Source organism: Bolinopsis microptera, chromosome 11 (assembly GCF_026151205.1).
Source record: "Bolinopsis microptera isolate Bmic1 chromosome 11, MBARI_Bmic_1.0, whole genome shotgun sequence".
NCBI classification, from domain to species: Eukaryota; Metazoa; Ctenophora; class Tentaculata; order Lobata; family Bolinopsidae; genus Bolinopsis; species Bolinopsis microptera.
Genome location: NC_087082.1, coordinates 1,847,515 through 1,919,603, shown reverse-complemented (window position 1 = coordinate 1,919,603; position 72,089 = coordinate 1,847,515). Strand labels below are relative to the sequence as shown.

Sequence of the window (72,089 nt, the reverse complement as noted above, 5' to 3'; positions counted from 1 at the left end):
CGTGCTTACCTGGTGGTGTCTATGTGTATTTTATTTGTCTTGTCGCTTACCTGGCTTCGTGCTTACCTGGTGGTGTCTATGTGTATTTTATTTATATTGTCTTATTGTCGCTTACCTGGCTTCGTGCTTACCTGGCGCTGTCCATGTGTATTTTATTTGTCTTGTCGCTTACCTGGCTTCGTGCTTACCTGGCGCTGTCTAAGTGTATTTTATTTGTCTTGTCGCTTACCTGGCTTCGTGCTTACCTGGCGCTGTCTAAGTGTATTTTATTTGTCTTGTCGCTTACCTGGCTTCGTGCTTACCTGGCGCTGTCTATGTGTATTTTATTTGTCTTGTAGCTTACCTGGCTTCGTGCTGCTTTGAAAGGATGTCGTCAACTCAGAACGCTCTGTACTTGTTTATTTCAAACTGTCCACTGGATCTATCGCTATCGAAATCATCGAAGAGGTTGTCGTATACAATTAGGCACTTCCTCTTGTCTTGTAGGGTGCTTGGGGAGCACCTGACAGCCGGGACTGACGAACTTTGATATTCACGGGGTGATTGGTATTTACTTTAAGAGGTGCTTTGTCGGTGATTTTAGCTTTGTTTTCGATCATAGCACTGACCTCTGTCGGATTGGGTGTACAATGTTGAACTTGCTGCGCTTTTTCTTTTATATAAGAGCTAGAAAGGTCTTTGAGTTTGTCATTCCTCTCAGGGTTTAGATTACCTTTTATGGGTATTGTGAGAGTGTCAGGGGATGGTGTTTTTAACATCGGTATCGCTTGAGGAGGCACTTCAATCACGTCATCACATTCCCACACATTAGTTGTCTCACATATTTCTTCTTCGCTAAAAATGGAATTGCTTGGCGGTAGTAAAACAGTTACCTCCTCCTTTTCTTCCTCAACCACGTGAACATTCGGCTTTTTATCCCTAGCTTTTGAGTACCTATGATCAAGGTTGATGGTAGATCTTTGGATGTTTGCTAACCAGCTATTTTTCCTTTGGTACTCTGATTGGTTCCACATGATTGGGGGGGGGGGGGGGGGGGCAATGGGTAATTTTTTGTGAAACTTGATTTCGAGATAGCAGTTGACCAACAAACGAGGACCAGTGACCAAACTTTTGAGGGGGTCCCGGACCCCAACCGCCAAACGGTGCGCGCAGGGCAGCCACGCCCATATTTGGTCCAAATTAGGCCCAATTTAGCCAAATAGCCTAAACATGCCAAAAACCCAGGTTTGTGGTGCTCTACTTGTAGCTAGTGGTCTCTTGAACTTGTATATGAAATTTCATCAAGATTGGACAAAAAATGACTGAGTTATGAGCCAAAAACCATATGCCCATATTTGGGCATACGCACCAAATTTGGTAGATTTCATCAAGATTGGACAAAAAATGACTGAGTTATGAGCCAAAAACCATATGCCCATATTTGGGCATACGCACCAAATTTGGTAGATTTCGTCCCATAAATTAGTCAACTATTTTACTGAGAACTGTGAGCAAACAGTTTAGCCGGAGCTGCATCATCATGGGCGACTCTAACACCAAGCCCATCAAGTTCGGTGTCGGTACTGGAACCCTTGGACAGTCCTTCCCAGGTGAACGTGTTAAAGCCAACAAGGTCAGTGCAATAGACCCTAAGCTCTGCATTGGTTATAGCAACGTCATCTTAGTTTGTGGGACCAACGATCTACGAGTTGAAAATGTGCAGTCACCTGGTGATATACACCAGCTGGTAGACATTCTCCACCTGAAAATCCAGCAGATCCAGAAACTGTGCCCTAAGGCGAAGTTGTTTGTCACAGCAGTTTTACCGTCTAGACTCCCTAAGATGAATAAAAACATTATGGCATTCAACAGCTTGGTTGATGAAATGTTGTACTCTAGCTTTAACCAGACTGTATGGCACCTTGGTGTTGGCCACTTTTTAGACGGTAAAGGGTTGCTTGCTATGAAACTCACGAGAAATGGTGATGAAATCCATCTCGGAGAGCTTGGTATTGCTAAATTTGTGAGATGTCTGAAACAGTGGGTGTATGTGAGGGAGAGACAGGAGAGAGTAAGACAAAGGAAGGCCACCCGACCAGTGGGAGTTTATCCCACTTAGTTTATCATGATTATGAAACTTATTAAAGATGTGTGCGACCCCTGTAGTAAATACATTAATATTGGCCAGCCACTCTTAGAATGTGAAAATTGCAGCAAAGTTGTTCATACTAAGTGCTTCAGATCCGCGAAATTTACAAGCAAAAACGGTCTATGGATGTGCAGTGATTGCTGTAGTACAATAGAAGATAGGTATTGCCCATTTCCAAGCAGCCAAAGATATGATGATTCAGATAAATTCTATGATACAAACAACCAGGAAGATGTCACCATAGCTAAATTATCTTCAATACTTGAAGACTGTAAGCGTTACACAAAACAAGAACTAGCAAACTCAATCAGCAAACTTTTTCCTGAGAAAAATAAAAATTCTGCTTATCTGCCCGCTCTGTTTTTCAATATAGATGGGTTTGCTAGTAATTTTGACAGCTTTTTAATAGAACATAAGACCCTCCCGTGTAATTTTGATGTCATTGGATTGGCTGAGACCAACATCGATCCAAGCCAACAAGGCTTATACCAAATCCCCTCCTATACAACATTTTGTCAAGCACCATTCCCTGATAAGAAAAAAGGAACAGGAGTATCCTTATATGTCTCTGATCGCCTGAATGCTGTAGTAATCGAAAATCTATCTCACTGTACAAAAGATATTGAGTGCTTATTTGTTGAAATTACTCTTAGCTCGGGTGATAAACTGACATATGGGGTTGCTTATCGTCCTCCAAATGGCTGTAGTGAGACCTTTTGTCAAACTCTTGAGGATATATCTAAGCAGTTGGCTGGTAAAAAGTTCCATATTCTTGGCGATTTTAACTCTAACCTCCTCAATGTACAAACCTCCAGCCAGCTATTTGAGGACACGTTACTTCGTAACAATATGTATCCTACTATATCACTTGCTACCCACTTCCGTCCTAACTGTAAAAACTCATGTATTGACAATATCCTCACATCAGAGATAGATCATGTACTTCTCTCCGGTGTATTGAATGATAGGATTGGTGACCATGCCTTTATATTCACCTTCACGTCAATTCCTACCGAAAACAGTACTGAAAAACTTAAACATGTTCGCTACTATGATTATTCAAGTTCCAAACTCACTAATTTTGTTAATGAACTCGAGGTGAAGGTGAATGACTTGACTCCCTCGGTAAACTTCAATGAGTTCTTGGACTGCTTCAATGAAACACTTGATAAACACTGTAAGCTTGATGTACCAAAAGTTACCAAAAGGACTCCCAAACTCAACCCGTGGATTACCGATGGAATCATTGTCTCAGTTGAAAGAAAACATGAACTCTGTAGAGACTGGTCAAGCACTGTAACAAATAGAAACCCTGAGGGTAATGTACTGCTCTATAAAGTCTTCAGTGACTACCGAAGAATGCTTAAAAGTATTATCAAGGTCGCCAAACGATCGTACTACTGCAATGAAATCCATAAAAATATAGAAAACAGCAAAAAAACGTGGCAGATAATCAATGAGCTCAGGGGCAAGAAAAAGAAGCAAACTAAGCCTCCCTTTATCATAAACAACGAACGAATCATGAATCGTAGAGTCATAGCCAATGGATTCAACTCTTACTTTGTTTCTATTGCCCCTAAGCTCAATGAAACACTTAGTAGCAGTGAGGCCTCTGGTTTACCAATTCTCCCTATAAAAACATTCTATGATTTCCTTGGAAAGACTAATGAAAAATCGATTATGTTAGAAGACTGTACACCTTATGAGATAACGGAAATAATAAAAGGATTTGAAAATGGAAAAGCAAGTGATATTCCTGTTAGTGTAATCAAAAGATCATCTCACGTAATTACACCGATCCTTAGTCGATACATCAACATCTTAATGTCTAATGGCACGTTCCCCGACGTTCTAAAGACTGGTAGAATAACTCCTGTATTTAAGAAGGGAAACCCTGAAGAGATAGAAAACTACCGCCCAATCTCTACTCTCTCTATATTTGGTAAAATCTTTGAAAAGATCATTTACTCAAGAATATATTCGTTTGCTAGCTCACAGGGTATAATATCTAAAACACAATTTGGCTTCAGGCAGTCACACTCTACTTCACATGCAGTTAATCACTCAGTAAACCTTATAACTGAATCTCTAAAACTTAAGCATCATGTCTTAGGCATATTCATAGACCTTAGCAAAGCTTTTGATACAATAGATCATGGTACATTACTTGTCAAATTACAGGGCTATGGGATACGTGGGGTGGCAAATGATCTTATAAAAAGTTACTTAACAAATAGATCACAATATACTGAAGTTGTTGGTGAGAAATCTGACGCCTTGAAAATACAGTTTGGAGTCCCTCAGGGTTCGATTCTTGGACCTCTCTTATTTCTCCTATATACTAATGATATCGCCAACAGCTCCAGTTTGGGATCATTTGTCACCTTCGCTGATGACACCAATATATTTGTGACTGGGAAATCTAAAAAGGAGGCATATATGCGTGGTAATTCTCTTTTAGCTAGTTTATATTCCTACATGCGAGCAAACAAACTCCATGTCAACTTGTCTAAATGCTGTTTCATTCACTTTAAACCAGCATCGTCCTCCCAGACTGACAATAATTCTGAATATACTCTAACCATTGATAACTTTCCAATAAAACAAGTTGCATCTGCTAAGTTTCTGGGAGTCGTCATCGATGAAAAGCTAACCTGGGAAGAACATATAAAATCACTTAGGCGTTCTCTCAGCCATGCAACATCAACTCTCTGCCGCCTACGCTGCTCCCTCCCAGATTTCTTACACCGCCAGTTGTATTACACTCTATTTGAATCACACCTCTCCTATTGTATCACGGTTTGGGGTGGGGCAGCCAAAACTCGTATAAGTTCTGTATTCAAAGCACAAAAATATTGTCTCAGGGTACTGTTTGGCGACAGGGAGGCATACCTAGATAAATTTAAGACCTGTGCTCGTGCTCGACCGTTTGGCAACCAAAATCTGAACAAAAAATTTTTCTTGAAAGAGCACACGAAACCTTTGTTCAAGGAACACGGAATACTTGCCGTCCAAAACCTGTACACTTACCATTGTTTCCTTGAGCTCTATAAAATCATGAAATTCCGTGCTCCGATTTCCCTCCATGAAAATTTCACCTGCTCAAGTAGGAAACCCACCCTTATACTAAGCCAAGCAGACCCCCCTGACAACTTCAATAGCAGAACGACTCGTATTTGGAACGTAATTGTGCCTAAGCTTGGTATACGTGACTACTGTCTAAGTGTGGCCTGCCTGAAGTCTAGGATGAAGCAATCACTGCTCGTCAACCAGCATAACCATGCTGATCTTGATTGGACAAACAAAGATTTCGAATGCTCTAATCTAAATTTTGACATTAAGTCTACCCTAGGGTCCACACATCCAAAATGATTATCTTGAAATTGAAAATTAGCTGGGTGTGCATTTTCCTTTGTCTTACTAACGTGTGTGAGCGCAGTGTAGTGAGAAAGTGTTTTTAACAGATTTATTATTAGACTTAGGATTATGATTTTTAATATATTACATTGATATAAGATTTATTTTTGATAGGTACTTAATAAAGTTGATGAATTTCCCTCCCTATTAAAATTTTAAACCCATTTAGTGAAAATTGATAAACGAAGATCTAGATATTGATACATATTATAACCAACATTGCTTATATTCTGCCTTGTAAACAAAGAGCAAATCTTCTTAATGCCTTCTTCCTGTCCTAAAACTAAAACTTCATCCTATTAAAGTAAAGGCCAGTTGTTACCACAAGCTATTATACCGTCCCTCTCAAAAACATGCCTCAGCCTCCATCAAAAACAATTTTAGTTTTCAGTCCTTCTAGTTTCCAAAAATCTACCGAGCTAGTGTTCTGGTGTGCACAAAAGCCCCTAAGCCCGTGCATTCCTTGCCCCGCTAGCTGCCAGTCCTTGACAAACTTCCAATAGCAAAGATCAACTAGTCATTTACAAATTGAGCACTATACAATTTTAATTGTTTTAAATATTTGACTTTGTAAAATGAGCTAAAACATTGATTTATTAGTTTCATTGATTTACCTTACAAGACATTTTTGTGGCGGACCAATGTGCGACGACCGAAATTTTGGCGGTCCGAAAATATGGCGAAATTGAACAAAAACCGTCACATTTCGGACGTCACAGAAAATAAGGGTATTTTTCATCATTTTGTTTTCTGACACAAAGGAAATTCAAAATTTTATAAAAATCGGTAAAATCATGTTGAAACAAAATGAAACTTATAAATCGATTTCTTCATCTTCCTCTAAGGGGTCCGGCTCGAATCTTTCAGTTTCACTTATTGAGTTTGGTATTTAATTGTTTATCTTGACTTAGTCTATAAGACGTAAATGTAATTTATTGTAAATTTAAAACGTATAACTTGACATTAAATTCATCATGGAATATTGTGTTTATTTGTCCCACCATCATATCGCTAACTTTTCAAGAACAAAATGAATCGATGAAGCCACAATTATTGGAATAAGCTAAAAATAATGCGACGGATTCTATTACGCCGACCGAAATCTTGGCGGTCCGAAAATATGGCGAAATTTCGGGAAAACCGTCGCATTTCGTACGTTATAAAAATGTCTTGTAAGGTATTAGTTTCATTGATTAATATTTTTGAATGAGACTTACTTATTATGAAAGGTTAGCGAGCGTGCTAAATCACTCTACAGTCGATCTTCGAGATTTTTCTAAAAGGGCCCCCGACGGTTGTAACCAACTTCAATCGATGTATTTTCGGACGCTGATTCCGAATCACCCCCCATGACATAGGGTTAAAATGCTCCCCTGACGAGATATTGGCGAAAAACTGTCTCGATCACGTGATATGACCGTATAAGGAAGTTAGTCTAATTTCTCGTTAGGGTTAGGGTTTCAGCATATGTTTTTGTTAAGGATTGGGTTAGGGTTAGGGTTGGGATCATATTAGAGGGTTTGGGTTTCGAAAAGTCGTTCAGAACCAGCTAGAGAACAAGTTGAAAAAGTCACGTGACAGTCGAGTGTAGAGTGATTAATCATCATCCAAAGGTTAGTCTAAAATACATATTCTCTGTAAGTTATAGCTTTATATTTGTTTAAATGTGGATACTAAGGTGAAAAAACCAAAAAAATAAACTAAATTGCCCATATCTTGGTTCGCGACATTCGCGGAATTGATTTCATTAAAATTGTAACAACTCAATCAGTTTTCAAAATTTTTGCATGAAATTTTCGGAATCGACTCGAACTCGCATTTCGACTTTATTTTGAGCACGGATTTTTGATTTAGGCCTCCAAAAAAATTTGGCCGCCAAATTCTAAATTTTGGTGAGAAAATTTTGGAATTTGGCCGTTACAATTTTAATGTAATAACCTTTCATAATAAGTAAGTCTCATTTAAAAATATTGATATTTGACCAATTTATGGGACAAAATCTACCAAATTTGGTGCGTATGCCCCCGCCTACCTGCCTAGGTCGATCCAGATGAAATCTGGAACGAGTTTCGTGTCAACGCTTCTCTCCATTTATCCCTATCACACATGAGTAAACGCAGCTGGTCAGGTTCCAGTCCAGTGTCTTCAAGAAGGACGTCCGGGAAGGTCTTATGTGGTCGTCCTCGATAACGCTGGCCATAGGATGGTTGCCAAAAAAGGAGTTGTTGAGCAGGTTGGTCCTGTAGACGGTAGACATGTCCTGCAAAACGAAGTCTTCGTGTCTTTATAGTATCTGTCACCGATGGAATCTTTCCGTAAAGAACGGAGTTAGGTGTATGTGATTTCCATGAGATACCAAAGACCCTTCGTAGCATTCTAGTATAAACACCGTCTAGTGCTCTAATATCAGCCTTTTTAAGAGTCCAGGTTTCTGCACCATACAGCAGAACAGGTTCTACTGCAGTTCGAAAAATCTTAGTCTTGATCTTCCTAGACATATTAGATTTCCAAAAAGCATCTAGACTCTGCAAAGCTTTCCATGCGAGGCCTTTCCTGATCGGCGAAGTCCAAATCAGCAATGTAGTTACTTCCAACTTTAAACCCATCACGTGGGCCTATTGCCAGTCTTAGTATGAAATCCAGGACGATGATAAAAATGAGAGGTGCAAGAACATCGCCCTGGAGAATTCCGAGGTTGGTAAGGAATTCTAAGGTTATCCCTTCAGGGGTCATGATTTTAGCCTTAGTGTTGATGTAGAGTGACATAATGGCTTTTATGATTTTTTTAGGAAAGCCGTAGGAAGCCAGGATGTCGGGAAGATGCGATCTGAAGATGCAGTCAAAGGCCTTTGAGAAGTCAATAAAAGAGATGACACAAGGAAGCTGGAAGTTCACAACCTCTTCGATGATACGTCTAAGAGCCAGAATCTGTTCACGAGTCCCTCTTCCAGGCCGGAAACCATTCTGGTTGTATCGGAGGCGAGGTTCTATGTGGCTCCTGATTCGGTTTAGAAGCAGCCTGTTGTAGATTTTCGTGGCAACAGGGAGGATGGAGATGCCTCTGCTATTTTCAGGACAAAACTTTTTAGCTCCTTTGGGTATAGGAAGAATGGCAGTGACAAGAAGCTCTTCCGGGGCTTTACCAGTAGCTAGCATGTTGTTGAACAGAGATAGTAAAGTAGTGTCCAAGTCAACACACTTGTACAGCAGAGAAGGAATTCCGTCATGACCGTACGTGTCCTTTGTCTGCTTGAGAGCTGTAGATAGTTCATCTGCTGAGAATGGTGACGTTTCAATTGGGAGTTCTGGCTTTTGGACTTCAAAACTGCCTTGTTTCTGTATCCAGGTAATGGAGACATAGATTTAGGCTTACGATTGGTAAGGTCATTTATAAGCTTCCAAGCAATACCAGAGCTGTTTGACTTCGTCTGCCATGCTGCATACCCTGGTTGGTTTGCGGGTTGCGGAATAAACAGCTGATCTACTTGATCAATTGTCTTATTAACAAACGCTTCTTGTATGCTGGTTTCGACCTTCCTGACTTCAAGGGTGGCATCACGGAGGGCTTTAGTAGCAGCTCGTGTCTTTCTTTTGTGACTATCTTTCAACGCAGCATCTCGTGCCTTGACAGCAGCCCGGTACTCAGGATTAGATGAAATCTGAGCAGTTAGACTAGTCTTCTTCCTTTTGGGAAGTACTTTCTCTGCTGTGTCATTAATAGCACTTATCATGTTGGTGTATGCATGCTGGTTGTGTTGGACGAGGTCATCAGTTTACCTTAGGTCGGACGATGTTGGTCCTTATTGACAGCTTGATAGTCGCTGTGACAATCCGATGGTCAGATTGAACCGAAGGATTAATGTATGACTCACAGTTTTTAAGTGAATTCTGCCATTTTGAGCGAATGAGGATGTGGTCATTCTGATGCAGTTGACCATTTGGTGCTGTCCAAGTCACCTTTTTAGAATGCTTTTTGTTAAACTTTAGCGCACCGATGGTGAACGCGTTTTCTTGGGCAAAATCGAGAAGATGCTGTCCGTTTCGGTTTGTACATTCATAAAACGCGTTGGTGTTGCAGGTGTCTTTTCCAAGGTGAGCATTCAGGTCGCCAGCTATAGCTACTACGTCATGAGGTGGAAAAGATCGGACACAAGAAGTTAACTCTGCATAGAACTGTTCAACTTCAAGGTCTGTAGATACATTAGTAGGTGAATGACAAGTAACTAAGTGTGTGCAAACTTCACCGGTAAAAGAAACAGACATTATCCTGTCTGAAAAGACGTTATGGTCGATGTAGCAGCGTTGGGCCCAAGGGGAAAGAAGGAAGCCAAGTCCGAGGAGTGTTCTACTTTTAGGGGGAGGAGATGCTAGGAGGAACTTGTAGCCATCACGCATTATATAAGGAGTCTTCTTAATACGATGCTCTTGAAGAGCAATCACAGGTATGTCAAAGGTTTTGGCTTTGCACACAAGTTCCCATTGCTTCCATTCTTCAGTGAGCGATCTTACATTGTAAGTAGAAAGGTAAAAGGATTCTGAGATTTTTTTGTTAATTTTTGGTTTTTTGATGGTCCTTCTTTTAACCCAGATACCATCAGCTGCTTCTCTCCCCGAAGGGTTTAAAGGTGCAGCGTCATCATGAGCTGGACTATCAGAAGGAGAGGTAGGGGCTGAAACCCTAGTGCTGTAGTTGTTTAGTTCGTTGTAATGTTGATAAACGGGTGCGTGGCAAAAAACTTTGCGAGTACCAGAGTAAAGCTAGGGGTTGGTAGCCCACTAGCAACAAGTCCAAGATCTCAGGCAACTAAAAATGACTGATAAGAGAACTGAGGGTCTGCAGCCACACACAGACAGTGAGGGAGAGTACAATAGGGGGTTTTGTGCCTCAGTACACAGAACCGTAAGTCATCAGGCTGCGAGGAGTTTCTTACAGCAGAAGTAGGCTAGAAACTGTGACATCAACATGTTTCTAGTTAAAAGGGAGAGTGTTCTGAATAACTCTGATGGCCAGACTGCCATTTTGATGTCCGCTGGAAGTAGTGCGCTTGTCGCATCTGCCACTCAGCATACCTGCAGCAGGCAGGATCCTCTGAAGCTTTTGCTACACGGCGTTAACTGTATCCGTGCATTACCATTCCCGGGTGTCAGTAGCGCGAGTCTACTGCTCGGACCCACTCCAGAGTGAGGAACCAAATATGGGCATATGGTTTTTGGCTCATAACTCAGTCATTTTTTGTCCAATCTTGATGAAATTTCATATACAAGTTCAAGAGACCACTAGCTACAAGTAGAGCACCACAAACCTGGGTTTTTGGCATGTTAAAGCTATTTGGCTAAATTGGGCCTAATTTGGACCAAATATGGGCGTGGCTGCCCTGCGCGCACCGTTTGGCGGTTGGGGTCCGGGACCCCCTCAAAAGTTTGGTCACTGGTCCTAGTTTGTTGGTCAACTGCTATCTCGAAATCAAGTTTCACAAAAAAATACTCATTGGCCCCCCGTTGACCATTGTTAATGGTCTGCGCGCTACTTCGAAGAAATTTAGACGAGTAACATACGTCAACCATGATGGCATTAGATCATAAAGCTATAAAGGTATTTAATCATTACTAACTTCTTCAATAAGAGTAGTATATTGTTTGGTAAAACTTCTCCACTAAAATTATGAATGCCTTACTAATCAGCATTGTGTGATTTGTAAGAAACATGTGATAGCTGAATAATAAAATATCTAGTCGCCTGCGCACTGATCAGAATTAAATTGTGGTATGATATATGCTCATATACGTATGTTTGGAATGAGCGAGTTCATACTTTCGCACCGTTTTAACTACGAAAATGTAATGCGTCTACGAAAATGTAATGCGTCTTTTCGAATATTATAGGCGGGTTTATACTTTTGCATTTCAACTGCGATAGTGAAGGCCCGGCCGTAGGCACGGCTTACACTAGTCTAGCTATAATAGCCTTAACAAATTTCTTGTTTTTTGTTGACAAATGTCTTTTCACAAAAAAATAAATGATGATCGTGTTATCGTACACGACCACAAATCAAAACATGATTGATGTCATCATTATATCGTTATAAATTTAAACAGTTAACACACGTTAGCTGTAGTTGTAACGATGCCAAATCTAAATGTTACCTGATAAAGATATTTCAACGCAAAATAATTAGTTTAAGTCACGTGTGTTGGAAATTCGTGCACAGCTGATGTTATTTATAGACTAAAATACAATGATAATACACAATTTGCTTATCCGAAGCATTTAGTATTTCATCACCGCTCATTTTCTATTCCACTTACAGCTGCGTATTTCCTTTCAAATCGATTTAGTTTTCGCTCATTATCACATTTGAATGTACATCGTATCATGTTTCAAATAATGTATCAAGTATTCAGTAGTTTACAAAAATGATGCAGTTTTATCAACACATAGAGACATGTCATTTATAAACTTTGCTTGCAAGTTTTCAGTGATCCTAAACTCCATTTATTTCCATTATGATTGTGAAGTTAGTTTGCCGTTCCTTTGAGCTGACCTGAGGTAATTGCTTCGGTATTACCAAAGTGCGCACATATTTTCATTTAGATATTTGAATTTATATAAAGATCCTTGCAAAATATTAGTATAACGCTTTAAATCTAAACCTTTACCATTTTAACTGAAAGATGGCTTGTGAGAGAGAAACAATTGTGAAAGATTTGGAGAACGTGTTGAGAGAGAGGTATGGTTTTCAAGGAAGTCTGGCTGGCATAGAGTTCAGCAGCCAGACTGACACCTCATTCCCTTTACTAACACAAATACTAACTAACAGTGCAACATCAGCTCCTTCTGCCTCTGCACTTATAAGTGGAGATAACACTCCCAAAATAGGAGACTCCGCGTTTGTCTACTGGTGGGGATACGGGTGGTTCACTGCCACTATAAAAGACTGGCTGCCAGACGACCTGACCTACATGATCAAGTGGACTGACGGGGACTGGTCTGCTGAAGCTGCCAGTTACAAGAATCTGTGTGTGGATAAAGTGCCGGATCCTGCTACTATCGGAGTAGGAACCAAGGTCCTCTTTCAGCAGGGTCTCTTTTTCTGTGGGCACAATGACGATGGAACAGTGTGTGACAACTCGGGAAGGAACCTGACCGAGGAGAAAAAGAAGGAAATAGCAGATCTTGGTCAGATCTCAGACCGCTGGCACATGGGAAGAATTACTAGTATAACGAAAAACCAAGAGGGAGAAACGGTGTACAATGGGAGACATGTGGATAAATCAGACCCCCAAGTCTCTAGTGATAACTACGCAGGATACACAGTCACATTTGAGGGTCTTACCCTGACCCAACTGAGAACTCTTCCCAACGTGTTTAACTGCGTCGATTCATCTCCAGATAGCGCCAACAGTCGTATTGACCTGGCTGCGTGTGATATTTTCGTATCGAAAGTGCACCAAGACAGCTCATCTGTGCAAAAGATAATGCGACAGGTGAAAGACAAGTTCAATGTAGCAGAGTCGAGTGAAGGAGCCTCTTCCAGGGACATACAGCAGATAGTCGGACAAATAAAAAACTGTTCCGTGTACCTAGTGTGTCTCAGTGACAGTTTTATTGATAACCCTCAGGCAATGTCTGAGCTGCTGTACGCAAAGAAAACACTGGGTAAGACTGTAATCCCTGTTGTGATCGGGAGAAGCTCGAACTGGTTAAACACTACAGCAGGTATGCTGCTGGCGGGCCAGCTGTACATACAGTTCGGGAGCGAGGATGTATACGACGAGAAGGCCAGTGAGCTTCAGAGCAACTTGGAGAAACTGGTTATCTCTGATTTTAGTGGTAAAAGTGCAGCAGTCACCACCAATGTTTCTCCTCCTAGAGTGTTCCTTTCCTACTGTTGGAGTAACTCTAAGTCTTCATTCGAAGCAGGACAACTGAGGAGCTATGTTGGCCATGAGTTCTCCGATCCTAGGAAAATAAAAGCAGATATCGAAGAAAGGATTGGTGAGAGAGTTTGGCTGGACATCGAGCAGTTGAACAGTGTGGATGACTCTGGGATGTTCGGACAGATCGCTGATGGACTAAAGGACTCCGCCACCGTAGTGATGTGTGTCTCAAAAGAGTATACAAACAGTCAGAACTGCCAGATGGAGGCTAACTTTGCACTGCGTTCTCTAAATAAAGATGCTATAGTGCTGGAGGTTGGAAGCGGACTAACTGGAGATAGAAACGACTGGATGAGGAGTAGCGTGGGCATGGTACTCCCGACTGATAAAGAACCGTACATTTTCACAGCTGATGATTCCGATAAATACACGGAATCCATCGAACAGATCTGCAAGATATTGAAGGATACAGCTCTTACAGAAACTATTCAGAGGATTAAAGTGGAGGCACTAGACTCGTCCAGAGAAGAAGGTACCGAAGGTAAAAGTTCCCTACGAGCATCGGTTCCTATGGTAGGGGACTCTGTTATCGCTCACTACGCTGCCTGGCAGTTCTTCCCAGCTAGGGTGGCCAGCTTTGACAAGAACTCCCTGAAATACACAGTGGATTGGGAGGATCCTGACCCAAGCTGCAGAGTTCAGCCTTACAACCTAGTGGCGATTAATGTCATGGCAACGGATGATATGATCGGAATGGGATCTAGCATTTTGTTTAAGCAGGGGGTCTACGCGTTCGGTGACTCTACTGGAGATGTTTGGAATCTGGGGGAGATCACCAGCATTGTGGAGGAAGATGGTGTCAAGCTGTACTCGGGAGTGCACTCAAAAACAGCAGCAGACGGGTTGGCGGTTGCTTCCTGGCCGTCTTACAGACCCATCTTTGAGCGAGCAAGGAGTCAAGACTTGAGGCTGTTTCCTAATGCCATGGAAATGTTACAGGTGTACAAAGACCAAACAGTTTAAAAGAAGCCCGACCCAACTTCACAAAGACTGCTAAAAATATTTTAAAACTTCACATGCTTTTCAAATTATATATAAAGTACACGCATACCACAATTTACAATAATTCTGCAATGTTGGATGCGCACGTAACGTCCACCCAAAGTTTCCACGTGCGAAACGTGACAAATTCTTTCATTCGTGATTTGATCGAGTAGTTTCTGCTTTCCCACGAAAGTTTGATGACGTATATGAATGTAACCTACTTAACCTACTACGTAATGTTGGCCAACAGTCTAAAATCTACTAAGGGCACCACATACTATAACTCACATAGAATATAATCCGAAAACCTCCGTCGTCGCGTCACTATTGTTATATTTCAATTAATTGACTGGCCAAACCTTAGTCTACACCATTTCAGCCCATACCGTCGACACTTGGATTAGTTGTGTCTGCGAACGAACATTTATTTACCAAGATGAACATTGAGAGATATAAGTTGAGAAATTAACCATATCAAAATCTGAACCATTACCAGTCTAAACGAAATGCCAATAACGGCATATTTTCCAACAATATGGCATTTTCTGCATATTTTCCGTATTTTCTCGCATAAGTATCGCTTATCAGTCAGTAGCTTATCTCAAAATTTTGTGCGTAATGATGTGCGTAGTTATGATCCCTGCACTGCAAAGGGACCCTATTAGACGTTTACAGCTACACAGACAGACACAACCTCCATATCTCCATATGATAGCAGATGCTCCTCAAACAAGGAGACTAAAGGAAGAATCTTAGTTTAGGCTGCCGCACAGCACAGGTTTTTAAGATATAGGCAGAAGGTATAAACGTGTCATGCTTACGACACGCGATGGAAGACCTTATAAACAGCCGAACACACCTAATATAGATTACACATTACACAATAGGTCGTGAAACTTGCTACCTGTAACAGATTATCAAAGAAGATCTTTTACTTTAAGTGAAAACGATTCTCCATTGGGAAGGATTAGATCTAAATTGTTGAAGAGTGTTTACAAATCTTCTTTCGCATCTTGTTTTATAGAATTTTCGTTTAGTGAAACTTGACTTCTATTATAAACTTTTAAGTGCATTGAGAGAAAACAATTTGAGTTTCCATATCTCGGACGTTTATCATCTAAATGGTTGACTCCAAAAGTATCTTTTAAATGATCTTTTATACTCTCGTTGATCTTCCTTTATAATCTTATAGCTATAGATATCTTTGTTAAGTGACATTAAATTTGTTTTATGTTTTTCCTTTCCCACTATTTTCTGTTTCGACAAATTGAAAAGATCTATCAACTGGCCATCTGGACTCAGATTATATCCTGAGGACTGAAAACTCACCTAATTCTACACAAGTTGGAGTTGTGGCACTGGAGAAGGTGGTGCCCTCAGTACAGGTGATAGTGATGCTGCCTATCAGTAGGAACCCTTCTTCACATGACACTGTCAGCTCTGTTCCTGCCTCTACCGGGTATATTGTGTCTGTTGTGAGCTGATTCCAGCCTGGACCCAGACCAGTGCACTGTAGTTTTTCTGAGGAAATTTTGTCTAAGTGGATTTGAAAAAGTTGAAATAAGATTTCGATTTAGAATTTAAAATCTTCAAAATAAACTTGGTGTTAAAGTATACTTATTTACTACGCAAATAATTTTCTTAATGTGAAGTTCAGCACGAGTTATACGATATAACATCTTAATACTTTAATAGATTTTATGGATGAGAATTACCAATTTCATATCTGTAGCACTAGCATGTAGACCCTTTATCGCCTTTATTATCGTATAGGCATCAGTGCTCCACTTGATGTGAATTAACAGTTTTGAAATTATAATCTACAGTACTGAAAACTCACCTAATTCTACACAACTAGGAGTTGTGGAGAAGGTGGTGCCCTCGGTACAGGTGATAGGGTTGATGCCTTTTAGTAGGAACCCCTCTTACATGACAGCTCCTTTTCCGCATGCGCGCGCTCGAGCACGTGGATCGAGCCGGCCGGCCGGCTCGATCCACGTGCTCGAGCGCGCGCATGCGGAAAAGAAACGCGTAGCTAGTCAAGATGTTGATAAATATTTGGCTTGTGGCGCGATGTGTTGCGCTAACTATAGCCCTCTCGCTTGCAGTAACGCGCGACCGCCGGAGGCGGAAATGACCTGGTTAGCTAGGTGAACGCGATGTGCCTTGTAGGATGAAATCCTACTAGCTGACGCCACTCGCAGCTGTGCTGCTCGCTGTACGTCAGCGATCGAAATTCATACTCGTATCACCCGTTAAGATGTGCCACCCGACGCGCCACACAATTTTTCTCGTTGCTCGTCGCACGTCGACGAACAACGAAGCTCGTTGCGACGCGCCGCGCAATGAGCTGCCAGGCTAGGACATCGTCTGGTCCAACAAATTTTGGCGAGCGCGAGCGATTTTCTCCAAAAATTTAATGAGGGCGCCGACTTCCACTCTGGCTAGGTTTTTTTTACCCCGCGCGCGTTCCTTAATGGGATGAGGTAAAATTAGGTAAAGAGAATCCACTGACTTCCAATTCCATGCACTCTGGCCTGGCTAGAGTGCTTTCATAAAACTCAATTACTAGCTTGGCGTTGTACTTGTAGGATCATATACTTTAATTTCGGATCGAGTGAAGCGAGTGATACACATTACTTTGATTAAACTTATGCTGATCACAATACAGTACAGGGAGGTGGGTAACACGGCTTGCAGTCGCAGCTGCGGCTCCTCGCTGGCGGTAATATTGCAATGAACAAGAATTAAGAAAAAGAGAATTTAAGAAAAAGAGAATTTTATTTTCCACAGAATAATCAATACATATAATATACTTCAAAAACTTCAAAATATATTCTAAGTTCATCTATCGTTCATAAGATGGGGTACTCTCAATAATCAAGTACATGAGTACCCGACCCGCCGCGCGCGCCTCGCAAGCACCACACTGCAATTGAAATTGAAGATGTAAGCATAATGGGCGCGGGGGCGCCGCGCACGTGGATCGAGCGGGCCCACGTACCCAAATTGCAAATGCAAATGTACATGTCACAATTAATGTCACACTCACAGTCACATTTATTAATTTCTACACAATTTATTCATTATACTTATCTGCCCACGAGTGCTGGTTGTTAAGAGGCGTACTCGGGTTTCAGCACGACAACTTACTTAACGGCCTATTTAATGCTCCAATTTTCCATGACTTCTAGAGATTATTTATTTATTATATTTCATTAAATTGTGGTGGTATTAATTTAACTACGTATAATGGGCTCCTTTTAACTAGAGTATGGAAATTCAGGTTCCGATATTATGGAATACCTCCGGTTTGAGACTCTCTCGGGGAAGTAGTCCCAGCCCAAACTCTCTTTGTACAGATACAATTTTAGGACAGTAATTTCTATTGTAATTATGGATTTCAGAATTTAAGGTGAATTCATATCTGGAAGATAACCAATTAAAACAAATTAATAAAGGGTTGTAAAATAATTGGGTTAAATAGGACTACAATATTAATTTAACTCTCATATCTCATAACTTAGTCTTAATGTCCATTTACCCCAATAATTGAAGTAGTAGCGAATGTGGCGAGGGTGAAGCGATTAAATAAGATGATTCACGAGGTCGCTGTTCCGGTTCTCTCTCTTTCTGAAGAGATCATATATCAATACAAATTTAATAGACCACACTAATTATACGGAATATAGGTATTAATTTCCTACTTCTAGATAACTTACGAACTAGAATCACTATAAGTATAATTTACTAACCAAGGAATAAGAATATAAAGTGGCGATCTGGTCTTTTCATATAGTGGAATGTCAACTAGAACTGAACCATCTTGCATGGTCATCCCGAGGATCTAACATAGTGACGAACGGTTCTCGAGGAAGGAGGGGGGAATCAATCTGAAGTAAGATAATTATAAGTACGGAGCGTTTAAGTAGTGACAATATTCAGATTGATTAAGTTAAATTAAGGGAAAATCTATCGTAGGAACCTCTTAATGAAGACGTAATAAACTTACGAAGCAATACGACTGGTGGAGCTTAGGTGAGGACAGGCAGAGCAAGTGGGCTGGGTATCACCGTCATATTGCCTGGAAATTAATAACTATTAGAACTAATAATTAGTACACAGGAAATAACTATAATACTACAATCGTCAACGTTAACAAGTGGAAAAGTGCTATGATTATGAACGATGGATTAAGGTTTACGTAAGATTTTTACCTCAGGAAAGGAACTCCATAGCCTAATTCTGGAAGGATCTATCGGGAACAGGTAGTACTAGTAGTGCGAGGAATCTGATGAGATATTATGTATATTAACAGCATATTAAGCATTATACGACGGAAATTGACATAAGTACGAATTAATCTTAACATCAGCCTTTGATACGAATGCAAGCAATGACAATAACATGATCAAGAACTTAATCTAAATTACGAACCTATGATAGAAATGAGTAACATGTGGAGAGAGAACGGACACAGCAGAACAAGACCCCGGGCCATGATAGGAGACAGGTGAATGCAGAAGGCGAAAGGCAGCGAGCAGCAGGCGAGCTTCCCTTTTTGTATAGTGCTGGTTGGCAGGTCTTTGGGGAGTTGAAGGGGGAGTTGATTCTCATGGCACTCTTGTAACACCTCGGCTAGTTCGTCAACACAATAATCAACAATCAATGCTGTTAAAATAATTGTAAGTATTCTTTTAACTATAAGTTCTAATAAATTTGAAACTTTAACAATCTTTAAGCCACTGCTTTTCCCACCGGGAACGTCACAATTCCAAATAACTACTAATTTACAACGGCTTAAAATAATAACTACAGCTTCACGCCGTGGGACATTTCAATCATACAAACCTTACAACTTTCAGCTTGTTACGCTGACTCCAAATATTTGCTAAATTGATAAAGACTTCAAAACTAATCCAACTACCAGTCTAGACCGACTACCAGTCTTTCAGTAAAACTATTTTATAAATTATTATAATACAGGCCGTGAGATATTGCAAACCTGAGATATTTGCAAACCAGTTCACCCTCAATTTACTATACCCCTACCTAACATCTCCCCGATCAAAAATTAATGACGACCACGTCATAGCAAAACTATCTATAATTTAAGAACTTTATAAAATAATGCCCTTTGTTTTTATCTTTAAAAAATATCGACTAATTAAATCTGCACAGAAAACCTCAGAATTTCTAAGAAATTTAGAGCCACTAATGTCGTTATCGGGAATTAAAGAATTTCCAGAAATCTGGTATGAATGTTGGTGTGTCATGATTAAGATATACAGACTTGTTGCCACAAGATTCAATAAATTAATTATTTAAAAAAAAGAAAAAAAAAGAAAAGAAATATACATGCCCACAACTTAATACCTATAATTAAAGTCATTGTCCTCATGGTCATTGGGCAGTATCGAGATAGCCCGACCACTGGTCCGCGGACCACTGTCTGCGGACCACTGTCTGCGGACCACTGTCTGCGGACCACTGTCTGCGGACCACTGTCTACCAGATCATATTACTGTATAATAACAGTATCCCCTGAATCAAGCAACAGGTGTTTGTGAATAGTTGATTGGTTACCAGATCATGTGAATGGTATGTATGGTATCTTGGATGCAATTAGTTACGACTAGCATAATTAATTGTAGCGTAGTAAATTACTGGATCAAACTATTGATTACGATTCAAATGTGGTCTCTCGGATATAATTAGTTACGAATAATATTGATTGCTCAATGAAATAAATGATTACGATTAAAATGTGGTATATAAGTCGTTCGTTTTTGGTGAAGTATTATCAGTTGCCATCATCAACAACAACAACTATTCCAATTCCTGACATGGTACTCTTCTGTCTAATGGACGAAATTAATGGACCCACCGCCTCACTAGAGAATGCTAGAGACTTCCTATTCCAGAAAAACCTCCTAAAGAGCTCCATGTCCTGTCCTGGGTGTAATGCATCTATGTCCCTGGTTCCCTGCTCGTCCTCGAATACTGTTATTATACAGTAATATGATCTGGTATTTCAGGGATTTTAGGGATTTCATAGCCAAACAACTATCAACTGTTTGCAAAGACGTAGAATGTGAGCCCCACCTACAGACTTTAGACGGGGAGACTTTCTCAACAAGTACCACACTAACAGGAGACAATGCCCACCCTGACGTCCGTGCCAGGGGATTCTATCGTCCGGGACAGAACTCCTATTTCGACATAAAGTTTCTCAATCCCAATTCTGAGTCGTATCTCTCATCATCAACAGAAAAAATATACGAGAGAGCTGAGACTCAGAAGCGGAGGTTATACAACGAGAGAATATTGAATGTCGAACATGGGAGTTTCTGTCCACTGGTGTACTCTGTCACGGGTGGCAGCGGGCCAGAAGCGAGAACATTTTTTCAGTTATGGTGTGAGAAAATAGCTTATAAGACGCAACAAAATTATTCAGATGTTGTAAATTTTTTAAGATGTAAATTATCATTTATTATCAGGAAGCTGGTTCTCCTGTGTATAAGAGGAACCAGATCTTCTGTCAATTCAGTTGACAAAAGTTGTGAAAGCGACTTTGAGTTCGCATGCTTTGTATCAAAGCTTAGCTAATTATGAGTCCCATGGACTCAATTAATTGTTGTTTCAAATCTGGTCGATATACATTGTTGTAAATTGTATTGTTATATATTATTCTATTTGTTTTCCAAAAAAAAATTATCGGTTGCCATTAGTGCATAAAGCTTACAAATTTAATTTGTTAAGCTCATTTGTTCCAGCGATTCAACTTTGTTAATCTTTTTGGCTAAAAAATAATAAATGTAATTATCTTAACTAAACTAAATCAAAAACAAAATAAAACGAAACGAAACGGAAATGAAATACAAGAACAAAAACTAAAATTAAAATAAGATATTCCTAGAAGCATTTCTTCAGCATAAACTTGTTGGTGTGCCTACATTTGCTAATGAGTTCCCTCCTCCTATTTAATAGATTGCCATCTTGCTATATATATATATTTATATTTGCTAACTTTTTAAAACAACATATTTATGTTATCAAGTAAGTGGAATAAAAATGTCATCAAATAAATAACTTCAGATGCGATAAAGGCATCTGTGACGGCGGTGCAAACAGACACTGTCTTGGAGCCTGAGATCGGGAACACTATCACGGCTTTAAATGGTCTTGGCACTGGTAAGTCATAGTCTTTCAGTTCATATTAATATTAATTCAGATTAATTAAATTTACTATTATTATATCATGATTCCGGTTTATATTCAACGAAAGTTTATTTCTGTGATTCTTGTCCAACGGATTTTTCTCAACAAAAAAAGTGGAACTATGGAACAACTACATTGTTGAAAGGGTTTTATAGTAAAATATAACGAACTGAACCCCCCCCCCCCCATATAACGAACTGATTAATGTAGTGTTTAAATTCTGTACTAACAAATTAAGAATAATATCATTAGTAATTACAGAATGTTACCGAAGATAAACTTTTTCAGCTCTTGATAACGCGGTGACTAATGTTGATTCGTTGTCAACGAATATCAACTCATTGAGCACTACGCTGACGGGTATAAACACGCACCTGGCGACATGTAAGGCTAACGTGGAGAAGTGTAATACTGACCACAATAACGCACGTTCGGACGCAGGCTTAGACCCTGCGGATTTCGAAACATCATTCGATCCCGCCGATGTAAGTAATTGTATATAAATAGCAAGTCAGACTAAAATTAATTAACTATGGACTTTTTCTAAAATACTTTCTCCGTTTATAAACGATGTAGCTAATCTCTATAATTCTGTAGTTTCGTAGCTAATCTCTATAATTCTGCAGTTTCGTAGCTAATCTCTATAATTCTGTAGTTTCGTAGCTAATCTCTATAATTCTGTAGTTTCGTAGCTAATCTCTATAATTCTGTAGTTTCGTAACTAATCTCTATAATTCTGTAGTTCCGTAACTAATCTCTATAATTCTGCAGTTTCGTAACTAATCTCTATAATTCTGTAGTTTCGTAACTAATCTCTATAATTCTGTAGTTTCGTAACTAATCTCTATAATTCTGTAGTTTCGTAGCTAATCTCTATATTTCTGTAGTTTCGTAACTAATCTCTATAATTCTGTAGTTTCGTAGCTAATCTCTATATTTCTGTAGTTTCGTAGCTAATCTCTATAATTCTGTAGTTTCGTAGCTAATCTCTATATTTCTGTAGTTTCGTAGCTAATCTCTATAATTCTGTAGTTTCGTAACTAATCTCTATAATTCTGTAGTTTCGTAGCTAATCTCTATATTTCTGTAGTTTCGTAGCTAATCTCTATATTTCTGTAGTTTCGTAACTAATCTCTATAATTCTGTAGTTTCGTAACTAATCTCTATAATTCTGTAGTTTCGTAGCTAATCTCTATATTTCTGTAGTTTCGTAACTAATCTCTATAATTCTGCAGTTCCGTAACTAATCTCTATAATTCTGTAGTTTCGTAACTAATCTCTATATTTCTGTAGTTTCGTAACTAATCTCTATATTTCTGTAGTTTCGTAACTAATCTCTATAATTCTGTAGTTTCGTAACTAATCTCTATATTTCTGTAGTTTCGTAACTAATCTCTATATTTCTGTAGTTTCGTAGCTAATCTCTATAATTCTGTAGTTTCGTAGCTAATCTCTATAATTCTGTAGTTTCGTAACTAATCTCTATATTTCTGTAGTTTCGTAACTAATCTCTATAATTCTGTAGTTTCGTAGCTAATCTCTATATTTCTGTAGTTTCGTAACTAATCTCTATAATTCTGTAGTTTCGTAGCTAATCTCTATATTTCTGTAGTTTCGTAGCTAATCTCTATAATTCTGTAGTATCGTAGCTAATCTCTATAATTCTGTAGTTTCGTAGCTAATCTCTATATTTCTGTAGTTTCGTAACTAATCTCTATAATTCTGTAGTTTCGTAACTAATCTCTATAATTCTGTAGTTTCGTACCTAATCTCTATAATTCTGTAGTTTCGTAGCTAATCTCTATATTTCTGTAGTTTCGTAGCTAATCTCTATAATTCTGTAGTTTCGTAGCTAATCTCTATAATTCTGTAGTTTCGTAGCTAATCTCTATAATTCTGTAGTTTCGTAACTAATCTCTATATTTCTGCAGTTCCGTAACTAATCTCTATAATTCTGTAGTTTCGTAACTAATCTCTATATTTCTGTAGTTTCGTAACTAATCTCTATATTTCTGTAGTTTCGTAACTAATCTCTATATTTCTGTAGTTTCGTAACTAATCTCTATATTTCTGTAGTTTCGTAACTAATCTCTATAATTCTGTAGTTTCGTAACTAATCTCTATATTTCTGTAGTTTCGTAGCTAATCTCTATAATTCTGTAGTTTCGTAACTAATCTCTAAAATTCTGTAGTTTCGTAGCTAATCTCTATAATTCTGTAGTTTCGTAACTAATCTCTATAATTCTGTAGTTTCGTAGCTAATCTCTATAATTCTGTAGTTTCGTAGCTAATCTCTATAATTCTGTAGTTTCGTAGCTAATCTCTATAATTCTGTAGTTTCGTAACTAATCTCTATAATTCTGTAGTTTCGTAGCTAATCTCTATAATTCTGTAGTTTCGTAGCTAATCTCTATAATTCTGTAGTTTCGTAACTAATCTCTATAATTCTGTAGTTTCGTAGCTAATCTCTATAATTCTGTAGTTTCGTAACTAATCTCTATAATTCTGTAGTTTCGTAGCTAATCTCTATAATTCTGTAGTTTCGTAACTAATCTCTATAATTCTGTCCCAGTTAAATGCAGATAAAATTGAAGATGCTAAAACCAGCTTAAACAAACTCAAGAGTTTTCCGGAAACAGATGGTAAGAGTCTACAAGAATGGGCAACCTTCGTCCAAAACACGTGGGACGGACTGTATACCGACATCGTAGCCAACACAGACATCGCAGATGCCATCAAAGGTATGTTATCGAGATTTAGTTCAGTTTTTTTTATTAAATACTTTTCAAATTTTACAGAGTACAGCAATAGATGAATATAAAATAGAATCGTTCAAAATATCGCCCCCATCTGTAAAATATGATGGGCACCCAAACACGGTAAACACATAGTGAACTATGTCCGCAGTAACTTGGACCCATTACATCGAATTAATCTAAATCCAAAAATTTATGAAAAACTATTTAATAACAAACAAATCCATGGTGAATAACTGTGGATATATAGTCAAAATTGGTATTTCAATACGTCAAATTCCAGATACATTAGATACAGGTCTGATATGGTCATTAATGTGTGAGGTGTGCGGGTGAAGTGTGATATGATGTTGAAAGTATAGGAAGGTAGATAAAAAAATTAATAAAATAAAAATAATAATAATATGGGGAGCAAAGAGACTAGGCTAGGCTGTTGTTTCACTATCCAATAAACATTTCCATAGATGCTTAGTGACCTCAGCTTTGAAAACACTTGTAGACACAATCTGTCTTACCTGTAAAGGGAGTCCATTCCACAGTATATGAGTTCTGTAGAAAAATGATTTTGCCAGTGGGCTATTTGAGGTACATAAGGTGTGTGAATTCTGACTTAACTTAGGTAAAATTGATGACACAATAGACAGACTGTCGAGGTGGCAACGTCTTAGTCGAGAAGTGCCCTGATATAAAGTGAGATAGTGAGGCAGCCATACAGGAATTAAATTGTTCAGAACTTTGTGGAAAAAAATAAGATCATTCAAGTCAAACTTTTGAGACAAAGGGAGAATGTCGACAAGCTTGCACTTTTTGACATATTGCTCAGGTGGATAACTGCGGCCCTCTTCAGACAGAATCCATTTAATAGCTCTCTTTTGGAGACTTTCTAATTTATCACTAAGTGATTTATTACAAGGGCGCCAGATTATGGAACAATTTTCGAATTGGCTACGAACCAGGGAGAGGTAAAGCGCCCGGCGACGTTTCTGATCAATGACAATATGGCCATCTCTTCTGACCATACCAAGTTGTTGGCAGGCCTTAGTATAAATTCTGTCGCACTGACTATTCCAACTGAGCTTAGGAGTAACATCGACTCCAAGATCTTTTTCTAACTCTACATACACAAGAGGAGAGCCATCAAGATTATATGCGAATGGAGGAGATAAAGATGGTTTTCCTGAAACAATAAGCACTTTACATTTTGCTGGATGGAATCGCATTTTGTTTCTAAGTGCCCAGTCAGAGAGATAGTCTATATCCATTTGTAAATTAGTATTATCAGAAGATGAATGTATTTTACGCCAGATTTTTGTATCATCGGCATACAAAACAATATCAGTATTATCCGAAAGGCCAAGAGGAATATCATTGATAAACAATACAAAAAGTAAAGGACCAAGGATAGAGCCCTGGGGGACACCAGAATTAACTGAGAGGGTAGATGACATCTCATTACCAATAACCACTCTTTGGTAACGGCCTTGAAGGTAATTGGTAAGAAATTTGAGAAGTGTACCATCAATGTTATATAAGGTCTTTAGCTTATGAAGAAGGATATCATGATTTACAGAATCAAATGCCTTAGCAAAATCAAAATACACAACATGATTGATAATGTTTTCGTTAAGAGACAATGCCAGGCTATCACAAAAATCAACCATATTGGTTGTGCATGACTTGTGCTCTAGAAAACCATGCTGCCTGGGATCAAGAAGGGTACTTGTCAAAGAAAGCAGTTTACGTTTAACAATGCGCTCAAAAACTTTCATGACTAAACAAGTAAGGGATATTGGTCTATAGTTTTCAACCTCACTTTTCTTACCTTTCTTAAATATTGGGACAACATTTGCAAGTTTCCATTCTTGTGGAATGTAGCCACTGTTGTAGGATCCACGAAAAATGCATGTTAGAGGGTAAGCTAAACCTACGGAACAATTTTTTAGAATTTTACCGTGTATGCCATCTGGTCCCTGGGCTTTATTTGAATTAATATTTGAAAGAAGCTTACGAACATCCCGATGATCGAAGTCAATATCAAAATCAACATCATTGACATAGGAGATGTCAGTGTCATAAAGTGAAGGATCCGAAAACTGGTTATAAAAGAAAGAATTGAAAAGTTCAGCTTGATCTTTGGGATTGAACCGAAGCTGTCCAGAATAACTAACACAATTAGGAATACGGCAGGAGTTAGATTTATACTTAACATGTGACCAAAACTTCTTAGTTATAAGCGCTGGATCATCACTATTAAAAAGATTATCTCTTATTTTGGCTGATGAGAGCCTCTTAAAATCTTTACGGCTAGTAACAAACTTTAACTCATCAGAAATAGAACCAGAAATTTTAAATTTAGCTCTGAGTCTATCTTTTTTACGGCATGAAGAAAAAAGTTCACTATCGAACCACGGGGGTTGGAACTCTGATTTAATAATTACTTTAGGAATATGTATATCAACTAAATTCATAATGCAGTCTTTAACTAACTTCCAAGACGAATCAGGATCTAGGCATTCTAGGACTTGCCAATTAATCGAGCATAATTCACGATTAATCATGTCCCAGTTTGCTTTCTTAAAATTATAGATTTTACGTTTAGGAGTTTTCTTACGGGAAAAGGAGCTTTTAATTGAAAAAGTGACAGGAAAATGATCAGATTTGCACACGGAATGAGGATCACAGACATTCAAGTTATCGATTGTGTTATCATAATTACTGAGAAGAATGTCTAATGTATTACCACTTTTATGGGTGGGTGATGTGATCAACTGGGAGAGAGAAAGATCACTGAAAGAATCTATGAAGGATTGCTCAATAGGTACGGTACTGGATGAAGATAGCCAGTCTATATGGGGGAGATTAAAATCACCAATAACATAGATTTTAGGGGGATTCTTTTTGGAAACTAGCTTGCGAATATAACTAACTATGACATCATGATTAGGTAACCCAAGAGTTCCTACTCTATAACAAGTACAGATTACAATACTCTCTTTGTTAGGAAAAGAAATTTTAACGGCAAGCATTTCTGCACCTAGGCTAACTGGTAGTCGGGTTGTAGTGGCGTCGAGATCAGACCGAACAGCCAAAAGAACACCACCTCCATTTTCCCTAAACTTTTTAGGGTTATTAGGATCTTGAGGATGAGTCTTTCTCGTGCGGTCATTGCGGAAGATTTCATATTGAGAAGAAGGAAAGATTTCGTTGCTAGAAATAGATTTTTTGAGCCAAGTCTCATTTAGGGCAATTATGTCAGGCTGCTCTATGTTAGCAAAGGATTGAAGTTCGGAAATCTTATTACCATCAAGAAGGGGATGGGAGGAGCTTAGGTTACTGAAAGGAATGAGACCTTGGACATTTTGGTAGAGTACAGATAGGGAGTTGGGACCTGGATTAAGCATAGAAGGATTAACAAGAGTTATCAAAAGAAAGTTAAGAGAGAAAACCCAAAGAATGAATAAAGAGACTAGACGCCCGAGGCGGCTGGAATACTTGACTCTATTCATCTTACCAGGGAGAAGAACATTTCTTATAAACCATGAGGAGATAATTACAAAGAAAAGTTTGATGTGGGAGCAAGCAAGAAATGGTATAAGATAACGTGGGCTGTCAAGGAGTAGAGAGGAATGAATATTAGAATCTAGGGGGAATACGGTGTTCATGGACCTAACCGTGGAGAGAAGAATTGGGAGAAAGTAAGTCATGATGAGAGAATAGAAGAGAAACATATGATTATGATAATTGTAGTTGATGTGTGGGGTGTATGGATACTTAAATGTGTAAATTTTGTTAGGTATAAACGTGTTGATATGTATAAGTGCATTTCTTGACTGTGTACGAGGCCTTTTGCATGCAAAAAGACCTATTCTAAGTCTAAACGATTCATTGTCTAACATATTGGAAAATGGACAGTGACCGAATGTACCTGAAATGGGAGGCATAAAATTGAGAAAAAGATTAAATCAGAGATTTGTTTGAGTTTTAATTTTAGGCGCAACGTCTTAATCAAAATATTAAATGGAAGAAAAGATCAAAGATTTAAATTCCCAGAAGATTATTTACAACCCTGTCAAAACTGTGTTCGTTTACAACAAACTTAAGCCAAGTGGACAGTAAACCTACTCCTCTCATGTTGAGATGAAGCCAATCATGGTATAGAAGTTCATTACATGATCTAAAGTCTCGAGTTAAAAAGACTGAGAAACAGTCTAAGAACACGCAATTATTATTTAGGCATAAGTCTTTAAGTAGATTATTAAAATCTAGAACATTCTTTGCTATGTAGGAATATAAACATTTAATAGGAAGACAACATTGGATAATTATAATTGCAGCGGGAAATAACTGCTTAGTGGTGTCAATTAATTCAGTAAGATACTTCCTAAGGAACTGAACCCCATTCTTAGAATGTTTAATGTCATTTGTACCAACACTCAATATAATTTTTTCAATATCGTCAGCTTCTGCAGCTGCATGAGTTTTATGAAAATTATGAATGTTTTCAGTGATGTCTCTAATTTTTGCACCACTTTGAGACACATTGATTACTTTCCTTCCCCGGAATCCCAACTTATTTGTCCGTACGAATTTTGTCATTGACGTACCAAACAGGACAGTGGTTTTTCCTGCTCTTCGGTTTTCTTGGAGTATTTCGGTAGTAAAGGGTTGGTGTTGAGGTGGTGGTGGGCGGCATAGGAATTGTAGTGCGGGCAATCTGCTCCTTGACTACATTTGTATCTGTCTTCGGTATCTGGCAGCGAAAAGATAAGCTATACCGAGTCCCCTTAACTGAGCTCTCTGCACGAACCTTGTGAAGACAATATTCCTGACACCCCGGTTTCATAATATACAAACTACAGTCCTTTGGGGTGATATAGCATTTACTGTTACATCGCTTATCCCCATTTTCTGGAATTATGTCGATGGTCCTCTCAGCTCCAAATGAAACTACATAAATACCTTGCGACTGGTCAAGAGACACCTCGTCGTCGTTGTGGTACCTAGTTGCACAAGAACCAGACTTGTACATGCTTGCTAGGCATGAGTTTAGCTTGCAGCCAAACTTGGAGTTGATATCATGCATAAGCTCTGATATCCCAGGATAATTTAAAATATCGATTGGCTCCTTAGTCGTGGTGTGTCCATTTGAGGAAGACCATACATATTCTTCTCCAGTCGAAGTGAGCCACTTTGTGGCAGTTTTCACAGCAGTTTGCTTGGCCATAAGTGTTTCAAGTTCAGACATCAACGTGCCATGTTGAACACTCTTGTTCTGAACAAAATCTGAATGCAACTCCAAGAAGTCCTCGCATTTAACAGAATTTCTCTTAAGTTTCATGACATTCTCAACACTGGCCTTGAGAGCTTTCAGCTCATTTAATGAAAACGAGTTTAAAACATTGGTAACAGAATTCAGATCCATAGTGATGTGAGGAAGAGGGAGGAGAAAATGGCGGTGAGGGAGGAGAAAATGGCGAAGTCAATACTGTAGCCCAGGAAGTAGATGCGTTGCTTAGGATACAAACGGTCACGTCATAGTCTCTTCTATCGCTTTGACATTGGGACCTAAAATTATTTGTTATATAGTAGTGTTGAAAGTATTATTTATATTATAGAAAAGGTATAATATACTCCAGTTTCATGGGGTATAATATTTCTTATTTTACTTTATCTCTCCCTAAATAATAATTGTGAAGTTTAATTAAATTTGAAAAACTGAAAAAATGGAAAAATGGAATGGAAAATAGTCTCGAAAAGTCGAAAAAATGTGACTAAAATTGTTGTAGACAAAACATTTGTGACTAAAATTATGGTAATCAAAATTATGGTAGCCAAATTTATTGTGAACTAAATTTATTGGCCCTTAGGTAATATAATTAAGTTACCATGTATTTTAATTAGGGTCATCTCGATTTTGTAAGGATAGCAAGTGCTTTTTAAGGTTGGATTTAATAATACCTGACGAGGCTGATAGTGATAAGTCTGAATTTTTTTCTCAGAATATACTAAAGCATTGACGGATGCGGAGGGCCAGTTTTCTTCAACATTGGAAGATGACGTACAATCACAGCTGACAAAATTCAAGGAAGAAATCTCGGAACAGAAGGGCACTCAAACTAAGAGTATTTCAGCTAATCTAGCTTATATCAAGTAATTTGAATATTGATTTAACATCTAATCAATCAATTTAATTAACAATATTTTCCAAGTTATAGACGAGGTTTATTCGCTCGTCACAACTATGATCATGTGATGGCACTTTTAATATCATGGAGCGGGGGCCGGGGGGAGCAGGTACTAAGTGTATGATTCCCCCCCCCCCCCCCGCATGAAGCGGCCGTTTCCGCTGAGCCCTCTCCTCACATCTAATAATCACAGAGATTTGATGTTTCTTAAAGTGAAGAAAGTAGAAGATGATGCTGAGGATGATGTAGAAGATGATGCTGAGTATGATATAGAAGATGTGAATGAGTCTCTTAGAACAATGACCGAAGAGGGTCCTGGAAAATATGCAGTGTTTGGTAAGAGAAATAAAGCATATTTACTGCGTTTATCACGCTGTATACTGTACACCATGTGCATAGTTTATCATACTGTATACTATTATACACCATGTGCATCTAGGTAAACTATAGGTAAAAATATAATATTAATCATAAGCTAAAATGTACTAATCTTTGTATTCTAAATGGGGAAAAAGAAGAAACATTGTCAGTCAGTCGAGAAAATTGTCAGTCAGGCTATATGGCAGCTTTGTCGATGTTGTGACTATGCTAGTAGTGGTCCCAGGCTTGCGACTGGAATTGCGGTGTTAAATCGATTTAATGGTATACCAACGATCCACCTCCCACTTGTTGTTTCGTACTTAGCATTAATAGTGTTAGCTGTAGCCATTTATAGCAAGAATCTTAAAACTAAAGGGGATGACAAGGAAAAGAGGAAGGAAAAAGAATAACGGAACAAACAATTAATTAAAGTATTTATAGGAGCATTAGTTATTGTAATTACAAGCTTCAATAATAAATCACTGACTAAAACTTCTAATTAAAATGACACTTGGTACGCTCGCCCATTTTCACTGGTCAGTCTGAACTTCGGTTTAGCACGTTGTACACTTATTCACCTAAGTTTCAGAATTTGTTCAGTTTAGCAGAGTTAGTACCCTTGTTTCAATAAATCAAAAGATATCAGGGGAGTTCTTTAATAATGTTATGGTCATCTAGAATACCGAACTTCCTGAAAACGTTATCATATTTCCTCAGACAACGTTTAATGCCTTTAATCAGTCTATCACGGCTATATCCTCTATCAATTAGAATTTTGAATATTTTGTGAAGATGGGAGGTAAAGATATCCAATCTAGTGCAAACATTACCATATCTAAGAACTTGACTTGAAAAAACGTTGTAGCCAACCTCGGTTGGGATGTTACTGTGAGGAAATGTAAGGGATACAACATGAAAATTAAAATCATCAGTTTTGTTATACACTGATATTTCTAGTCCTTCTGTGGAAATATTAATATTTAAATCAAGGTAGTTAATAATCTTATTATTGGAACCAGCTCGCTCCATCTCCAATGAGTTAGGATAAATATCTTTAATCAATTTATGAAAGTAAAGGTAGTTAATAATAGATAAATCGTCAACATATCGTTTATTATTGGATAATATCTTTGCTAATCCCATTTTCTTTTCCTGAAGTAAACGTTTCATATAATTAAATTCCTTTTTGCCAACAGTGAGATCAGCTATAGGGGAACTTGAATTTCCACCCATAGGAATACCCTTGGTTTGTATGAATACAATCCCACCGAAGACGACATAAGTGTTATAAATAATAAATTTAACAGCCTCTTTTAGGTCATCTTGACTAAGCATGCATGAGAATCATAGGTTTTATTGGAAAAGAAACATGTATTACTGTCTCTTTTAGAAATACAAATATATCTATTACGGTCTGAAAATATTAAATTAACAACTTCATTAATCATATTCTCTACTTCAATCAAGTCTAATCTGGTATAAAGAGTAGTAAATCATATACTTGTATATTAAAACATCGCTATTTTTGATAGCTTCAAGGAATTCACTTGAGGAATCTATGCTCCAAAACATGTTTATACCGCTGTTGTTGTAGATTGCCTCGCAGTATTTCTTGAAGTATTTCCTCAAAAGTTTCAGACAACAGTTAACTTGGACGTTAAGTTGTTTCGTTACGCAAAAACGGGCACCTGCAATGAACCTCGCCTTGTAAGGGTTCTTATGAAGCTTAGGGTTCCAGAAGATGCGTGCTAGTCGCAAGTTTTTATCTTCAACTTGTACATTAAAATCTCTCCTTTAGACTCTCAGATATTTTATTGACATAATGAGTCTCGTCTTCGCTACAGGGTTTATATGTATCATTACCTATACATTCTAGAGTATTAGGATCAAAACCCATTTCATTGACAAGAGTTTTTACATAAAACTTTTTACAAATAAATGAAAAATTACCAGAAGCTTTGTCGATACTACAAATAATGTATTTACTTTTCAGCAATTTAAGACTTCTTTTAACATCATCTTTTTCCAGTGTGTTTTCTTTTATTTCAAATGTTTCAGGAAAGTTTTTCTTGTAATATTCAATACGATTGGAAACTATTGATAACACTTTTTCCTTCCAATCGCTGAACTTTACTTCTTTTTGACAGTACTTTCTACTTTTTGATTTTATAAATTTATCGACAGCTTCGGTAACTGACATATATATCTCATCTGGAGATTTAATTGTGGGAATTCTGTATTTACAACCGTAGGAAAGTATTTCCCTAAGTGTTGCGATGTGTTGCTCTAACTACAATTTTTGAGCACAGCGCGATCGCGCTGTGCTCAAAAATTGACGTCGACAATCAATCAACATCAAGATTTTAGTTTTACATTTGACCTTTATGTCAAAGTCCTGTGACTTCGTCCTTACTTCGTCACAGGACGATCGGAGCTCGAAGAGCGTAGAGAGTGCTGGCGTCGTCCTGTTATGGTCGACGTATTTTTGCTTGCTGGGATCCGGCCGAATGACGCCACATGCAACGTGTAGGGTAAAACTAAAAACGCTTCCCTATATGAAATAATATGACAAAAATTGTTTTGGTCACGTGACCAGTCAATGACATATGATATTTCGCTGCTGACGGTTTGGTGGAGGGTTAGGGTCAACGTTTATACATTATAGGGTCAAAGTTAGGACTAGAGTTGTACACTATTGACATTGTGAGGGTAATGGTTAAGGTTTATCACTAGCGACCTTTTCATCTGACCACAATATTGCAAAATGCTATGTTGTATGTCACGTGACAAATTTAGCCGAGGGTCGGAAGTCGGAAGTCGGAAGTCGGAAGTCAGTGGACTCTGTTGGAAGCCGGCGGACTCCGAGCGGAGTCCGCCGAGCCCGGTGGACTCCGCCAAGCTCCGCCGGACTCCGCCGGATTAAAGTCCGGCGGAGAGGTCCGCCAGAGTCCGCCGACCACTCCGCCGGAGTCCGCGGCGGACCGGAGTCCGCCTAGTGGCTTAGTCCGCGGCGGACACTCCGCCGACCCGCCGCGGAGCCGCTCGGAGTCCGCTCGGCTCCGCTTGGAGTCCGCCAAAATGTATTCGAGTCCAAACGAAATACATTTTGGCGGAGCACCGCCGGAGTCCGCTCGGAGTCCGGCGGCTCCGCCGCGGACTCTACTCCACGACGGATAGTGCCGATGCCAAACCAAAAAATTTGATTTCTAGAACACTCATTTCTGTAATCGACCATTTCCTGGTAAAAGTGCAAATGTCAAAACATAGGAATGTGCTAGAGACTTTTGGAAGGGTGCAAAATAACTGCAAATTTTTTGGGTTGGAATCGGTGCGCTAGATGCAGGTCACACCGAGTTCGAATCCCACTGTCTGCCTGGTCGTGGGGTGAGCGTCGTTGACGTTTAGCTAAGGATCCTGAGTGGTCTATGCAGCCCCTCGGTGAACCGTCACAGGCTTCCTGTAATTCACTAGTAATTGGCTGGTTGCACTTGTGTAACAATGTTATACACCGATCAAGTAAAATAAGTGTTTTTTAAAGCTGGTCCTGAATGACTACCTTGTCGCCTGTCGGACCGTATTTGGACGGACATTAAATGAACGGACATAATTATGAACGGATATTAATATGAACGCTAGAACTAGAAGGCATTCAAAACCATCAACAATCCGAATTTTTTCTTTTTTTTTGACGTTTTTTATTTCAGCAAATGATTTTTAAATCCATTTTTATACAGTAAGTAAGAAAAGCAGTCGTTAAGCAGTAAAAATGTTAAAATATGTGTACATGATTAGTGTCTAATATCACATATTATCTTCATTAAATGGGTCTTCGTGCATGAAATAGTACATGCTTAAACTTAAAGCATCAGTGATTTCTAGCTTTAACTTTAAGTTTATGGAAACCTCTTTTTATCAAACTACCCCGGTCCTGCATTTCAGTGTTAACTTTTACTTACCTGGGGACCTCAGGCAATCATGTTCATAATAGAGATTCGGCGGAATGACAGGCTGAGCGCGGCCCAGTAAACTTTTACAAGCCATTCGGCGTGAAGTGGTTTTATCTTAGACAACCTTAGGTTAACCTTAACATCACGTTTCATTACCTCCCCTATGTGGTTGCGAGAAGAATTATTTGATGCGCGGCGCGACCCTAGTGCATCGCGCTACAAGAACTAAACAACGTCGGACAATGTACTTGGCAACACGATTTACCGTAATATCTAGAGGCTGGAACAAGTTTGTTGGCGGGGACTAGCTCATGAACTATGTTGTTGAGTGCCATAATTTCGTTGACTTTTTCCACCAAGTGTCCCTTGAAAACATCATATAATAGTAGAGTTTTCTGTGCCTCCGGCAAACCAAGGAGAACCTTTCCGTCGTTAATTTACGGCACAATAAAGTTCTCATAGTTGTCATATTCTGGACAAAATGTTCGAAGTGGAAAAATTTTTGAAAAAAATTCAACGGACTTTAACTTGGACGGACTTTAAATTAACGGGTGATACTCGTAAAATATCTGTTCCATATATTTGAACCGTCGACGAGTCCAACTCGGCGCGCGTCCTGGTAGGTTGTAAACCTACAAACCTTAAATAAACGGACTTTATTTGAACGGACATTAAAATGAACGTTAGGGCCTCCAGCGTTCAATTAATGTCTGTCCAAATAAGGTCCGATAAGGTAATACTAATAGTAATAGATTGAAGCTGCGGCGGAATGATGCAGTGATGTCAAGATTGGGTTAGAACATTTCTTATCTGGATAAAATGAAAGATGTTGAAATTTCGGATTACATTACACTATTACAGTGGGAAAATATTTTAGAGTAACCTTTTAGTTTCATAAACATGTTAAAACGTACCTTCAGTAACGAATATCGAGAACGCAGTCAGCACTGAAGCTATCAGTAAAGAAAGTAATATCTTTCCCATTCTTTACTATGGAATATCTATTTAGGTTGATTATAGCTGATGATGTTATTGACAATAGTCAGACAAAACTTTTTATCTATAGTAATATTATTAAATAGTAATTAGCATGTTTACAAATTGCGACTCAAACCAGTTTTGCAGACCGTTAGTTATATAGTACTTTTAGTAGGGCATTTATTTTAATATATTTTATTTTACATTATTATATTTTAGTGTGACTTCTATAATTTCATTTATCATGTAATTACCATTGATTAATAAATTGCGGCACACGCCAACCTCCACCGTGGGGTTTCAAAACAAACAAAACAAATCTCACATTCTACTCATAACAACTATATCTAGACATTAATTTCAATAGAGTTTTTTGTTAATTCAGTTAGTTTCATTCAATTCAGTTGTTTTCAGTTTATTTCAGTAAATTTTCAGTATAACAATTATATGATTTAACAAAAATCGTCCTCTTATGAAATGGGAATAACATCCGGTGACCGACAACTAAGAACCTCTCATTCCGGGCTCCCACAGGTATCACATCACATGGCCCAATCAGTGATGTATCATTTCTGATGTGATCCATATGGTATTTACCCTATCATGATTTTATCATTGTAATCATAGTAAGGAAACTCTTGAAGAAGTGGTTGGGTGTTACTAGATCAATTACTGTGACAGTCCTGTATAGGAGCAAGGATTACTTCGGGCTAAACTTGAAGAAACTGAGTGACTTATGTAAGTCTCTTCAGGTATCAAAGGGACACGCCCTGAAGAACAGTGATGACACCAAAGTTGTATAAGCCTATAATAACAAGAGAGAGAAACAGGAGAACAGCCCGAGATGGTCTTATACAACGAAGCTGACGGCAAGAGAGCGAGATCTTTACTTCCAGGAGTTGGTTGGAGTAGTGACTAAAGACCGAGTAGGACTCGGATGCAAACCAAAGTTGACTGAGATGCAGAAGCTAAGACAACTGGTAGAATCGGTGTCAGAGAACGACATGCTAGTCACCCTGGTAAACAAGGGAGTACAGGGCAAGTTCTTGACATGGGAGAACACGATGCAGTTAGACTTAGGATGGAGCAGCCTTATCTACAACTACAAGATGAGCCCGGCTCTCCTTAAATTCCACCTAAACTCGACACACGACGTGGCTAATACCCCTGCAAACATGAAATTGTGGAACTACTCGAGTACAGGAAATTGTACACTTTGTGGTTGGAAGACGTGCAACATCAAGCACATCCTAGCCGTCTGCAGTGTAGCAAGAAACTCCAAAAGGTACAACTGGAGACATGACAACGTCCTACGTGTTATAGCCGGAGCCTTGCTTGACCAATTCAAGATGTACAATTCCTCAGGTTCCACGACCTCCGACAAAGAATGGATACGGTTCAAGTCGAAAGATGGGAAGTATGAACACCCAAAGCCAAAGTTGAGGAAGGAGAGGCCCTTTGAGAGAGCGAAAGACTGGAAGCTGATATGGGACGAGGATACACTACCTGCCCAGTTCCCACAGCACATCTACAACAGAGAGCTGATTCCTGGCATCGACGGGTGCGGTTGGAAAGCTCTGCTCTTTACGGTAGACATTGGGTGTAGGGGCTTCTGGCACCATACTGTACCAGCTCTATTCAACTACTTTGGATTGGCGAAGAGAACGAAGAATAAAGCCCTGAATGAGGCTGCTTTGGTCGCTCTTCGATGTTCCTATACAATCTGGTTAGCCCGCGACAACAAGAAATGGTCTACCTGCTACGACATCGCAAGGAGGCCAGAAGTCATAAACTGTGAAAGCTGAGTGTTGGGCCCATAAAACATGTTGAAAGCTGCAACCAGGATCACAAGTACTGGTGGAATACAGAATGACTTGCTAATCAGATTTATAGAAGTATAGATGGAGTTGCTATCGAAAGATATAGAACTCAGGTAAACATCTAACCTGTAATAGTTTATTGTTGATTTTTCTCACGTAACAAAGTTAGATTTCAGAGGGGGGGGGGGGTTTCAGATAGAAACCCCCCCCCCCCCTCGGCCCCCCGATTTATTGAGGAAGAGGCTGAAATTGTCTGAGTGCAGTTATGAAGACCTATTAAACCCGCCCGAACAGAGGAACACACAGTGCTGTTAGGAAATATAGCGAACTGAGTTGAGTTACACAGAGTGGTATTGCTTTAACAAAGGATGGCAAGGATAACAAAATTTCTTGATGTACCTCACCTATATAAGGATTGATTATTTATCTAGAAATTCTTTACAGTGGAATTATATGTGCCATTAAAGTTAAACCCCTCCCCTTAAGTCTCGACATGACCCTGCACCACTCCCTGAACCCCACCTAAAGATCCCAACAATCTGTTTTAGCTTGCCTCCACTAACAGTCTGACTCAGACATCACAACTTAAGGGGGCATACACCAAATCTGTCCAGACCAAATGACCTCATAGGCAGTTCAGTGACCTTCTAGCGCACCGTTTCCACACCAAAAAAAATTATTTTGAGAATACCCATTTTTGTAATCGACCATTTCCTGGTTAAGAGTGCAATTTTCGGAAAAAATTATTTTGTGGTAGAGACGCTATAAGTTAATCATTTCTTGCGGTATCGGGTTGAAATTTTGCTCGCCGTTTATTCACATCTATTTGAAGGTGTGTGTAAAATCTTGATATCGTATCTAAAAAGGCTGGTATGTTATGAATTTTTAAAGTCAAAAAGCTAATATTGTCCTTTTCAGGCTTATTTTGACAAAAAGTCAGTCAGGGAAGATCGGATTGATTTGATGCTTGACATCAAATTGTTCTCTGAATTCTGGCGCAGTTTTTGATGCCCTCAAAAATGCGTTTACTCAACTGGAAAGTTGATCTTTTGGACCTCAAAGCCAAACAACAAATTTAGGCACATTTTTCGTTTTTAATATTTACCGATTTTTCTAAAATTTTGATAGGAATGTGCTAGTGACTTTTTGAAGGGTGCAAAATAACCGCAACTAGCACATTTATATATGAGTTATGAACAACAAAACACCCTAAAATGCTTCCCTTTGAAAATATGGGAGAAAATGTGATTTTTTGGCTTTGCAGATGAAAAATCACATTTTCTCCCATAACTTCAAAGGGAAGCATTTTAGGGTGTTTTGTTGTTCATAACTCATATATAAATGTGCTAGTTGCGGTTATTTTGCACCCTTCAAAAAGTCACTAGCACATTCCTATCAAAATTTTAGAAAAATCGGTAAATATTAAAAACGAAAAATGTGCCTAAATTTGTTGTTTGGCTTTGAGGTCCAAAAGATCAACTTTCCAGTTGAGTAAACGCATTTTTGAGGGCATCAAAAACTGCGCCAGAATTCAGAGAACAATTTGATGTCAAGCATCAAATCAATCCGATCTTCCCTGACTGACTTTTTGTCAAAATAAGCCTGAAAAGGACAATATTAGCTTTTTGACTTTAAAAATTCATAACATACCAGCCTTTTTAGATACGATATCAAGATTTTACACACACCTTCAAATAGATGTGAATAAACGGCGAGCAAAATTTCAACCCGATACCGCAAGAAATGATTAACTTATAGCGTCTCAACCACAAAATAATTTTTTCCGAAAATTGCACTCTTAACCAGGAAATGGTCGATTACAAAAATGGGTATTCTCAAAATAATTTTTTTTGGTGTGGAAACGGTGCGCTAGAAGGTCACTGAACTGCCTATGAGGTCATTTGGTCTGGACGGCACAAACCACTGTTTTGGTGTATGCCCCCTTAAGGTTGATTCACTTGATGGGGAGTTGAAGGAAGCGTTTGCTGACCTTCTGAGTCTACATCCTCTTTATGCACCTTCACTGTCGCTAAGATTATCTAAGAGTCAAATTTCCATGAATAGCCATGTATAAAGTTGCAAGGACCTTTTAAAGTTATGCTCGGTAAAATTCCTTTAATGAGACTAAGTTGACAACCATGGTCCATGGATCATGAAGACTTGTTTTTAAAACCTTTAAAAACAGTTTACAACACTCATGTCACTGCCACAAACGTCATCCTGATGATTCTAGCGAAAAAAAACGGAGAAAAAACAATACCTAAATAATAGTAATATTCGTTCAGCTAAAACAACTGATTTTTGCCAATATCTCTAGCGATAAGCATTTAAGTGCATATTATGATCCTTCATAAGTCGTATATAAATGCAGTTATTAGGAACAGTTTCCATCTCAAAGCAATGCATACTCAACTACAATCTGCTGCTAGTCGAAACTGGCCTTTAAATAGTGTCTTAAGACACTAGGTCTTTGCTAAACTTATTAGCCAATTATCGTTTAAGAAAGAAAATGGTGAATAATAATTGATAAAGCATTGTTAGCGACTTGCTAATAATTTATTCAAAGCTCCGCAAGAATATTATCGGCCAGAGGCAAATTAGGTTTCTTTCTTCCTTTCAAAACGGAAATCTCATAGGGTCCGTCTGTCAGCTAACAATACTTTATCAATTATCATAGTGCTCAATGATAGTCGGTTGATCAGTTTTACAAAAATTATATACAGTCTACCTACAGGCTACTTCTAATTGGGTACACGGACTATAGTTTGACAAATTTTAGTGCGCTACTTGAACTTTAGTTCGACACGCACCGAAGTTCGAGGGTGATTTCTGGCGAACTTTAGTTGTCGAACTTCTGTGCTTGTCGAACTACAGTATGTGAATCTTTTAACTGTTTGAAGACGGCTTAACTGAGGTCTACCCATTTCACCAGTGGTTAGGGGTGCAAGAATCATCTGCATGATTGTGCAGGAGTATTAAATTAATTTTTTCAGGTAAATACATCCCACTGGACAAAGATCTGAACAAGCAGAACCCGTCCCCCAAATCTCTAAAAAGAGAAGCTACTTATACTAAAGCTGCTGTAAGAATTGCTGATTTACTTAACATTTAATTTTGATGATATTGATGTTATACTATCGAGTTCACAAAAAATACTTATCCGTTCCCGTAAAACATCGGAATTTCACATCCTTTTCTGTATTTGTTCTTTTTGATAACTTGATTATTAACCACTCCCTGAACCCCTCCTAAAGATCCCACCAATCTGTTTTAGCTTGCCTCCACTAACAGTCTGACTCATACATCACAACCTAAGGTTGATTCACTTGATGGGGAGTTGAAGGAAGCGTTTGCTGACCTTCTGAGTCTACATCCTCCGGAAGAGGATGTTGCTAAGGAAATTAACGGTGGAGCTAATGGCGATGTGGGGATCGCTTCGGTTAGTGACCGGTATTTTATTTGGACTTTATTTTAAACGTGAATCTATCATGATACTGATCCAATTCTACGTTTTGATGTCATTATCTGGGATTATAATCACGAGAATCTATAATTTTTCAATCATTAAAACCTCAGTCTCGGATTCTAAAAAATATTTCTCAAACAGCAAACAGAGACTCAAACAGAAACTCAATATTATCTGCTGCAAATTTGGAAAGTTCGATATCATCCTCAAATTACATACCTCAACTCTCGGAGTAGCTCGGAGATTGTTGACTTGTCTCAAGATGATATCGAACTAGATGGTGAGTGGAAATGACAAGTGATAATGACACGTGATAATGACACGTCACACGTGATGTTACGACAGCAGGTGTAACATGATGACAGAGCGGAAGTTCATTATATGTATAGACAAAACAAATTATTCGGGGTTTTTATTTATTATCAGATTATTATTTCCTGTGGTATTTTCACGTAATCGCACCCAGATTTGGGTTTAGATGCATGTGTCAGGTTGTGGGTAGAAAATATGAAACGCCCACGTGATAAGCACGTGACAGGTGGTAAAAGTGAGTTTAGAGTTCTGCATGGTTAGTTCATATTGTGTGTTTTAGTGTTCTAGTGTGTTCTAGTCACTTGTTTTAGTGTGTAATAGTATGTGATGGTGACCTTTCTTTGTATGCTAGCCTTTCCCTTGATTTTTGGCTCTGAAAATTATTGAGTCTCGCAGTATGACTTGCCAATTTTCAAAAATACACTTACATAACTTAAACATCAGTCCAATATGCATGTTACTGTAAGTAATTATTATTATCTAACTTTTAAAACAATCTCAAAATAGTAAAGAAACATCTTAAGAGACTGATAAGTGCCCAAAAAAACAAAACAGTTCTCTGAAAAAAACAAAAGTTTTATTATTACTTACAGTAGCATGCTTTATCTTAATTAAAAAGTTAAAACACTTCATCTCAATTTAATTATGGCCATAGTTGATAAAACTCCCTATAATTTCTAAAGTTTCATAAATTGCTCTTCTGGAAATTCCAAAAATAAAAGCGTTAACGAGATTTGACTGGAAATAGTTTCTACCCGTCACATACAAAATATGTCACGTGACTAAACCCATATCTCAGGGAGTGATACGAAGGAAAAGTCACACGGGAAGAAGTCTAAAGGGAACTTAGTTAGTCCCTGGGTACTATAAAACGAGTGTTTGGAAAAATGAAATCAGATCCTATAAAATAATGAATGTTGTACCAAGCACCTGCTATTGGACCTTAGGATCCGAACCAAAAGACCTAGCATGTTACTTTGCTATCAGAGATAGGGGTTTCAATGGTAAAAAAATTAAAAAACTTGTAATGGGCATACCGTAGTCAAAGTGAGTAAGGGGCAGTACAACCCATCATACTGCACGTCTCCTAAAGTCCTAGATACACAATACTCAAGGTATTATCCAGGGGAGTCAGAAGGATGTCACTTTGAATGTTTTATTCATTAACCAGGTCGAATTGGGCAATTAAAACCGTCAAGGATATTTAAAGTATTAGGACGTTTTGACATGAATTTTAACTGGGGGAGGTTGCCCATCTCGCAATTAAAGTATTAAGAATATATATCCAATAAAACCTTATCACTGAATCACGTGACTTGATTCCATGTCCGTTATTGGCCCTCAGGAGGCTGAGCACTATGCTCCATATTCATGATAACCAGGTTTTGTGCGAGCAAGTTTTATTTCGGATAGGTGCGTTGACATGGGAAAGAGCTCATCTTTGAGCACTTGTCTGCTTGGCGACAAGAATTCAACACTAGTTATCACATACTGAAAAGGTGTCCCAAAAATTCACACACAGAATAAGTAATTGACTGTCAAAGCGTCTATATATACATATATCAAATGTGGAAACTAATATTGGGAAGAAGTTCTTCAACATCCCAGACAAGTATTTCGTAAAGCACCTCCACAAAGTCATCAACATAAACACGGTAAAATAAAATACTGTTGCCGAATTTATAACTATAAGCTCACAAGGCGACTCCACCGACCAAGATTCCGCCTCTTGCAACTGTAGAAACAAAACAAATTGTCCATTGCCTTGAAAATGTCAGATCAAATCAACTGTTTACCAGGCCAATGCATTATCGGAAGGCAGAGCATCATATTTATACATATAAATATATAAGGTCTGACTGAAACGCTTTCAAAAAGCGTTGGTCAAATTATTGCCAAAGCTTAAAGAATGAGTTCTAGGAACGTCAACCGTGTTATCCAAACTCACATGGAGACTCAAAAGAGACACTGACAATATGAAATACACTATTAACTTGCAAATATTAACAAAATGCCAATAATACAAGTTTGGTGCGAGAATGAGAAACTTGTGCCTGACATAAAAGCTCATAATCATCAAAAATCCGACCTCCGCCTTGTCACAAAATATTAATTTCTCTTTTAAACTAATAGCAAATAATTTAAACATTAAGATTCTAACCAGCCAGGTAGTAAAAACTGCAGGGGAGGTATGCAATGTGAGAGCCAAGCTCACGAGATTTGTCGAATTAATTTATTATGTTATACTCATTTTGTATCATTTCCTTGTAGCCCGATGCAATCATTGTTTAACTTGAACATTTATGAAGAATTATGTAATTACAGAAAGTGTCATTTCCTTGTAGCCCAATGCTCCAATGGAATTGTTTAACTTGAAGATTTATGAAGAATTATGTAATTACTGAGAGTAGCAGAAAACTTTTAAGTGTGGCTCGAAAGCACAACAAGACCAAACATAAGTTTAGAAAAACGTAAATCTAGATTTGTAGAAATCGGGGGTTTAAACCAAAGATGATGCACAACTCTAAAACAACTATGGCTAGAGATTTGGGTCTGGGTATTATATAGGTGAGGGCATTGCATGCAGGAGAGGGACAAATCTTAATATGCTAAACTAATGAAAAGCGCCCATTAAAATAGGATAAACTATGCTCATCCACATGGGACTCAGTGTCTTAACGTTGACCGTTTAGAACTGATTTACTCTGCCAACACGAAGATTTTTCCGAAAGGGGTTAGTTTCGGGTCCGGCCGGCATTGCATGCAGGAGAGGAACAAATCTTAATATGCTAAACTAATGGTAAGCGCCCATTAAAATAGGATAAACTATGCTCATCCACATGGGACTCAGTGTCTTAACGTTGACCGTTTAGAACTGATTTACTCTGCCAACATGAAGATTTTTCCGAAAGGGGTTAGTTTCGGGTCCGCGGCTGGCATGCAGGAGAGGGACAAATCTTAATATGCTAAACTAATGGTAAGCGCCCATTAAAATAGGATAAACTATGTCCCTGAACTATGTCACTGAGTCCCGATATACTCATCCACATGGGACTCAGTGTCTAAAAGGTCAACGTTAGAACTGATATACTACTACTATGGACACCACCACACTAGCACCTTTCTTCGCTATTCGACAAGTTGGATTTGAAGCCCAACACCAGTACGACAACTCCACTACGTGCCTCAGTTTCTAAGCACCGCCGTACGCTGTGTACCAGAAGGGACAGTGGTTCGTCCTAAACACGCCCAGAGGGTGCCCGACTTTCGGACGAGCTATGACGTGCCACGAATTACAGTACCGACTCTACAATTTCCACGAATGCCTCAGTTCGACTGGATCGGTGTCGCACATATGCAAACCTCGGAAGTGCACCAGAGAGTCCTACATCTCCACTCCCATGGGACTCTTACTGCGCACGAAAGAGAAGAACATACAACTCGCCTCCCAGAAATCAGCAGCGACAGGCGAACACCATCCACACCGACAAACCACGTCCGAGGTCTCGGCAATCGACATGCCGATTGCCGACCTACCAAATAGTGTTCGTAGAGTGGACCGTTAACGTAACTAGCTTCCGTTTCGGTCAAACTATCGTTCACGCGCCGAACCAAATCGAACCCAACGGTATTCTATACCGCAAACCGCCGATGGGGCTACCCTTCCTGAGTCTCTTGGAAGCTCTGGCCATTCCTGAAGTGGGAACCGACAAGTTAGTGGAAACCACCGACGCCGCTCCAGGAACCACGTTACAAACGCTTAACGAGACGAGTATCTAAGCATTATATGTCACTGCGTGTTCGAGATCGAACTTATTATACTACGTAACACTGATTTAAATTTAAAGCACTAACTTTAACGCAATTAACTTTTTAATAACTTCAACGACCCCACTTTTGGGGCTAACTATATGAATGTTAAGCACTCACGTCACTTCGAGTCGTAGTTGGCGGGGCGGGAGTCTCCACTCAGGAGGACTCTTGCTTCGTCGACTGCGATTCAGGGTATATGATCGACCCACTCACAAGAGCAAGAAACAGATTATCACTTAACTGTCACAAAATTAACGTTTTAATAACTTAACGACCCCACTTTTGGGCTAAACATATTATCTTTTTAAATCCAATCTCGCAGTTTTTGCAAGAGTAACCCAATCAATGTCTGGAAGGCTGCAAATTTTCACATGCCAAATCCCTAAGATTCTTAAAGAGTTGTGCGAGATGACGATACATAGAGGCCGCAGAATTATGAGGACTACCAGATCCTGGTGGAACCTAAGCGATCCATGATATCACGACAGGCCCTATTGGACTCCCTACAACACAAAATTTCACGAAGATCATGCGTGCGCTTACATTAAAACGTATGATAGTAAACGAAGACCTTTATATTGCGATTTGTTATTTCCTTACACTATTACTAATTAATATTTCTATTTTAAGCACCAGCCACCAGATAATAATTTAAAGGCGTCCACGGACGCCTGGACGCCCTCAATAGTCGCCTCTGAGTAAATTGGTAGTCATAATTAAGGAAAATACGTGAAAAATAATTTGGGGAAAATAATTTGATGGTGACCTAAATTTTGGTAGTCCGAAAATATGGTGTTTTTTTTTCGAAAAACCTACGACTTTCGTTGTTCGTACCATTTAAACATGTGTCGTAAGGTAGATCACATTTGGTCCAACTTGCATTCAAAGAAATGGAGTAAGTACGGTCGATTACATTTGCGTGTCCCACAGCCTTCTTCATCGGGCAAGGTTCTTCAAAGTTGGTGACCTCACCCCTTATTCTGACCACAGACCAATATCCACCACTTTAACTACTAAGTACTAACACAAGGAACATTGTGATGGCTGGCGACATCTCGAATGAAATGGAGCTCAAATTCGCATCAATCCCGAAGCCATTCAAGTGGACCAAAGATGCCTGCTCTGGACTTGGTACCACAGAAAAATTCAAGTCAGCCCAGAACACCGCTCAATTCAAAGAAAAAGTTGATTCTCTTCTTCAAACTGATATTTCCTCCCCTGACGACTTTCGCAGTTTCAATGAAATTGTGATTGCCACCTTTACTAACCTGGCAAGTCAAGTTACCACCCAGAAAAGTGGAAAGCCCAGTACTAACAAAAACAAATGGTTTGATTGGAGTTGTAGGCATGCTAAACGACTAGTCTGTAGAGACGAAAGAGCCAAGAATAACACCCACATCGATCCTATGCTCGTGGAATCCAACCGAGCAAGATTTTACCTCCGTAAGAAAGAATACAGGGCACAAACACGAGCTAGAAAGGGAGCTTACCTATACAAACTTAACGAGAAAATCAACCACAGCAACAACATCAACTGGGCTGCTTTAAAAGACCTCTCGTCCGCTTGTAAGGACCCTGATACATTCGACATATATGACCTGGTCGCATTTCACAAGTTCTTCAACGACCTATACAATCAGAAGTGCAAGGACCCCTCGCACGGTGGACTACAAACGAACACTTCGACCAACGAAGCTGGTGAACAGGGAACCGAGTACCACCCCGAGCCATCAGTCGAACTTGAAAAACTCAACACAGAGTTTACTATCCAAGAACTTGAGAAAGTCACCAATAAGCTCCAGAATAACAAAAGCGTTTCATGTGATCTTATCTCCAACGAGATGCTCAAGAGCTCCAAACTCGGTCTCCAAAAAGTCCTTCTGAAACTATTCAATGGTTGCCTAACGCAAGGAATCTACCCCTGGAACTGCTCAATAACTACCCCCCTACACAAAAAGGGGGACAAGCAGAACCCCGATAACTATAGAGCAATCACAGTCGGAAGTTGCCTTGGAAAACTCTTTGCATCCCTCCTCCTTGATAGGCTGATCGAATTCCGTAAAGTCGTCTGTCCCGACTTCCCTCACCAACTCGGATTCAGAGCTGGTGCCCAGTGCTCTGACCATATCCTGACCCTTACAACGATCATCGAGAAGTATACAAAGAAGCTGAAGAAGAAAATATTCGCTTGTTTCGTGGACTATCGTAAGGCGTTCGACACAGTCTGCAGGGAGGCTCTCATGTACAAACTCAGTAGACTTGGTATCGGAGGAAGCTTCTTCTCTTGCCTCCAGAACATGTACAACAACTCAGTTACCCGTATCAAACTGAGCAAGAAGCTGTCGGACACCATCGATGTCACCATTGGTACCGAACAGGGGCATCCAATGTCTCCGGAGCTCTTCAAGGTATACATTTATGACCTCTCCATTAGACTAGCAGCTCTTGAGGACTTGTCAATTCCAGAACTGAACGGCTTCTCGGTCAGCCATCTCCTGTGGGCAGACGACCTGATACTTTTGGCACTCGACGCCAAAAGCCTGCAGAAACAACTTGATTGCCTGCACGAATTTGCAAATAAATGGGAACTGTCAATTAACATCGACAAAACCAAAATCATGGTATTCAACTCGAGCTCTCGTTTGCTGAAATGCTCCTACGGGTTCAAACTCGGCAACCTGGACATCTCATCGGCCAAATCTTACTGCTATCTAGGCATTCAATTCAGTCTCAACGGTTCATTTAAAGGTGCGATGAACGAACTGAGGAAGAAAGCACTAAGAGCATTTTTCTCGATCAGACGCATGGTCGACACTCGAGCATTAACAACAAAAACCATGCTCAAGCTTATAGACAGCCTCGTTAAACCAGTCGCTACGTATGCCTGTCAGATATGGCTACCGTGTACAAAAATGGCAAAGGAGATGGCTTGCACTGATGGTTCAAGACAGAACCTTGCCAGAGCTGCAACAAAGGACGCACTTGAGACAACACACCTGAAAATGCTGAAGTGGGTGCTCGGCTTACACAAGAAAGCTAACAACAACTTCTGTTACGGAGATACGGGCAGGTTACCATGGGCCCTGTCGGTACTACCACAATGCCTGAGATACTTCGACAGATTGTCTCAGACATCACCCGACGTGAGCAGCGTCAACTTTCTTGTACATCAGACATTTCAAGAGCAGAAGAATCTAAACCTCTCTTGGTATAAGACCTGGAACTCGATCGCTCAGTCTGAATCCAAAGCGACCAAATTCGTTCGATCCGACCAACGCAGAGCAGAAGGAACGACCTCAACTGCACATGGAAATTTGGTCGATCACTTTGTAAAAGATTGGAGAACAGATTTAGCATCCCAAAAGAAAATGCAATTTTACTGCACTATCAAACAGGTATTCGGAGAGGAGCAGTATCTCAATCTAAAGAATAGTCAATGTCGCATGCACATAGCAAAAATCCGCTCCAGTAGCCATGACCTTCTTATTGAGATACACAAAAGAAACTGGAACGTGGACAAGAGCCTGCAGATTCTGCTGCAACAAGGAGAACGTTCAAGGCTTAGAATATCTCCCCTTTTTCGAAGGAACAATCATTGAAAATGAAGAACACTGCCTCACTGAATGTCCAATGTACTACTCAGCGAGACTTTCACTGTCGGACAACCTTAAGAGTCTTTTGCTGCTCAAGGAATACGGAGCTATCATGACTTCTGCCCATGTGCAAGAACTGGGCAAATTCCTTTGCAACTGTCACCGCATCAGGAACCCGAAAAAGACGCCAATACTGCCTGTCACCCCATCAGGACTACCAACTCAACATACATAATACAGATCATCATTATGCAGATTTCACGATCTGTTGTACGAGCACGGAACACTAGTGTTTACTGTTTCCAGTACGTTCGATTATGAATGTGTCTTTTGAGGACTCGAATACTGATATCGCTGTTTAGTGATCATTGAAGTTGCCTTTTACTACTTCCTCTTATGTTAAATTATTATTTCAGCAATTATTTCTATTTCGGTTGGTTGTACGGGAGTTAAATTTTAAGTGCTTGTGTTTTAAATTTTCATGACTCTTGAAATTCGAATTTTATTTACTCTAGTTATGTTATTCATTCATGTATAGTCGAGACGATGGTGTTAGTGCCATCTCCGACAACTTTACGTTTAATTCCGTTTAATTCCGTTTAATTCCATTTACACTCACGGCTATGACTATATTCATAACTTTGGTTGTGATTAATATTTTTCGATGCGGTAGAAAGTATCATTTAGGGAATCTGAATACTTACAACTTTGTTGTCATTGTCAAATAAAATTCATCATTTGTACAGTATAACAGAGCTATATGATGAAGAGAAATTAAAAAATAACTGATTTTTTAAATTTCCTCGAACAAAGCTTTCGACTAGCGGGTTTGTAGGCATTTACAGTAATGAATTATAACAATAAAGCGAATCAGCTTCAACTTGGAAACATTTTCTCTCCTTGTTATATGTGTCATTGAAACTCGAGTCGTTAGCCAAAAAAGGAGCATAATTCATAATTTATATAGACTTGCTGAAAATTATATAAAAAACGCATCCTATTTGCTTATGGGAAAATATGGTTTTCCATTTTCGACTAATGACCGCTTTTAGATTTTTTGGAGAAATAGTAAACTATCGTAAGTTGGAAAAAAGGTAATTATCATGATAATGACTAACAGATAACTCAGAGACTTGCAAACCCTTTTGTAAGGTTGTAAATTTATTGAATCTAGTCGAGAACAGAATCGAACGAATTGTCACGTCCACATTCGGATATTGACAGTACGGTGCGAGTAACTTCGGAGGATGATACGTCGAAAATGTTCCAATGGGATGGGGGGTATACAACGGAACCAAATAAAACCGCGCCGTTCTAGTTGTAAGTATCAAAAGGTTTTATGTTAGACGCATTATATAAATAGCAGGCTTTAAACGAAGGACTCTCAACAGGGACTAAGTTGACTAAGTTACAGACACCTGATCTCTACAAAACATTTCTAGTGGAGCGCAGCTTTGCCTTTTGTCTGTTGTTGGCGCAAAGGTCATTATTCTGTTAAAGCAAAAGTTGTGGATTATTTCAGATCGTGGAGTGGTCATGTTTTGTCAATCCGAATGATTTGTTCATGAGGTTGTTAGCAGCGGTTTGACCGTTTCGTAACGAGTCTATGGACAATAGGGCGGAAAGCTGCATATTCACAAAGAAACTCGCGTCAAGACAGGCAAAGACCGCTTGGTTGACGCTCAACACTTGGGTCTTGCTATTGACTTGTCTCTCTAAAGATTGATGTGACCAGTATTGAGTATAAACCACGTAGCATTACGCCCGTGTGTCCCTTCGTCTAAAACAAATATTAACGGGTAATACCTGTTCAATATTTGTTTGGAATATTATACTCGTCGTTGAGTTGCCAAACACCTCGGAGGGGGCGTCGCAGTAGGTTTTAGACTTACAAAGACTAAGATAGCTTTACCTCTTTAAGTGGTGTCACAGAGCTGCAATGTGAGGTATCTCCCATCTGAGCATCTGTATTTTGGGTACAACTTCATACGAGCTATTTATAGATAAAGCAAAGCTTGATAAATGAAAAAAGTGTTCGAGGTATATTGCCTTTTTACCCCTTACAGGTTAACGATGAGGAGACAGGGACTTCCAGGGACGGGGAAAATTTTAATTATTGCAGTAATATTCCAAGAAGATGGACTTATAGTTATAGTTACAGACAACTGAATGGATGAACTGCATTTGTATGGCGCAGGTTTTTGGTAAAGGTCATCATTCTGTGAAAGCAAGGGTTGTAGATTATTTTAGTTCGTAGGTTCACGCTTTGAAACCAGCGACCAGCGACCAGCAACCAGCGACCAGCGACCAGCGATTTCGGATGACAGGAGTTCTTTTACCTGGGGACCTCAGGCTATCATGTTCATAAATAGAGATTCGGCGGAATGACAGGCTGAGCACCGCCCAGTAAGAGTTCTTGTGAAGTGTGATATCCTTCTGCTGTGGTTTACGGTACAGTCGACTAGGGGTCCACTCTAAGAATTTATAAAAAATGCAATGAATTTAACTACAAAATAAAAGAACAAAATAACAGGCAAACTGTTCATTATTATCTATATCTGCTATATAGGCGACAATGATAATGATTAAAAGATTCACGAAATTAAGCCATTTAATCTGAATTCTATGTTTCTGACTTTTTGGGTAAAATTCTTTGAGGATTTGTAAAAAGTCTTATAATGCTTCAAATAATGAAATGAGTTCCATCTTAATAAGTTGATATAACCAAGTCAACCAAAGCGTTCAGGTCTAGTTGAAGAGAACTGTCGGAGTCATGTGTTTCCGTGATATCGACCGTGTTTAAGCGCTGAAAAACATGACAATTAACCAATTATAATTTTAATGAACTAAATTAACTGTCATATTAATACAGTTTTTCTTTTCATTGATGTAATGTATTGAAATGTAAAATCTGAAGGTTGAAACTTACATTATAAACGCAGGATAGCAAAGGCCAGAGGAAGAGCGGGGATGGACATGCCAAGGGAGCTACCTATTTCTCCACCCTCAGCTTCCTCCTCTCCACCGTTAGTTTCTCCTCCTTCAGTTTCGTCACCTCCTGAAATTGATTATGATCATTAAATTGCATGTATCAAAATTAATTTGTTGAAAGGATCCGTGTGGTGTTCACTGTTCATTAAAGCAATATCTATATTAGTGCTTTTCATTCAAACAAGTAAAAACGATCTTTTATGTCATGTTTCCAGGGTTTGGACTGGAATTGCCCGCTTAAGGAACTTCCATCGCATTACATTACATAATTTTCTCAATAAATGTAATAGATTTGTAGTGTTGTAATTAGTTTAAAAATATCAACTTAATAACACCAGAATGTGTGTGTGTCTGTGTGTTTGTGTGTCTGTCTGTCTGTCTGTGTGTAATTTCCGAACGGTTATACAAAAAAAACGGTAATAGTTACGGGACTGGTTTTTTCGGTATAGTGCCGACAAAACTCCGATGAAGCCCATAGGAAATTTTTTTTTAAATCGGCCGGTGGTAAGTGGTTTAATTGATGGTTTTGTACCACAAATGTTACATAAAATTGCTTGAGCAGAACGGCAAGAGTTACGGGGCTTGCTCTCTCTCTCTCTCTCATTACTGTGTAATATGTTATAGCTGCATTTAAGTAGCGTCATAATTGGATTAGCCCGGAAGATTTGCTGTAATGTTATACCTTAAGCTTATTAGGGGAGGGAGAACTGTTAGTGTTTGGGGTCTGTTTGGACTGCAGAGAGTTAGAGAGAGAGAGAGTTCATACGACAATGTTATGCGTGTTTTCAAATATAATATGCGGGTGTGGTGCGGAGTTAACAAGGGTTAATTTCTATAACGATTTAAATAAAAATAGAAAGCGGTTCAGGACGGGAGTGATGAGGTGTAATACTCGGTGTTCAGACCTTAGGATCATGGAATGTGGTGCCTCATGGCTAATAATGATTTAATTATCCACAAGAAATAACTGATTATGAGATTATTGTTTAAGAAACTATTGGGTCACCTAATGCGGGTTTTGACTCAGCGGGTAATTACTCCTACCCTTTTTAACTGCGGCAGTGAAATCCCGGCCGTAGGCCGGGTTACACTAGTCACCTTAATAACACCAGAATGTGTGTGTGTGTGTGTGTCTGTCTGTCTGTCTGTCCGTGTGTAATTTCCGGTCGGTTATACAAAAAAAACGGTAAGAGTTACGGGACTGATTTTTTCGGTATAGTGTCGACAAAACTCTGATGAAGCCCATAGGAAATTTTTAAAAAAATCGGCCGGTGGTTAGTGGTTTTATTGATGGTTTTGTACCACAAATGTTACATAAAGTTGCTTGAGCAGAACGGCAAGAGTTACGGGGCCTGCTCTCTCTTTCTCTCGCTCTCTCTCATTACTGTGTAATATGTTATCTGCTGCATTTAAGTAGCGTCATAATTGGATTAGCCCGGAAGATTTGCTGTAATGTTATACCTTAAGCTTATTAGGGGAGGGAGTACTGTTAGTGTTTGGGGTCTGTTTGGACTGCAGAGAGAGAGAGAGAGAGAGAGTTCATACGACAATGTTATGCGTGTTTTCAAATATAATATGCGGGTGTGGTGCGGAGTTAACAAGGGTTAATTTCTATAACGATTTAAATAAAAATAGAAAGCGGTTCAGGACGGGAGTGATGAGGTGTAATACTCGGTGTTCAGACCTTAGGATCATGGAATGTGGTGCCTCATGGCTAATAATGATTTAATTATCCACAAGAAATAACTGATTATGAGATTATTGTTTAAGAAACTATTGGGTCACCTAATGCGGGTTTTGACTCAGCGGGTAATTACTCCTACCCTTTTTAGCTGCGGCAGTGAAATCCCGGCCGTAGGCCGGGTTACACTAGTCAACTTAATAACACCAGAATGTGTGTGTGTCTGTGTGTCTGTGTGTCTGTGTGTCTGTGTGTAATTTCCGAACAGTTATACAAAAAAAACGGTAATAGTTACGGGACTGGTTTTTTCGGTATAGTGCCGACAAAACTCTGATGAAGCCCATAAGAAAATTTTATAAAAATCGGCCGGTGGTATGTGGTTTAATTGATGATTTTGTTCCAGAAATGTGACATAAATGGATGGGAGAGAGAACGAGGAGGATAACATGTACCGTAATTAGTTTAGCCCCACGTAATATCAGAGCTCACTCTTGCGGCCGCTTTGTTTTAACTGTAGGGTGATTTCATACTTTCATAAGACAGCATTATGCGTGATATCAAATATATAATGCGGTTGCCGGTTGTATACTTTTACATTGCAACTGTGACAGTAAATTCCCGGCCGAAGGCACGGGTTACACTAGTATTATATAATTTCAATAAATCTGTGTGTGTGCGTGTAATTTCCGAGCAGCTTAATCAAGAAAACGGTAAGAGTTACGGGGCAGGTTTTTTCGGTATAGTGCCGACAAAACTACGAGGAAGCCAAATGGTAAAGGGTTTTTAAATCGGTCGGTGGTTAGTGGTTTAATTGATGGTTTTGTACCACAAATGTTACATAAAATGGCTCACATTTTCTCCCTCCTCGCTCTCTCTCCCATTACTGCATAATGCATATTATGTAGCGTTGGTACATATATCATAATTACACTGTCATATAATACTATAAGCTTATTAGGGGAAGGAAGGGTTAATTTCTAAAACGATTTAAATAAAAATGGAAAGCGGTTCAAGACAGGAGTGATGAGGTGTAATAGTCGTTGTACAGGGTGTACGGACCTTATGATCATGGAATGTGGTGCCTAATAATGACTTCATTATCCACGAGAAAGAACTGATTATGCGAATATGTTAAATACTATTGGATACGTGAGGGCACTCCGAATAGAATTGCTCACCTAATAATCAACTTAATAACACCAGAATGTGTGTGTGTGTGTGTCGTCTGTGTGTTCGTGTGTAATTTCCGAACGGTTATACAACAAAAACGGTAAGAGTTACGGGACTGGTTTTTTCGGTATAGTGCCGACAAAACTCTGATGAAGCAAATTTTTTTTAAATCGGCCGGTGGTAAGTGGTTCAATTGACGGTTTTGTACCACAAATGTTGCATAAAATGGCTTGAGCAGAACGACAAGAGTTACGGGGCTTGCTCTCTATATCAGATATCTCATTACTGTATAATATGTAGCTGCATTTAAGTAGCGTCATAATTGCGTTAGCCCGGGAAGATTCGCTGTAATGTTATACCATACACTTATTAGGGGAGGGGGACTGTTAGTGTTTGGGGTCTGTTTGGACTGCAGAGAGAGAGAGAGTTCATACGACAATGTTATGCGTGTTTTCAAATATAATAGGCGGGTGTGGTGCGGAGTTAACAAGGGTTAATTTCTATTACGATATAAATAAAAATAGAAAGCGGTTCAAGACGGGAGTGATGAGGTGTAATACTCGGTGTTCAGACCTTATGATCATGGAATGTGGTGCCTCATGGCTAATAATGACTTAATTATCCACAAGAAATAACTGATTATGAGATTATTGTTTAAGAAACTATTGGGTCACCTAATGCGGGTTTTGACTCAGCGGGTAATTACTCCTACCTTTTTAACTGCGGCAGTGAAATCCCGGCCGAAGGCATTATCTATATAACTAGTTTAAGTGAAGTAACTGCACCCACACGCAACCTTTCAAATTTCGGAGCTGAGAGTATAGACATTATAGACACACACCACATCATATGATCTCAGCTATAATGTTATGAGTATTTATGATTTAATTTGAAGATCAAAATGCTTACCACTGCATGTAGGTATATCACATAATTCCAACACAGGATCAGTTCCCTCACCATTTAAACACCAGATGCCTCGAATATTCACACTGATCAGGAAAAAAACATGTTATAATGAAGAATTTCTAAAAGTAAAAAGAAATTACACAGATCATTTACATTCCAAAGCCCCTAATTCATTGCAGTTTTATTGTAGATTTTACTTAAATCTACAATAAATGTTTGTGCCCCTTATACCATGTGCTCGACAGTCGACTTGATAACAATTATTATGGAACACTAACTACCAGATATCAGATATTGAAGACTTACCCGCCTGGATTTCTGCAATAGTTCTCTTGCAGTCCTGAATCAGGGTGACTGAAAATGTTTTTGTAATAAGCTAATTTCCTAAATAAAAGTAGGTAGTGTTGCGAATCGTAACTAACAATTTGGCTTCTGTCGAGAGCCCTTTTAGAGACATTTCGAAGTTTGGGTGTAAAATTATTTAGGACGCTCGATTAAATAGAGTACATGTCTCATCTTCCAAAATCCGAATAATCTGGATAAGAATAAATCCAAATCTGGATTATGCCGTATTGTGGCCGCCTGTGGGCGAGACTAGCTAATACCTGTTGTGCCTTAGAACTTGAAGAAGCACCAAGAAAACTTACCGCTCAGGAGTTCTTCTGTGTACATTAGGTGATTGAGAGTCCCATCTCTGGCAGACGAGTCCTGATTTTGTGACAGATACAGTTCCCCTGTATTCTGATCCATACTTATCCGCTTTATCAACACACTCGTCTGGAGCTGGAGTTAATCCATTTGTTATTCCTTTAGAAACGTTAATAATGAATAAAAGTCGTATATGATTTACAACACACATAACCCCGGCATGCGCAGGGATTATATTTCAATTTTTCCCGCGACGCGCGGGAAAAATTTATAATAATTTCGAGTGCGAAGCACGAGGGATTATTATGAAAATAACCCCGACGTGCTTTAGCACGAGGGGTTATTTTAATATAACTTAAGCGTGCCGGTGTTATGTGTTATAAACCCCTCCGGGTTAGTGCTAGGACCAACAAATTTGACATTTTACTCTTAATTCTAGCCATATGAGATCAGTATGGAAAATATGAAATGGAATTGGGGACTACCAAATTGAAATAAATACAACTAAGGTACTATGACATTTGAAATTGGCGTTATATCTAAACATTATTCCTCAGTCAGAAGTACGTTGAATGAATATGAATATCGACATAAAGGGGCGTCGAGTTAAGCCTGGCAAGCGATAAAAGGTGGAGCTAATAATGATATCGTGTCATGAAGTTCATCAAAGTAGACGACTATAATACATGGCTTATATCAAACACGACAAAATTAACCGGACAAAATCAAATGTAACCGTCGAGACAAGTTCTGGAACTGGTCCTATTAATGTAAGAGTTTAAGTAATGTAAGCAGTGTGCTGGAGTTTTGCCAGCGCCTGCAATTAGACCGATACGTAGATCAAGTGTATTTATAGTTCTTACGTTAAGCCATAGGTCACGTGACATTTTTTACCAATGCGCGTCGTAGTAGTTAGTCACGTGATACACGTCATCAAAACACGTGACAGTGCGCAGTTGAAATTCTCATGGAATATCAAAACAAAACAAATCTTGTTGAGCCAAATTAGCGGGGCGGGATTATAGAAGTTGTGCCGGGGTTATTTATTCAGCGGGAAAAAACTAACAGCGGGAGGCGGGATTATCAGAATCTATTTAGCGGGAGCCGGGATTATCATAATCTTATTCTATCCCGGAGGGGTTTATAAAGGCTGTAAGACCTCTGGAGTTGATGCAAACATTAAAAAAAGACATATTTTCCAATATCTGGCATTCTGGCTCATTGTTTATACAAAGTGGAAATCATACGATGTCAAGTTTAGAAATAATCATTAAGGTATTCTACCCTAAGGCTAAACTTAAGTTTTAATTATATGCAAACAAATATTTTAACGTCATTATCATCACTCGATGGACGATGACGTCATCAAGTTAAGCGTTTTTAAAGCTTGATTTTTGACAAAGTAACAACTTTTAAATCAAAGTCGATTAAAATCACGCATTTCGTGATTTAGTATTCTCTGCTGTTGGGTCATCCTTTGGGATGTGGAGGTAAGTCTGGTTTCTATACTTAGGGGTCGTTCACATATCAAGACCCAACCCCCCCCCCCCCCCCCCCCTTCTGACAGTAATATTACGTAATCATGGCCTGACCCCCCCCCCCCCCCCCCCCCCCCCCTTTTGACTTTTCCCCCTTTTTTCCCTGGAAACACTTTTCCTTACGTTTGATGCTACCCTGATCATAATGTGCCGAAAGTATTGTTATGATATCCGGCCAAGCACCTTTCAAAATAGTCGGAAATCCGATAAATTTTAAATTTTATCACTATCAGAATGAAACCAAACACCCCCAATTGTTGTAAACCAAATTTATTGACACTAAATTTTTCGGCGACTAATTTAAAAGCAGACCAAAATTTTAGTAGAGCATAATATGATTATCAATATGACATGAAATTGAATATTATTGAGCTTACATTGTTTATAATTAATATAATGACATCACTGTTCTTACTGCTGAAACACTTTGACTATTACACCTGTAATCTACTGCTACGCTTTCACATTATCTTACTTCCCTTTCCCATCAGGAAGTATCTGCATCTAGTTTAACTCATTGAAGTAATTATTATTATTACGACCCCTTATTATACAATTTATCATGCCATAAGTATCACATTATGGCATGATCACTCTCTCGATCTTCGGCTTCCTCGTTCACATCTTCGGAGTTATTATTTACCTCCACATCTTGTAAAGTTTACACTGAAATGCAGGACCGAGGTGGTCGAATACAAAATTGTTTTTTAAAAGCAGGTATTACTGATATGATGCTTAAAGCATGGAATATTTAATGCGCGATAACCCATTTGAGGAAGATCACCTGTGATAGGTATGTTCATCAAATCTGGTCATATTTCGTATCTGTTGTTTTTACACAACTTTCATTATCATAGACACTGATCTAGAGATATTTTGACATTATTGCTTTGAGTGCTTAACGACTGCCTTTCTTGCTTATTGTACGAAAAATTAATTTATAAATTATCTGCTTAAGTTTTAAAAAAGCAAAAAAAAGATGAAAAATATTGGATTTTTGATGGTTTTAAATGCCTTCGAGCGTTCATTTTAATGTCCGTTCATAATTATGTCTGTTCATTTAATGTCCGGTCAAATAAGGTCCGATAAGGCATAGATGATACGTACGAACTCTACGAACTCCTCAGTGACAACGAACTCTACGAACTCATCAACCCAAAATTACGAACTCTTGAGGAGTTCGTTTTGTACAACTTACGTAAAATGAAATTAAACAGAAATTGTATTTACAATTCAGCCAATTCAACACATAACATACGATTGTAAAACAACTAAATATATTGGTACTCGAAACTTCTACCACGCGTCGCGTGTACACTGTACATTTCACAGTACAAGGACTGGTCGATCGACTGGAACATTCTGGCGCCAATAGTTTGCGCGCGCACGTTCCCTGGACACGTTGCAGAAAACTTCAACTTGTACTTCTGGCGTTGCGTTTCGTTTTCTTCTGCTGTAAACAGCTGTGATCACACCGAATGTACATTGTACATTCAGTGTTCATGTATGATGTATACATTTTATTTTGCCATGTACAGCAGACTGAACTATTTGAAATTGAAGTGCACTGTGTATAGACTTATAGGTATAGTTGATGATTCAAATGTCATTGTAGGTACAACTTTCAGCAGTAAAGTAGACAGTGTACAGTACTACAGTAAAACATTTTCCATGTTTTTTTTTGAAAAATTGACTAACGAACTCCAACGAACTCTAACGAACTCCAAATTTTGAACGAACTCCACGAACTCTACGCCAAAAATCAACGAACTCCGCATCTATGCGATAAGGTATTCGTATATCAAGATTTAAAGTGGGTGGTTAGAATTAGCTGGTTAGCTTTAGAGGTCCAATAACGCTAAATTTGATCGATGATTTTACGGAATTTCGATCTTTTTGGAAGTCATTTTTGAAAAAAAAAATGTTGTCATTATCGGTTTATCGGTTAGAAATTATCGCCGATAACTGATAATGACTTTTTCACAAATTATCGCCGATAATATCGGTTGCAAACCCTAGTATGAGTGATGTGAGTGGAATGGTTAAAGTGTTTCTTCTTGTACCGACCCATGTGAGTTATCTTAAAGCATCAATCTATTACAAGTAATAAACTTTTGAGGGGTCCCGGACCCCAACCGCCAAACGGTACCCGCGGGGCAGCCACGCCCATATTTGGTCTAAATTAGGCCCAATTTAACCAAATACCCTAAACATGCCCAAAACCCAGATTTTAGTTGCTCTACTTGTAGCTAGTGATCCCCTGAACCCGTGTATGAAATTTTATAAATATTGGACAAAAAATAATTGAGTTATGGGCCTAAAACTATATATGCACATTTTGGGCATACGCACCAAATTTGATCGATTTTGGCCTATAAATTGATCAAATATCAATATTTTTTAATGAAACCAACCGACGTAAAGATCCGGTGACCGACAACTGGGAACCTCTCATTCCTGGCTCCCACAGGTATCACATCACATGGCCCAATCAGTGACGTATCATTTGTGATGTGATCCGCTTCTAGAATTTAGCCTTTGAGGGGGGGGGGTTCACCCTGATTTTTTGTGAAACTTGGTTTCGAGTTAGTAGTTGAGTAGGAACCGACCGGATTGGGGTTTTGGCTGCCGGACCGGATTCAGCCGGATTTGGATCTCAAATCCGGCAAGCCGGATTTTGCCGGACCGGAACCGGTGGTTTCAGAGTGAAATAAAAGGCAGCCGGATTTTGCCGGATTTTGCCGGATGTTGCCGGAAAATTTCCTTCCTTTCCACGCCTAATCTTCATCGAGCACTTCTTGCAGCTTGCATAAGGGATCCCATTTTCTTCTGAGTAGAACAACCAGACGGACGATGTTTTAGATTTACTACTACTCGACTCGACTTAGGGCGGCTTCAACGTCCGAACAGATATAGTTTTTTTACAAATCTTCCTATCTACTACTTGATATTGCTTAAACAAGCAGTACGTAGCAGACACAATGTAACACGAGTAGACACGAGTCACGACACTAGACGAGTAATAATCAGAAATGATATCTAATTGGCATATGCTGCCAGACCCCGGCCCTGATAGAGTGCGTTTGTGCGAATTCCCTTTTTTTCATGCAAGTCTGAGTATCATTGGGTCACGTGACTTACAACCAGAGGTGCTTAATAAGGTTGTTCGTAAGCAGGCACTGTCTAGTACAGTACTAATCACCGTCTGGCGTCTAGAGCTGAGTCACATGATTGCAATAATGAGCTAATTAAACCCTGAACACGTGACCTTCATATTTCGTATTTCATAATCAGAAGATTAAATACTGCCAATTTTGCGATTATAGCCGGGGGCTAGCCCAGGGAGGTGGCCCAAAATATTTTCCGGTTTTTTCTAAGTCCGCACCTACCCCTCGATACACTATTCTGTATTCTGGACTCAAGGTTTCCCCCGGTAATGCGATCTCGGAAGGCAGGCCTCCCCTTTGCAACACGAGCTCGGAAGCGGGAGCTCTCGATACAGGAGGTACGTCTCGAGAACGACTCAGACCGAAAACTTTTAAGTTAAAATTTTTCGAAGTTTTTCTGAAAACCACTTTTTTCCACGATTCAGGCTACCCTGTTCATTATTAGCCGAAAAAATTTTTTCGGTTTTTCGAAGTCCCCACCTACCCCTCGATACACAATTTTGGACTCAAGGTTTCCCCCGGTAATGCGATCTCGGAAGGCAGGCCTCCCCTTTGCAACACGAGCTCGGAAGCGGGAGCTCTCGATACAGGAGGTACGTCTCGAGAACGACTCAGACCGAAAACTTTTAAGTCAACATTTTTTAAAAGTTTTTCTTAAAACCACTTTTTTTTCCACGATTCAGGCTACCCTGTTCATTATTAGCCGAAAATATTTTTTTGATTTTTTTTTTCGGTAAAAAAAACTGAAATCCGGCAAAAATCCGGCAATTTTTTTTCCAGCCGGAGCCGGAACCGGAACCGGATTTTGAAGCCGGATATCCGGCCGGAACCGGATTCAGCCGGATTTCCGGTCGGTTCCTATAGTTGACCAACAAACTAGGACCAGTGACCGAACTTTTGAGGGGTCCCGGACCCCAACCGCCAAACGGTACCCGCGGGGCAGCCACGCCCATATTTGGTCCAAATTAGGCCCAAATTAACCAAATACCCTAAACATGCCCAAAACCCAGATTTTAGTTGCTCTACTTGTAGCTAGTGATCCCCTGAACCCGTGTATGAAATTTTATAAATATTGGACAAAAAATAACTGAGTTATGAGCCTAAAACTATATATGCACATTTTGGGCATACGCACCAAATTTGATCGATTTTGGCCTATAAATTGCTAAATTGATCAAATATCAATATTTTTGAATGAAACCAACTTTATATAAAAGGTAAGCCTAAACTACACATTCCCTATGATTATCAGCTCAATATCTACCTAACTTTGGATTCTGTGTGCAAATAATCGCAAAAAATGAACAAAATTGCCCATATGCATATCTCAGTTCGCGATATTTGCGAAACTGACTTCGCTCAAAACAATAGAACTCAATAGGGTTTCAATATTTTTTCACGAAATTTTCAGAATCAACGTAGAATTGCCTCATGACCTTAAGTTTTGGAACATCATTTTGAGTTAGGCCTGAAAAAAATTTTACGGCCAAATTCTGAAATTTTCCGGGCATTATGAACTGGAAAATGTGGAGGGCTGTGTTACGAAGTGATTCATTGCGTTGGGAAAAGAACTGAAAATCGTCAACGTCAACCATGATATTTGGTGGATTCTAAGCCCAATACTAATTAAAATTTTTATCAGTCACTAGGGTTAACGCTAAAAATACGCCCATGCACATACTGTCATACTGTGTAAACTCTGCAAAATAAATGTTGAACCAAAACAGTTTTGAGTTTACAAGATTTATAAATTATAATTTGCTATTTTGTAATCCGCTATCGCCAATATAGCAATATGATTATAACTCTGCCTTCAGTGAAAGAATGTGATTTTATCTCATTCGGAGAACAGTAATTGATAAAATTATGACCACCTTATTAGGTTATGAATAACAATATGCTTACTATCCTATATCCCATATCCTATATATGTGTTATATTATGTTAAACTAGAAAACCCGTGGTTAGGGAGGAAACTAATAGTATTTTTGTTAGTAAGTTTAAATCGTGTCAATAATATCCTACACAAGTACTCAACTGAAGATACAGCCGATTAAAATGTTGCTCGTACTAAACACAGCGTAATATCAACAAAACCGATCAAAATGACGTTAAAACAATCATTGCACGTGCACGTGCGTGTAACAATCCTCGTTACCATGGTTACTTTGCAACAACTTATTTCTCGTATAATTTGCACGTGGGCGGTCGTACATACATACAGACAAAAATAATTCTATGAATTATAGTAGAGATTAATTATCTAATCCAAAGGTTGTCGATAAAAAGTTGTTTTCTTTTATGTTTTGAACACATTGGTTCAATCTAGAACCTTCTACGACATTCAGAAGTTGTTTTATAAGCGGAGATTCGAAGTGGTAAATAGTGGTCATTCTTTACAAATTTCAAAATTGTTAAAGCGAAAATATTGAAAATGAAAATTTTCAAAAGTTTTATAAAAATTAGTTCATTATACGTGTAATATAATTGTGAACATTATTTATCAAAATATATTTTTGAAATATTTGAAAATTTACTAATTATTTAATTAATTAATTTAATTTGTTTTTGAAAAAGTTGTTTTGAAAAATGTGTTCTTCTTTGTTTTCTCAACACACTGCTTTAAACTAGAATCTTCTAGGATATTCAGAACGTGACTTATTTGCGGAAAACCAAACTGGTAAAAAGGTGGTAAAAAAGTGGTAATTGTGGATTTTGCTGAAGTCAGAAATTTTGGGAACTCTCTGGAATGATTCCTGGGACCTGTCCCGACCATTTCCCGTTAAAATCGCTTTGTTGCGAATTTTGTCCGACAAAGGCTTAAATTAAAACGTATTTGGCTCTACTACAATGAATTTCAGTTGCATAAATATAAGTTTTAAAAATTGTATGTTGTATAAATTGTTATGCCTGGATAAGCTGTACAGTCTGTGACTGGTAGGGTTATGAAATCTTCTCCGATTTGACAGGCTGCTTCACATCGTACTTGTTGTTGGATGTTTATCTGTAAAAAAGTTCTGGTGAGCTCACGCTACTGGTTATTAATAATAATTAATGATATGAAATATGTCACCCTCAGAACACTTAACACAATTAGTCCGTATCTACTGCTACATGTACCAGGTACCTAGTACCTAATAATTTGCTAATACCTATCTACACCAAATCACTCCAAATTAATTAAAACACCATCACTAATTAATAATTATAACCTCCATATCTTTACCCACCTTTCCATACGGATGTTCAAGCACGGGGGAACGACCTTCAGCAACTTTCTTATCTTCAAAAAAAATAGTGAGCGCACATCTTCCTTGCGTGTCTGAGTTCGTGCATACCGCCTTCTCTCCCTTGCACCTGAAACAGAACACTTGTTAAGTTGTCAGCGGGCACAACTATATGGTACACACTCTGGTACACTCTATGGTACACTCTATGGTACACAGTACACTATGGTACACTCTATGGTACACACTATGGTACACTCTATGGTTCACTCTATGGTACACTCTAAGGTACACTCTATGGTACACTCTATGGTACACTCTATAGTACACTCTAAGGTACACTCTATGGTTCACTCTATGGTACACTATGGTACACTCTATAGTACACTTTATAGTACACTCTATGGTACACTCTATGGTACACTCTATGGTACACTCTATAGTACACACTATGGTACACTCTATGGTACACTCTATGGTACACTCTATGGTACACTCTATGGTACACTCTATAGTACACTCTAAGGTACACTCTATGGTACACTCTAAGGTACACTCTATGGTACACACTATGGTACACTCTATGGTTCACTCTATGGTACACTCTAAGGTACACTCTATGGTACACTCTATGGTACACTCTATAGTACACTCTAAGGTACACTCTATGGTACACTCTATGGTACACTCTATAGTACACTCTATGGTACACTCTATGGTACACTCTATGGTACACTCTATAGTACACTTTATAGTACACTCTATGGTACACTCTATGGTACACTCTATGGTACACTCTATAGTACACTCTATAGTACACTCTATCGTACACTCTATGGTACACTCTATGGTACACACTATGGTACACTCTATGGTCCACACTATAGTACACTCTATGGTACACTCGTGAGTAGTTATAACTGATCGTAACTTACGCGGAGTGGTAATTGGTAAATAATGGCATAAAGCATTTGGGGTTGTTAAAAGTAATTAAAAGTAATTAAAAGTAATAAAGAATAATCAAGGTGTCAGGCGACTAATACAAGTAGTCAATAGTTTTATTACGAATAATAGAGAGTTGTTTCATCTACTTACTCTACTGTTGTCTGTGGTCGTGTCTCAGGGATGAAAGTAAAGTGCTGCGTGGTGTTGCACGTGAAGACAGAATCTGCTGTTATCTAAGAGTGATGTTATGGTTAGTACACCTGGAAACATATTTCCAACCTTGACACCCGTTATTAGAACTATGGTGTCTATGGGGCGCAATTTCATGTTTTGGTTACCGACATTTTTACAATATTTCTTGTTAGTAAGGGTATATTTAACACTATTCATTTCTAAACTCGAAATGAAACTAACCTTTCTTTCTTTGATTGGATATATGGACTGCTGTCGGCCGACCATGTAGAATATGGAACTTTTGTAAGGTCCTGTCATTTTCTCCAATATTCTAGTTTCTTCCCCTACCTGGGAAAATAGAGTGTGATTAAAAATAACACGAAATTATGACTGTCTTCGAAATCTGAGTTTTGTAACTTCAGATTGACAAACCAACACTTAATATGAAAGATTAAGAGTAACAATAAGCTATAAAGTGAAGTGAACGTGTAACTCACAACTTGGTCGATGCATATTACTTTGCTGTTCTGCCAGATGGATGCTTCTTGTGCTTCCTCCTCAGGCTTTTCCTTCACCAGGTATAAGTATTGTCCATTACAACCGTATCTTGCTTCGTCTGTGTCCACAAGCTAAGGGAAATTATCCAGATCATTTATTGATAATATTGTGCGATCATCGAAATCATAAACAAAGAATCACAGCTTTATTCTACAGCACATGAGCCATTATGCCCGGAAAGGTCAAAAATCAGTGCTTGAAAGTTGAAACACAAATGCCCACCTTGTAAACACTGGTAACAGTGGACTCCGTGTCTACATCATAGAACTGTGCATTTTCTTGCCTGACCCCGTTCTTGGTCCAGTATATCCTGCTACTAATCTCCTTGGCTCCCTCACAGTGCAGTTCAGCCCTCCCCTGGGCTACAATCACCTCAAAGGGAATATACCCCGCTCTGGCGATTTCGAACTCAACTGAAAGTGTGGTGGTACTGTTAGGATGCTGTTTGGGTGGGTGGTGATTATCTAGTGCCTTTATAACGTGCAGGTAGTCATGGTGATCATTCGGTGATAAATAACATTTACTGTTAAATGTTCGCTCAATAATTGTAGAACAAATAATATATATATATTTTGGATAATATTGACGTCCGGGACTCTTAACGGCGTGAAACTCTCACGCCTTAGAGTCCGGACCCCGTGGAAAATAGCGATATTTTTGAAAACCTTTAAATGTTTCACTACTATTGATAATGATAAACGTATTACATGCTATATAACCCAATCTAAGGATTAATCATAACATTATTATTTTGGGAGTAAATTTTCATCATGCAAATCATTTGATTTGGGTACACAGAATATGTTATGTGCTATTATCAGATTGTGCTGTATACCGAGAGTAGATTGAAATAAAAAAGATTCTTCGAAGTACAATAATTGTACGTTTATAATGTATAGTACGTATAATTATTGTTCGTCGTACATATAATAAAGGAGGCATTTTCTGGAGAAACACTCGATAAATCAAGAAAAGGGTAGCTAGCAAATCAAGTATTTCGTGCATTCATGCAGGCAAAGAATAGAAAACAAAGATACTATCAAAATCTCGAGTCTATAACATGAATCACAGTTGATCATCATGCCAAACAAGACAATTTCAACAACAAAAACTTCAGATCAGATAAGATTATTCCAAAAAAGATATTGGGAACAATTCCACCGTACATTTCATCGACCAGGATTCAGGCACGTAGTGCCCCCTAGCCCCCCTAGCCCCCGCCAAGGGGCGGAGCTGGGCGACTGAGCTGCGCAGCTGGATTGGACGCGTCGGCGTTTCGGGGTCATTTTGAGCTGAAACTATAGGGATTTTGTACTTGTAGGCTTTAAAAGAAAACTGTTGTCACTGGATAGAGTAATGAAAGTGCTACAAATCAATTTTAAAGTAAACTTGGCTTTTTTGCCGTATAATTGCCAACAGCAAAGTGAGAAACCCAAATAAAATAATCACTCAAAAGGAGAAAGCCACGCGGCCAAACTGCCAAAGCTTGACAAATCCAAAGTGGTTGCTTGTGGCAGCGCTGCACGTTGCCGTTGGGTTGTGCGCTGCTTTACTTACCTTGTAGGTAGCAGAAGGTTTGTAGCACCAGTAGACTGAAACACAATCTCTCTATATTTTTTATAACATACCCTCTCCTAAATAATGAGAAATTATCAGATATGTTTAACATTTTGACGGATATTTTTAAATCAGATTAATGAAATTAATGAAAGATCTCAGTCGCCAATTTCACCTGAAAAATCTTCAAGTAGATGAAGCTCTATTAAGTAATAGAAACATTATACGTATAAAGCCGTAATAAATTACGGCACTTTTCTGCCGTAGTTGAATCGTAATTCGACCTACCAGGACCGTCGACGAGTCCAACTCGGCGCACGCGGCGCGTCCTGGTAGGTTATAAACCTACAAAATCATCACTCCTAAGTCATAAGTCACAACGAAGTCTCTAGATGGACAATGAATATTCAAACCCACAATTCGTTACAAACCAGGCACTTTAATTCTTCGACAGCGGTACAGGACATGTCGGCTGTCCAAACAGAAAGGGACCAGAAGGGATTCTGACCAGTATTTCAGTAGGAGTAACAGAAACTCCAGTTCCAAACCACAGAGCCATTTAAATGCAAAAAGTCTGAAATGTAGTTAGTGCACATTGTTCAGTCGCAAAGCAGCCGAGTGCAAGACTATTTGTCGATATTGTAAACAGACAGGACATAATATCAAGGACCAGTGTTTCAAGAGGAAACAACGTACACGAGCTCATACCAACCACGTCTGTACAGATCCTGAGGCTGAGTCAGAGTCAACACAACCAAGCCAGCCAACAACAGCAAAAGAGCCTGCATCCAGCTCATCTACATCGTGTGAATATTTGCATCAGATTAATTGTAAGTCGATTGATGTTGTTATGGGGAGGGGGGGCCAATGGGTATTTTTTGTGAAACTTGATTTCGAGATAGCAGATATAAAGCTAGAACTTACGGGTGGGCGAAAATTGACCCCCCGACAATTGACCCGGCCCCGACAATTGACCCTCCGACAATTGACCCCCGACAATTGACCCCCCTAACCCTAACCCTAACCCTGACCCTGACCCAGGACCCTGACCCTGACCCGATCAATTGACCCCAGTGTAATTACATGGGGGTCAATTGTCGGGGGGTCAATTGTCGGGGGGTCAATTGTCGTACTAAACCCTAGATTTCGCGACAATTGACCCCAGTGTAATTAGTATTACTATTACATAGCATCTCTCAATATTCCGATCACAGAGCGCTGTCAATGTCAATATCGACAAACCCTTTAAGAAGGATTTCTAACAGTCTTGAATCGCCAGATATCCAAGATGCACCTAAAGCTTTCAAATGGAACTTATCAGAGAACCTCTCTGCAGACACAGCAACTAAGTTCCGGCTGGCACAGAATGATCAGTCATTCAAAGACAAAATGGACTGCCTCCTTGATCAACCAGTGAACACAGCAAACGACGCTGCTCAGCTTAATGAAGACGTGGTTGCAACATACCACAATCTTGCGAATTTTGTTACTACGACCAAAAGTGGCAAACGCACCAGTAAGAAAAAGTGGTTTGACCAAAGCTGTAGACATGCTAAAAGGGAGGCCAACAGAGCCGACAGAAATGCCAACAGTAACCCACACAGCAACTTCCTTCGTGACCAGCACTTCCTCAGAAAAAAGGAATACCGAGCTATTAAGAGGATGAAAAAGGGGAAATTCCTGTATGAGATGAACCAGAAGATAAACGAAAGTGGAGATGTAAACTGGGCAGCACTCAAACGGCTATCTGACCAGTACAAAGATGAAGAACCATTCGACATTTACGATCTCATCCTCTTCCACAAATTCTTTAATGATCTCTACAACCGGAAGTGTGGTAGGAACGATCACTCAAGGGACGATGTCACCTCTACTCCATTGTCCAACAATTCGCAGCTCACCAAGGAATTGGTCGATGAACTGAATCGCGACTTCACGTTACAGGAAATCAAAGATGCAACTAAAAAACTCAAAAACAATAAGAGTGTGTCCGATGATCTGATATCCAACGAAATGTTGAAAAACTCCAACGAGAAACTCCAACTCGTTGTGGTAAAACTCTTCAACTCCTGCCTCCAGCATGGAACTTACCCCTGGAACAACTCCATCACAACTCCCCTCCATAAGAAGGGTGACCGGCAAAACCCTGATAACTATCGGGCCATAACAATTGGGAGCTGTCTCGGTAAACTCTTTTCGAATCTACTCCTCAAACGGTTAATCGAATTCAGAGAAAGAGCCTGTCCTGACCGACCCTATCAACTTGGATTCAGGAGTGGAGCCCAATGTAATGACCACATACTCACCCTAAATACAATCATAGAGAAATACGCCAAGAAAGAGAAGAAGCGACTATTCGCATGCTTTGTTGACTATCGCAAGGCTTTCGATAGTGTATGTAGGGAAGCACTTCTGTTCAAGTTGAGCAACATGGGAATAGCAGGCAAATTCTTCGAATGCATCAGTCACATGTACAACAACTCTTCAACCCGAGTCAAGCTGATCCAAAAGCTCTCCGCAGCCATTGACGTCACGATCGGTACAGAACAAGGGCATCCAATGTCCCCTGAGCTCTTCAAACTTTATATCCACGAGCTCTCCATCAGGCTGGAACAAATTGAGGAATTGGATGTACCTCTTCTAAACGGTGTTAAAGTAAGCCACCTCCTTTGGGCAGATGACCTGGTCCTCTTAGCGCTGGATGCGGACAGCTTACAGAAACTGCTGAACTGCTTGCATGACTATGCCGTAAAGTGGGAGTTGTCTGTGAACATCAACAAACCAGTGTGATGGTATTTAACACAAGCTCACGAATACTCAAATGTGCTTACGGATTTAAACTAGGAAACTTGGACATCGCACCAGTAAGAAAATACTGCTACCTTGGAATCCAATTCTCTCTGAACGGTTCCTTCAAACAAGCAATCGACGAGCTTAGGAAAAAAGCTCTACGCTCGTTCTTCTCTATGAGACGAATTATTGACACGAGAGCACTCTCCACTAGCACGATGCTAAAACTCATCGATAGCTTAGTCAAGCCAGCAGCTACATACGGATGCCCTGTTTGGCTGCCATCGACCAACATCGCGAAAGCCATTCTCTCAAAAAACCAAGAAGTGAGTCTCCCAAAAGCAGCAGCAAAAGATGCTCTCGAATCTACTCACCTAAAAATTCTTAAATGGATATTGGGTGTCCACAAAAAGGCAAATAACAACTTCTGTTACGGCGACACAGGAAGAACCCCCTGGACAGTGACCGTCCTCCCTCAATGTATTGCCTACTTCTATAGAGCATCACAGGCGGTAGTAGGTAACGTGAACACACTTCTGCACCATACATTTCAGGAGCAGAAACAACTGAACCTTACCTGGTATGACACTTGGTCCACTATCATCAAGATGAGCACCTCCGCTAAACCAAACCTACACCCCGCTCTTGCAGCACGTGAGCACATACACGAAACCTTTGTGAACCACTGGAAAAAGGATCTTCACAACCAGCCGAAGATGTCATTCTACACCGCGGTCAAACCTGAGTTTGGTGAAGAACAGTACTTACAGATTCCGTGCAGGCTTAAGAGAGCTAACATTGCTAAACTTCGCTCTAGCAGTCATGATCTGAGAGTAGAGAAAGGTCGATATACTAGTGATCGATACAACACAGCATTGAAAACGTGTCGTTTTTGCTGCTCTCCAGACACAGACGTCATTCGCTTTTTCGAAGAGCTACCTTTCTTTGAAACACCTATCCTAGAAACTGAGGATCATGTCATAACTGAATGCCCTGGATACCACTCCCTCCGCTCAAAGCTTTCTGATAACCTGAAAAGCCTTGTAATGCTAAAAGAGTATAGGACCATAATGAACTCTTGTCACACAAAAGAATTCGGGAAATACCTAACAGACTCTTCAAACCTTCGAAATCCTAAAAATAAGTCCTAATCCTCGTACTCGAACTTTATTTACTGTATTACCTTAAATTATTATAGACGATCTTCTTTTATTTTCGTGAAATTGTAAACGGTTAAATTTTAATAATTTTTAAATGTTTTAGTTTTAATAATTTTATATATTGATTTATTTATTCATCCTTGTATAGCCAAGACGAGTCCGTTAGTGTTCTCTCTGGTAATTTCATGTTTAATCCTGTTTAATCCTGTTTAGGGGGTAAATTGTCGGGGGTCAATTGTCGGGGGGTCAATTGTCGGGGGCCGGGGGTCAATTTTCGCGGTACCATAAGTATAACTTACAGAGAATATGTAGTTTAGGCTTACCTTTCATATAAAGTAAGTCTTATTCAAAAATATTGATATTTGACCAATTTATGGGCCGAAATCTATTAAATTTGGTGCGTATGCCCAACTTTGGGCATACGGTTTTTGGCTCATAACTCAGTCATCTTTTGTCCAATCTTGATGAAATTTCATATATGAGTTCAGAAGACCACTAGCTACAAGTAACTGTAAACATGGGTTTTAGGCATGTTCAGGTTATTTGGTCAAATTGGGCCTAATTTGGACCAAATATAGGCGTGGCTGCACCGCGGGCACCGTTTGGCGGTTGGTGTCCGGGACCCCCTCAAAAGTTCGGTCACTGGTACTAGTTTG

General features: G+C 39.2%; 2 protein-coding genes across 2 annotated transcripts in view; both read right to left on the bottom strand.

Annotated features, from left to right (window-relative positions):
* LOC134822749 (elongator complex protein 1-like) overlaps positions 1-30,027 on the bottom strand; it is a 105,988-nt gene extending 75,961 nt beyond the window's left edge. The window contains exon 1 of the mRNA XM_063833988.1: positions 30,010-30,027. The gene's annotated coding sequence lies outside the window, so the exon portion shown is untranslated. The remainder of the gene's footprint in view (positions 1-30,009) is intronic.
* Positions 30,028-51,482: 21,455 nt separating this feature from the next.
* LOC134823145 (uncharacterized) lies at positions 51,483-68,280 on the bottom strand. The gene is made up of 12 exons (XM_063834493.1): positions 68,196-68,280; positions 66,149-66,339; positions 65,866-65,997; positions 65,609-65,716; positions 65,345-65,427; positions 64,253-64,379; positions 63,933-64,026; positions 56,317-56,452; positions 55,976-56,023; positions 55,670-55,752; positions 51,836-51,976; positions 51,483-51,713 (listed from the first exon to the last, which is right to left on the bottom strand). The coding sequence occupies exons 1-11, from the start codon at positions 68,278-68,280 to the stop codon at positions 51,849-51,851; spliced, it is 1,215 nt and encodes a 404-aa protein (XP_063690563.1). The 3' UTR covers positions 51,483-51,713; positions 51,836-51,848.
* Positions 68,281-72,089: the final 3,809 nt, after the last annotated feature.

Excerpts from the sequence above, each read along its gene's own strand:
- LOC134823145 (XM_063834493.1), bottom strand. The coding sequence starts at position 68,280 with ATGAGCTGGATGCAGGCTCTTTTGCTGTTGTTGGCTGGCTTGGTTGTG. Across the intron at positions 65,998-66,148 it reads CTGTTACCAGTGTTTACAAG|CTTGTGGACACAGACGAAGC; the intron begins GTGGGCATTTGT and ends AATTTCCCTTAG. Across the intron at positions 64,380-65,344 it reads CGACCACAGACAACAGTAGA|GTGCAAGGGAGAGAAGGCGG; the intron begins GTAAGTAGATGA and ends GTTCTGTTTCAG.